Raw genomic sequence first — 72,089 nt, forward strand, 5'->3', positions numbered from 1 at the left:
CTTGGATAGGGGGAAAACTCATCTATGTTTTCATAAACCTCAAACAGAACTTTATAATTTTCTTCAATTATAAATGTATAAGAACAAGCTTACTTTTTTTCCTGAGTGGGGGGGTCTAATTTCTTTATCAAATATACAAAGGATCCAAGATATACAAAAAGGTTAAGAACTGTTGCTTTATCAGAGTCTCTAAGTGCTGCAAGGCTTATTTTTGCATTGTCAATCTTATAAAGAGTGTCTCTCCAAACCAGATAGAGTGTGAATAGATTTATACTTGAAGCCTTTCCAGGTTGGTAAAAAGTAGCTAGAATTTCTGATGTTAGAATAACTTTTGAGAATATAGGAACACTTCAAGCTCATAATGAAGCATTTGAATACAAATTTAGAAGGGAGCTTTCTTTTTTTATTTTTTGTTAATATGAGAAAAATAATTTTTAAGATATAAAATGTATAATTAATGATATATTAAAATATGAACTTGTGATTAAATGAATGAAAAAAATTAAAAACTTACTCTATGTCAAGAAGTTAGAGAAGCAAATCCCAAAGTGGAGATAGTCTCTTCCATCAAGAAGTTTAATTATAATGGGAAAGAAAATATATGTAATTGAGGGGTGTCCAGGGAGGGTCAATATTATGGTTCAGAAAGCCATAGAAATATAGAATGGGCAAATTTATAACAATACAAGCAATTCTCCCATTGATAAATAGTCAGAGGATATGAACAGATAATTTTCATATGAAGAAATTAAAACCATTTCTAGTCATATGAAAAAATATTTTAAATCATTATTGATCAGAGAAATGCAAATTAACTCTGAGGTACCACTACACACTTCTCAGATTGGCTAAGATGACAGGAAAAGATAATAATAAACTGTGGAATGAATGTGGGAAAACTGGAACACTAATACATTGTTGTTACTGTGAACTGACCCAGCCATCCTGGAGAGCAATTTGGAACTATACCCAAAGGGCTATCAAACTCTGCATACCCTTGCACCCAGCAGTTTCTACTGGGCCTGTATTCCAAAGTGATCATAAAAGAGGGAAAGGGACCCACATATGCAAAAATGTTTTTAGCAACTCTTTTTGTAGTGGCAAGGAACTGGAAACTGAGTGGATGCCCATCAATTGGGGAATGGTATATGAATGTTAGGGAATATTATTGTTCTATAAGAAATGATCAGCAGGATGATTTCAGGGAGACCTGGAGAGACTTACATGAATTGATGGTAAGTGAAATGAGTAGAACCAAGAGAACATTGTATGCAGCAATAACACAATTATGTGGTAATCAGTTCTAATGGAATAGAAGAACTGTACATGTTTAACATATATTGAATTCTTTGCTCTCTAGGGAAGGGTTGGAGGAAGGAAAGAGAAAAATTTGGAACACAAGGTTTTGCAGGAGTGAATACTGAAAACTATCTCCATATGTATTTTGGAAATAAAAAAACTATTATTTAAAAAAAATTAAAATATAGAGTGGAAGTATAGATGAATACTACAGAGATGCCTCCTTGCTAATAACAATAGATGTATCAATTTATTTTCCAGAATTGTAAAGAAGATGACATGAGAATGAGTGAATGCAAGAAGTATCTTGGTAGTTGATGAAAAGAAGGGGAGAGAAGTAAAATGAAATAAAAGCATTATAATGCTTTATAAATAAATAAAATAAATAAATAAAAATAAAAAAATAAATAATAAATAAAAAATAATAAATAATAAATAAATAAATAAAATCCATTATAATGCATGGTATAAGGCTCTTTTCATTCAGGATAAAAAAAGCCTCCAAAATAGGAATTTTGAAGTTTAAAGGGTTAAGTACTCTAGGATATGCTTGCTGATTCTACCAAGACAACTATAAAGAAGTGTACACATACTGGGTGAATAGAAATCACTAACTATAACTAACAATAAGCCATATTATTATTTTTATGTTAACAATATCAATGATAACATATATAATGAGTCCTAGAGAACATATGCTTCAAGAACTAGGCTTTCACCTGAGAATCTATATTTATATTATCTATACTTACAATTTTATAGTGCATTAGACTTTGCAAAATATGTTCACATCTCATTGGAATATATTAATTTGACTTGTTTTACAAAGGCCATATCCTTTAGGAACTTAGAATCTAGTTGAAAAAAAATAAAACAAAACCATGAGTATGACAGTTAAGGAATCATTAATTATTAAAGGTTGTAACATCATCTCTAAATCTAAGTTTAAAAAATTAGTGTAGACTATATTAGTTAAAGAAACAACTTGGAACTTAAGTATGATTTTTTTGGGGGCAACTAATATGAGAATTTGTTTTGTTTAAATACTCACGTTACAAGAACTTTTCTTTTTTTTCTTTTTCTTCTCTTTTTTCTCTTTTTCTTTAATTTTCTCCTCTCTTCTCTATTTCAGTTAAAAAAGAATCATTGAGAACTCTTTTATTTTAAATCTAGAGAAGAGAACAGTAGGAAGGACAGGAAGAACTACAGACAAGCACAGCAGCTTTGAACTTAATATATTGATGCTATTAATGGAGATTTCTGGTATTTATAAAATCTTTTGAAGTGCATGAATTGCCTTGAATATTATTTCATTTAAGCCTCATTACTACCCAATGTGGAATAGAAATTGAGATCTTCATTTTTATTTTTTCAACTTTATTTTAATTTCAGTTCCAAATTCTCTTGCTTTCCTCATTCTTCCCCAACAGCAAAAAAGTAAAAGTAAATAAAATTTGCTATAAATATATATAGTTATGCCAAACAAATTCTCATAGGAAACATTAGCCACATACACCATTAAAGAAAGAAAAAATGTTTAAAAGGTGAAAGTAAAAGCTCCTGTGCTTCATTCTTTATTCTCGGTGAATATCTTTTCTACCTAGAGATGGATAATGTAATCTATCAAAAATCATTTGGAAATATAGTTGTTAATTGTGTTGATTGTAGTTCTAAGTCTTATATCTAACACACACATACTATTCAGTATTTATCTTGTCATTGCCTATAATAACTTTTAACAAAATGTGGTCTTGTAACTTATTCATTTTTAATTTTTTTTTTTTTGTTGTTGCTGTTGTTGAGGCAATTGGGGTTAAATGACTTGCCCAAAGTTACACAGCCAGAGAGTGTTAATCATCTGAAGGAAGATTTGAACTCAGATTCTCCTGACTTCAGGGTTGGTGCTTTATCCACTATACAATCTTGTTTCCCTAAGGTAGAGTATTCTTGATGATTAGTGTAGATCCATTGCTCTTTGGAATATAATATTTCAAGTTCTGTTCCTTTCTTGTGTGATCCCAAATGTGGCTTCTTAACGTCTTTTTTTCTGACCACTTGCAATGGTCCTACTTTGGAACTCCAAATTTTATCTATAATATTCCTGTAACTTTTCATTTTGGTGTTTCTTTTGGAAGTGATAGGTAGAATGTTTCAATTTCTACTTGCTCTTGGGCTCCAAGATATAGGAAACCTTTATAATTTCTTGAAAGATGATTTTTAGAATCTGCACTTATTGGTAGTGGCTATGAAGTAATTAAATGATTCTTTCATTATCTCTCCTTAAGTCTTTTCCTAGGATAATTGTAAGATTTTTTTTCTGTAAGATATTTTTCTTCTATTTTTTTCATTTTTTGACTTTGTCTTATTATTTTGTTTTCATTTCTCTTGGAGTTAGTTGCTTCCATTTGATTAGTTCTAATTTAAAGAATTTGTTTTTTACCTCAATAATGTTTTCTTTTTTAAATCATGTAGTTAATTCTCTTTTCAACTTTCTTCCATAAATCTCATTTGGTTTGTTTTCTTACACACACACACACACACACACACACACACACACACACACAAATCCTATTTAATTCTTTAATTATTTTATTGCTTATTTCCCAACTGCATTTTTCTTTGAAACATTTCTTATAGATTCTTTAAAGTCATTCTTTTCTTCTATGTTAAGATCTTGAACTTTCTGGTCACCATAGTAATTACGTATGATCAGGTTCTTTTAAATTTGTTTTTATTTTGTTTTGTTCATTTTCTAGTTTACTTCTTAACTTTGGACTTTATGCTGTGTTTTGTACACTGTGGAGTGGGGTAAATGTCTAATTTAAGCTTCTGAGTGGTTATATCCTTCTATTCTATTTTTTTCACAATTTGGTCCAAAGGCTTGCAAATTATCAAGGTTTCCAAAGTGTTGTAACCCAGGATACTCAGTTCACTGTTTCCTATATAAGCTCTTCAATTTCCAGATCTAAATTGGAAGCTGTTGGCTTACCTATGATTGAGTTTCATTAGATTACTCTTTATTTATAAGACAAATGCATGGGTAATTTTTCAACACTGACAGTTGCAAAACCCTTTGTTTCAATTTTTCTCTTCCTTCCCCCCCACCCCCTCCTCCAGATGGCAGGTTGACCAATACATGTTAAACATGTTAAAACATAAGTTAAATACAATATATGTACATATGTCCATACAGTCACCTTGCTGTACAAAACGAATTGGACTTTGAAATAGTGTACAATTAACCTGTGAAGGAAATTAAAAATGCAAGTGGACAAAAATAGAGGGATTGAAAATTCTATGTAATGGTTCATATTCATCTCCCAGAGTTCTTTCCCTGGGTATAGCTGGTTCAGTTCACTACTGCTCCATTGGAACTGATTTTGTTCATCTTCATTGTTGAAGCAGCACGTCCAGAAATATATACTGATCTTCTGGTCCTGCTCATTTCACTCAGTATCAGTTCATGTAAGTCTCTCCAGGTCTTTCTGAAATCATCCTGCTGGTCATTTCTTATAGAATAATAATATTCCATAATAGTCACATACCACAATTTATTCAGCCATTCTTCAATTGATGGGCATCTACTTAGTTTCCAGTTTCTGACCACTACAAAAAGGGCTGTCAGAAACATTTTTGCATATGTGGGTCCCTTTCCCTTCTTTAAGATTTCTTTGGGATATAAACCCAGTAGTAACACTGCTGGGTCAAAGGGTATTCACAGTTTGATAACTTTTTGAGCATAGTTCCAAATCACTCTCCAGAATGGCTGGATGTATTCACAATTCCACCAAAAATGCATCAGTGTCCCAGTTTTCCCACATCCCCTCCCACATTCCAGATTATCATTCCCTGTCATTCTAGCCAATCTGACAAGTATGTAGTGGTATCTCAGAGTTGTCTTAATTTGCATTTCTCCATTAGATTACTTTTGTACTCATCATATTTAGCATGCTGAAAGCTTTTACAGGTTCAGTCATTAAATTATTTTTGCCTCCTTACTCTGGGACTTTTCCTTGCTTTATTTCTCCACAGGTTTATGTGATAAACTAAAGTTCAGAGTCACAAAATATGTTTCTGGAGCTTGTTTTTTGCTCTGTCCATAGCTAAGGCTCATGCTTACTCATGAAATCTCTGAACTTTTATCTGTGACCTTATCTTATTATCTGGGCAATGGATGGAGAAATGGAGATGGTTCCTTTTCCTCCATATATACCCTGAGATCACTTTTTACTCTGATGCTTCCTTCCTTAGTACTGCATTTCAATCCTCTTTCCATTGCTGAATGGAATGGAATGTTACCTTCCACCACTGAAACATATAGATCCTGGTCACTCTTATCCCTGTTATTTATATAGTTCTCTGTCTCCCTAGGCTATCCTGGATGAGTGGAGGAAAAAAAGAAAGACTTATTCTAACATTTTCTTGCCTTTCTTGAACAAAATTCATTTTGCTGCATTTTCAAGTAGTGAAGGCTGTATTCTGGGCTAGCACCTATCCATGTCTAGATATTCTTTCATAACGAAAAGATGAGTGACTAAATGATTCAGATTGATATGGGATTTCACAGGCAAATGAGAATACATTTTTCAAGACAAGGCAGAACACTCACTCTAAACCATGAATATAGAAGAGATTTTATAGAAAAAACAACTTCAAAATTCTACTGCCCCACAGCAACATTTATTTTTTCTTAATGGGAATTTTCTAATCATTTAACAATGGGGATGAATTGAGCCCTGAATAATTAATTATAATGAAAAATGGGGGTAAATGATGATTTCTAGCCCTTTAATTAGAGACCTAACAGGTGTAGTGCAAATTATTTGCTTCCTATTTAATAAAGCCCTTCTTCCAGCTTAGGCTATGAGCTTTCCCTGGAGTTCACTTGCAAATTCAGCTTTCTGTAGACTACATGAGTTCTATTTAGCTCTCCCCTGGCCTAAATGAATCTCAAGATGTACAAAGTTGATGAAATAATTATTTACAATCTTTCCAAATGCTTCCTTCTATGAAATAAGAGGTGAATAGTATAAGTTAACTTAGGTTCAGAGTAGTCCTTTTAAAGTATGACAGGTAAAATCTTACAGCAGTCTACTATTTATTAAAAGATCTTTTAAATTCTTAAAAATTCTGTTCAAAACTCATCTTTTTGAACAACACAATCATCTGCCATAACTTCAAAGTATTCATGATATGAAATGTTATCCATCTCCAGATTGAGAACTAATTGACTCAGAGTGCATAAAGAAGCATTTCCCTTCTCTTTTACTTTTTTTTAATATGGGGCAACATATTTTGCATTAACTGTGCAGGGATAATTGGACTTTGCAACCTCAGTGGCTGGGTGAGGGAGTCGAAGAAGTGGAAGGAGGATGAGAATGTAGAACTCAAAATAAATATAAATTTTAAAAGTTTCATCTTTAATCAAAAAATTTTAAAACTAAAATTAACATGTAATTTCAGAAGGGAATGGACAAAGGAACTTAATTCAATTCAATATTCCCAAGGCTTTATTCTCTTAACTCTAAAGCTTCCCTTTACCCCAAAATGGGTAATTTAGGTAAATGGATAATTATTTATCTGTGCTTGGCTTCCTTATACCAAATTTTATTAGGCATCTCTTGTATGAAGAAAAATATGCCAGGAATTGCAAGAAAAAATTTTGAGGAAACATAGTTCCTGCCCTCATGAAATGCATGTTTATTTGTTTTCAATTATAGAAGTCTGTATTTTTTTTTTACTGGTATCAATTTATTTCTTCGGGTTACCATTATTCCCTGTAAAAATACAAATACATTTCCAAAATTTAGTCAACAGTCAATGATTAACTTGAATTTAACTTGAATTCCAATTACTATATTTTTCTTTCTTTCTTTTCCTTTTCTTCTTTTTTTTTCTTAAATGGGATCCAGCATAAACAAAACTCAAAAGACAAGAGAAAGATCAATGGTATGAAACATGCACAGGTCAGAGAATTTCCTAGAATTAACTAGTCATAGGGGAAGCAAGAAGAGGAGATCTTTGGGTTTTCAGGAAGCAAATGTATATCCTGTGGATCTCAGGGGCCATCAAAGCCAAGTGGAACAACTATATAGTGAAAGTGATTTTAATTTTATTTTTTAGACTTAAGCAAGCTCCCATGAGATTCATATTCTCTTAGGCTGCAAGAAGTTATTCATGAGCTTGGCCATGAATGAATCTTGATATTTTAATAGATGGCTTGATTATGATTCTGTCACATCAATATCTGGTACTGACGTTAAAGGTTGGTTCTGGCAATTTTTTTTTTTAATACTTGGCAATCTGTTTTAGCTTCCTTTTCTTTCCTTGAAGAAGGGGTTCTTAATCTTTCTGTGAATATATATATATATATATATATATATATATATATATATGATGGGCCACTTTGACAATTATTAAAACCTATGGATTCCTTTTTAATTTTATGTTGTTAAATGCATAGAATAAAATAAATCAGATAATAAAGAAACCAATTATATCGAAAGTTATTATTTTTTATATTCATGGTTCTCATGCCCTGGGGGAGTTTCAAATCTTAATCTAGATTTCTTAGATGAAAAATACCATTTGTTCCAACTCTCTGCATAGAATTTCTTCTATTTGAGAATAGCAAAACAATGATAAACTATTGAATCTCCTCAAATAATTTCACCCTTGTACCAGGAATTCATTCCATTGAGGCACCAAATATTCACTGAATGAATATGCTGCTACAATAGCAAATGGTTTTTGAAATTTCTCAGAACAAAGTCACATATAATTAAACCTCTCCAATGCTTGTATTCTACATAAAAGACCAATTCCAGACTTTCATGGTTTTTCAATTTCTTTTAAATGCTCTTGGTTTGAAAGTCTCTGACCAGTATTCCTTCCCCTCTATTCCCCTCCAGCCTATTTAATACTAGGTCAATATTTCAGCTGCCACAGCTTCTGAACATGGGGAAAGGCAATCATATTTGCATGATAGAACATAGTCCCCTGTCTGGCGAACATGCAGTTTAATGACATTTCAAATTTTAATCAGATAACGCCTTTTTATTTTTCATTTTTCTGAATATAGAAACTAGCCTGAATGCCACTGGACTAGGTTATAGGAGTGACTTTGAAATGTAATTCTCTTCATTTAGTAATGCATATAAAAAAAGGAATGAAACTGTTTGGAGGAATGCTAGGGTTATATTTTACTTACTCATTTATTTATTTATTTACTTTAATTGAACAAGCATACAATGCTAAAGAATCTAAAAAGTCAGGCTTAGGCATTAAAACTGATGAGATGTTTAAAGTAATTCACAGACTCTTTTTTAATACTTTAATTTTGGTCCCAATTTACCAACAGAATAAAATGCTTCCATGGAATCTTATTTTCATAGAACTATTATAAGCTATTTAGGAAAGGTGAAAATGTCTCTCTTATGTAATAGTTCCCTTTGTTATTAATGTAATTGCAACTCTGTTGGGTAAAATTGAATCTCACAGTATCTTTCATTAGGCAAAAACAGTTTTTCCTTCTTCATATTTAGTAGTAACTCATATTGTGAACTTTTTTTTAAATAAATGGTCTTCTTGCCAAAAAAAATCATATCAAACTTTATTGAACTTTTAAAATAAAAACTGTCATTTCATTGCTTTAATAATAACACTAATGTATAATGGCCAATTTAAATTTCTTCTTCTTTGAATCTGAGGGCATGCTAAATGCAATATGGTTCTAATAATAGCATAGGGTGCAACATTAACTAAGAATAAGAACATTGGCTGTTAAAACTAGACTTCAAAATATTTTACAAAGAGAAAAAATTCTTTGCATGTATTTTATATTTGCACATAATTTCACAGAGTCATTTTCAGTTAATAAATATCTTGCATTTGTCTTTGCAAAGTACTTTACAAATAGTATCTCAGTTTATTCTCTATCCCTATTTTACAGAAGAAGAAATTAAGGCAGAGATTAAGAGGTTTTCCCAAGATCAGAGCTCATTTTGTCTGTTTTGAAATCAAGTCTTTCTGACCCCAACTCCAGCACTTTATCCACTTTTACTACGTCTAATTCTAATTCTACAGCTTAACATACTCAGTCTCTTAGCAGAAAAAGAAAAGAAAAGCAGAAAATGAGACTGAACCATAGAACTGACTGAAATCTGAAGCAATATGTAGGTGATCCTTAACTCAGTATCTGACTGATCTTGAACATGGAAAATTCCATCTTACATCTTTGACAGAAGTAGATGCAGAAAATATTCTCCCCTTTAGTTCCAGAGATAAAGAAATATTTCCTGATACACCTGAACTGACTTGAGTGGTATATATATATGAAGTGGAGAAGGGTTAATGTTAAGGGAAGAAGCATGGGAAGAAGGAAAAACACCATAGACCTAGAAGACAAAAAAATTGGAGATATGAATTGGACTAATCCAAACAAGAAAGAAATGGAAGTTCCTTAGATCTAGATATTTTGAGTGTGAATTACTTCTGGATATTTGAATCCTATTGAGGACTCTTTCAGTAAGATTAAGAGATTAATGTAATGGATGGATCCATTAGAAGTAGAGAGAGTAAGAGATCAAGAGTATAAGCCAAAGAACAAATAAGTCATTTATGTTTTTTGGTCAATTCTCTTGATGTCAAAAGCTCTAATGGTAAGCCCAGTGGAATTGTGTTGATTATGATTTTCAGTGACTTCAATAAAGGAAATCATGATGTTCTTGTCACATTTGTAGATGGCACCTCATTCAGGGAAATAGCTAATTCATATACTAATAGTAGTGGACTGTTTAAACTTTTGTTTTCATTCACTCAGTACATTGCAGTGTGCTTGGCATCTAGTGAGTGCTTAATAAATGCTTGCTGGTGAATTGGTAGGTGGAAAAAGACTCCAAAAGAGAAAAAAAAAGGGAGAAGGGAAGGAATGGAATTAATATTTATACAGTGCCTACTATGTATCAGAATTTGTGCTGTTTTATAAATAATATCTCATTTGAACAAAAGATTAAGATAAATATTAATCTTTAAATAGTCTTAACAGAACTGAATGATAGGGAGAAATTATTAAAATTAATTTTAAAAGGTGAATATAATGTCCAATATGTGAATTCAAATGTTGATAAATACAGTATGGAGAGCTGTAACTATAAAAATCAATTAACCAATCAATTTTAAGTGCTCATTATGTTCAAAGAAGCCTAAAAGCCAGGAAGTCTTTAAGTTCAATCCCTAACGCCTATAAGCTCTGGGAGTTTGAACAAGACGCATACTCCTAGAGTACTAGGAAATTCTATGAAAGAGAGGTTACCTAGATGTATTAATATAGGTAGTTTCCTCACCTACATGAAACTACATGAAACTACAAATCCACTTCATATATATATATATATATATATATATATATATTAAGTTCTAGGGATATGAAGACAAATAGTTTTTGACCTCAAAGAATTTACAATCAAACAGAAAAGAAAACACACACACACACACACAAACACACACATACCCAAATATATAAGCATATACTTAATTAATACATAGTTAGTGTGTGTGTGATACATCCTCTTGAGCATAGATTCAATATTCATTCTCCAAGACTTCTTTGCACATTTTGATTTGGTTGATCAGTCCCTTCCATAATAGTCTATTCTCTCTAGGTTTTCAGACTACTCCTCTTTTTTTTAGAATGTATAAAAATTTTATTTTATGGAATAAAACAAATATTTCCATCATACAAATGTTGTGAAGATCACGTATTTTAAATCAGCAGGAGTCAGGAATTCAGGTTAGGGGAAAATCGTCAGTCTTTATTCTCAGTGAAGAAGGATCAGAGGTGGAAGATAATCGGGGATAGCAATGTGTGCAGCTGAGTCAAGAAGCTAGCTAGACCCGCAGCCAGCACCTAGGAGTATGGAACCCAGGCCCAATCTCTCCCAGATTCTCTTCCTGTTCCTCTCTCTGCCTCCACCCACCAAAATCGTCATTTCCTATACAACACATCAGGACTTGCATGGAGAGTGGGCGGGGGCCATTCTTTATCCAATCATGTATATTAATAGAGTATAGCCCAATTACTATTTAGCCTCATGTACTTGGGACCTCAGTGCATCAACTCAAACCTCAGCCCATTACACAATATAAGAAAAAAAGATGATTTCACATGAAACTGCAAATCTATTATGTCTAAACTGCCTTTTCTTTTGAATATAATGCCATATATAATATATATTATATTGCATGTTATATATTATATTATATATTTTAATATATAATATAATAATATATTATATATTATTATATAATACATACATATATATCATTTTACATTTACATTTCCATGTATATATATATACATGGAAATGTAAAATTATTCTTTACATACTTCTACTTATCAATATTTTTCCCTCTTGATAGAGATAGCATCTTCCTTCATAGGTACTTTGTGATTAATTTGGGTATCTGTAATAATAAAAATGACATTTCTTTATATATTTGATATATGAGATAGTTATCTCAGAAACTGTCTATAATCCCCCCCATTTTATGCATTCCTTCTAATATTGGGCTACATTTTTACAAAATCTTTAAAATTTAATGTAATCAAAATTATCCATTTTCTACCTACTTATGCTCTCTATCAATATCCCTCTCTCTCTCTCTCTTGGTTCTTTTCCTATCAATCTTACTTCTCCTTCTCTGTCTTCTTTATTGGATCTTCATCCATATCACAACCACATCATAAGATTCTGTCTTCACCCCTCTTTGCTTCTCCTTCTGGATAAAACTTTGATGATTTCATCAGCTCCTATCAATTTCATTACCAACTTTTTATTGGTGATTTTCAGATCTATCTATCTTTTCACTCTCTGCTGATCTCCTATTTTATATTTCCAATTGCCTTTCAGACATCTTGAAGTGATTATATAGCAGACATTTAAACTCAAATCATGAAAAAAAGGAGAACCATTAACTTTCCGATTAAATTCTCCATACCTTTTCCAACTTTCCTATAGCTGTAGGGGACAATGTTATCCTCCCAGGCCCTCAGGCTGGTAACCTAGATATCCTTAACTTCTCATTCTCTCTAACCCACCTGATGTCTATCTAATCTTTTGCCAAGGTCTGTTAATTTCATCTTTGTAAACTTCTTGAATATTATTCTTTTCTCTCACACTGTCACCATATTGGTATAAGCCCTCATACCTGAACTGTTTCAATAACTTTTAAATGGGTCTTTTTGCCTTAAATCTCTTCCCACTTTACTACATCCTCTTTTCAGCCACCAAATAATTTTTTAAAAAGTGCAAGTCTAACTATATCCCTATCCTCAATATACTTTCAATAAACTCCAGTGGCTTCTCATCACTTCTATGACCAAATACAAAATCCTCTTTTGGCCTTCAAAGCCCTTCATAACCTAGCCCCTTTCTTACTTTTGAGTCTTTATATCAAACTTTCCCTTTATATCATACTCACCATGTACTTTTCAATCTAATGTCTCTGGCATCCTTATTCTGTGAAGAAGACATTCCATCTCTGGGCTTTGAGAATTCTCTTGGCTGTTCCCGATATTTGGAATGTTCTCTTTCCTCTTTTCTATGTTGTGGTTTTCTTTAAATGTCAACTAATATTACAGTTTCTACAGGAAGCCATTCTTAATCATATTTAATATAGGACCTTCCCTCTGCTATTTCCCATTTATCTTAAATATCTCATTTGTATGTGTTTGCTTGTTTTCTCTCTCTTTAGATTATGAGCTCTGTTATTAATTGGACAGAAATTTCTTAGTTTAAAACTGACTTTATTACAAGAGAAATTGTTCTTCCATTTGTCCTTATATCTATCCTAAGGCTTAGAATATAGGTGTGGTATGTCTTCCATAGAGACTATAGTTAAATAGGAAGATAGCAGCTATAGGTGACTTATTGGACAAGAATAAGGGAAATGTATGTGTTCTATATTTCTTTCTCTCATTCCTTTTGTTCTTTGTTTTTCAAGAAAAGAGAATAATTAAGTGATAGCAACTTTAATTCAAAGGGAAGAGAAAGGCTATGATAAAACATTTTCTCTCTCCCTCCCCTTCTTTTAAGCTTTTCTGGGAGTCATACCTTTATCTAATAGAGAATGTGAGCATAGTGTTTTTAAGAGATTAGTGACTTAATATTTGTGCTTAGCATATGGTCTACTTCTATCCTTCACCTGTTGAATTTCTGTCATTTTTTAAGGTTTCATTCAGTAATTTCTTCCACTGATATGAATTAGTGGACTAATTCCTAATCAGACTAGCTGATAAGAACTTACCTCATTTTACTTTGCTTATTTTTCTGCAATGCTGTTAGTATATATTAATTTGTATTAAAATTATCTATATTACCTATTATTTCCCTCTATATACTTCAGGAAAGGAATATAACAATACTTTGTGCTTCTGCCATTGCTTACCACACTATTTTTACAAATAATAGGTATCTAACAAATATTTTCTCATAAGCAACATGATATATTGTATAGAGAATAGTTAGAGTCAGGAAAATTTAGACTTGATTTCCATTTCTGCTACTTAATAGATAGATCTGTGACATAGAGAGTATATCATCTGCTGCTGCTACCTCATAATTAGCTTCCTCTGATGAGAAAATGTCAGAGTATACATGCAGAACTAACAGCCTGAACCTTCCATCTCCTGCTCTACATGGCAGGTTCCCTGATAAAACATTGATAGGGGCTAGACTTTGATCTTCCATCTACCCAAATAATCTAATACTTCCTGCTGCTACTCCATAGCCAGCTTCCTAAGGTGAGAAGACCCCATGCTTTGATTGAGCCTTCAATTGTTCCTACTGTACTTAGTTGTGTCCCCTGAGGAAAAGCTGCTAGATACCAGGCTAAATTTTCTCCATCTACTTCAAAGCAATCACTTCTATCTATACCTACATCAAGCAACTTCCATCTTTGTTTGCCAAACCAACCTCCTAAATGAAATTTAAAGAGCCTCCAGTGAAAATAAAGACAACTTTTCCTTTAACTTCTGGCTCCCTATCTCCTACTGTATTCTTTTGGGACAGAGGAGTGAGTATCGCCCTTGAATGATGAACATTCTCATACCTAATCATTACCTTCACATTCTAATGAATCTTTCCTCAGGTAGATTACTAATAAAATCCTATGTCATTATCTTTAACCAACTTCTCTCTCTCTCTACTCTCCAAATCCAAAGTTTCATTCCTAAGTTCACTCAGCCTTTCCATTGTGCCCTTTGTGATGCCTTTCCCATGCACAACAAACTTCCCTTTATCTTAAACGTTTCCTTCTCTCACTCCTTTCATCTTCTAGTTTTTACTGTCCTGGCTTACCTTTAATAACACAGACTTTCTGGCCATTCTTTTCTTTACTTGATGTATATTTACTCCTCTCCTTGACTCACTGGAATATTTGTTGCTTCCCATGGTCATTTTCAGGTTTTCCCTTTATTTCCATCATTCATAACCTTTCTTCTTTTGAGGTTTATATAATTCATATCTACCACTCAATCAAAATCCTAGTTGTTATGTATAAATATCTTAGCCCTTCCCTTCCTTTTACAATGAGATCAATATCTGGCTCTCACTTTTTTTTTCTTGGAATGATAACATCAGATGATGTATTATAAGAGAGTTAAAATAAGAGTGAGAGAAGAGAAAACAGAAGTACCTATTGTAGATGGTCTTTTTTTTTTCTTTAGAATTTACTTGCAAGCAGCAAAAGAGATATAGGATGAGATTTGCGGGGAACCAAAGGATTAAGTGAAGGCATTTTTTTTTTCCTGAATGGGGAAGATATAAATATTTTTGTAAATAGTAGTAAATAAACTAATAATAGAGAGGAAGATCATTTGAATAAAGTAGCTCTTTCCCAAGTTACTAATAACCTCATAATTGAAAAATACAATGCCCTTTGTCAATCCTTATATCCTTATAATTCTCCATAGCCTTTAATACTGTTCACCATTCTCTCTTTCATACTGTTTTCTCTTTTGGTTTTGGGGAAACCACTCACTCCTGCTTCTTCTGCTACCTATCTGATCATCTCTCCCCCTTCATCTCCTTTGCTGTATCCTCTTATTTACTATATTCTTTAATCCTAAGTGTCCATCAGAATTTTCTTGTGGGCTCTCTTCTCTTCTCCCTTCAAATATGCTACTTTACTAGTCTATCTAATCAATCCCATAAATTTAGTTATCAACTCTATACTGATGATTCTCACATCTCACTATCCCTCCAATCTCCCTGCTGACTTATCATATCTCTATCTATCCTTCAGAAGCTCAAATATGCTGCCCAATAGACATTTTAAAATCAATATGTTTAAAAGGAAAACTTAATATCTTTTCCCTGAAGGCACCCTCCACTGCCTTTTATCTTCCCTATTACTGTAGAGTACATCCTGTTGTTACATTCCATCAATTCCTATAACTTAGAACCTTTCTTGTATTTCTCAATATTTTTCACCCCATATCCAATCTGTTATTACCAGTTTTACAACTCTATTGCAGGTCTTGATCATCTCATATCTGAATTATTGTAATATGCTGCTATTGAGTCTGCCTACTTCATATCTCTTCACTTCAATCCATCCTCCATTTAGCCATAAAAGTGATTTTCCTAAAAGACAAATCCAGTCATGTCCCTCAATAAATTCCAGCAACTTTCTAAGTCCTCCATGATCAAATACAAAATTATTTGTTTGACATTCAAAACCCTTTATTATCTAACCTCCTCCTGTCTTTCCTGCTTCTTGCTATGTATTCTTCATTCCAGTAACACTGCCCCCTCTTTCTTACTATTCCATGGACAAGACAATCCATCTTTAAGCTCTGTGCATTTTATCTGGTGGCCCCCTGCCTAGTATACTTCCTCTTCTGCTCTGACTAATGATTTTTCTGGCTTTCTTCAAGCCCCAGCCAAAATTTCACAATTCGTCAGAAGATTTTCCCATATCTTTTTAATTTCTGCTTCCTTTGTTTGTATTTATTTCCATTATGTATGCCCCATTAGATTATAAGCAGGCAATTATCTTTGCCTCTTTTTGCACCTCAGCACTTTACCCCATGCCTGGTATGTACTAGGTGTTTAATAAATGTTTATTGTTCAATTTAAAGTGAAACAATATTCCTCAAACAAATGCTCAAGAGATGAATCATTAACTTAGAATATGTGAATTTTTATAAAAATATTAACCATATAATATTTGCTTTGTTGTCCCATGCATTTCACTTTACACATTGTATTATAGGAGAATTAACCAAAATACACTCCTCTGGACAGTACACATATTGGAATCTGTGGACAACCATATTTGTATCTTGTGGTGGAAAAATGTTTACATTTCTTAGTTATAAAGAACATATTCTACTTCTGGGTATCTAGGGATTATACCCACTTGTACCACTATTGGGAATATTTAATTCAGTACATAGAATTCAGTACATAAAAAACCCTATGTTCCCTTGAGTGTGGATGCATATGAAATATTTTGGGACGAGAGCTAATACCACAAATTGGAAAATCTTTGTTAAGGATATTTTTTACTTCCTATACAAAATTCTGCCTCCAGCATCATATTTATATTTCAGATCAATAGGCAGGCACCTACCTAGAATGATTTAAAAGGTACTGAAAAGACTGCTATCCAAAAATATTTCCCTACTGATTTATGATTCATGGTTTTGGATTTAATTCAATTAAACAACCATTTATTAAACCCCTTCTCTGGTCAAAGAAATGAGAAGACAAAAGAAATAAGGAAATAGTCAATCTATTGAGAGGCTATAGAATAGATTGTATATGGATAAATAAATACAAAGTTGTTTGATGAATGAAAGAATACTAAAAATTAAGGAAATAAAACAGATTTCAAAGAGCAGAGGTGATGACTGAGATAAACTTTAAGAAGATAAATATTCTTTGATCCTCCTTAAGGACAGATGTAGAATCCCCAAAAGCTATCATAGCACTTGGCTTGAATTAGACACTTAATTAGACACTAATAATAATTAGACAACGTGTCTAAAGAAGACAGTATAAAATAAATGAACAAAATAATTAATTAATTAATGGCAGAGACAAGGAATGAGTAAAGTCCAGACTTGTTGCAACTTTATGCAAAAACATTGAGACTATGCTTGAATCATCGGTGTATTGAATAGCTTCTTGATTGGGCCAATATATGAATGTTATAAAATTGGGATGATAAAGTGGAGTGTTTCAAATTTAGGGGGACCTTTAGTGCTTACTTAAGGAATTTTATTTGATCCTAGAGAAAATAAGAGATCCTTGAAGATTTTTTTTTATTTAGGTAAATAAATATTAATTATGTACTTCTTCAAAGTTTTTGTCTTGATATTCATGGTATATAGTTCTTTATCTTTTTTGTTAATCATTTTTCCAGAGAGCTGATGCATGTAACTGATATTTCTGGCCTATTTTAGATGGCTCAGTCTTGGAGATCTCATGTTAGCATCCTGAATTGGGGTAAGTCCACTATTTGCTCAAGTGACCCCAAACTATGAACTAACTCTAAGCTCCTAACTTCTCTGGGACAATCTGCTCTCATAGTCTGAGCACATGGACTAAAATTGTGGCCTAGTCTGGGAGTAGGCTTCAGCAGGAGCTCTTGAAAATTAGTCCATGAAGTTAGTTTTCATAGTTCTTGCTCTGGAGACTTTTCTGTAGGTCAAATTTGTGATTTTGTGCTACTCACTATGGTTTCTCCTTCAAATTGTAATCCTTTGTAGTTCTTAAATTGCTTTTGAAGTTTTTGGGGGAATGGATATGATCTTTAGTTCTTGCTTCTACTTTAGTGTTCTGGCTCAGTTGCTCACCATGATTACTTTAGATAAATGCACACATTTTTAATGCAAGATAATTATGTTTTCTATAGAATGTAGGTATTTATTTTGTTAAAAAAAATCAAGTTATATATAGTACAGTAAAATCTCAAAACATCAGGCAAAATCAACAGTGCATAATTTAGGGGAGCAATTTTGAAACCTTAGGGTGCACAAAATATGTTGTTTTGGCTTAGGGCCCAAGTACTAATGGGTAGAAAATCAGGATTAAAGACCTGTATCACTTCAGTTCCTGGTACCTGTTATGTAATTTGCCCAGGCATTAGCTACCAGGTAATTCAAGAGAGAGGACAGAGGTACTAGAAACTGTGGACATGTATTGTAATAAGAAACTGGAAAATGTCATTATAATAAGAATAGTCAGGAATTTATGGCAGTGATAGAAGGTAAAGCAAGGAATGTTCAGAATGTAGATACTATTTCAGAGTTTAATGGGCTAGCTCAGTGATGCAGATGAAACAATGAATCAAAATATATTTAATTAGCGAACAAGGAGAATAAATTACATGTGCTGGCCATTTCAAAGAATGAATAGAAGTAAAGAAAGCAAGCTTCTTCATCTACCTCAGCCTCACTTGTAGAATATGTAAAAAAAATGATGATAATATAATTCATTCTATGCAGCTTAGTTACTAGTCAAATAAGTATCTATTTAATTAGAAGCTGGTGAAATGGATATAGTGTTAAAGAGTACTAGATTAGGAGGCATGACATTTGGGTTCAAAGACTACCCTTATATTTATTATCTGTGTGACTATCTGCAAGTCACTTAAACTCTAGAGTCTAAATTTCTTCATCTATAAAATGGAGCATATCTTATACTGCATGTCTTTTATGTTTGGATTAAACTAATCGGGCTCTGAGGCCCTCTACAAATCTCAAATTCAATCATTCTAAAAAAAGAAGAAGCCCTGACCTTAAACTCTGCTTAAACACTAACTGTGTGATTCTAGGTAAATCATTTAATTTTTCTGTTCCTCAGTTTCCTTTTGTGTAAAATGAGTATTATAATATCATCTTCCAAGGTTGTTGTATTAAATGAATATGAAAAGCACTTCAGAAAGCTTAAAGAACTATATAATATAAATTATTATTCTTTTATACAATAATTTATAATGTATAAGTATAGATTTATGAATATTGGTATTTATTAAAACAGTAATTTATTAATAATAATCTTTAGTTATATTAATAATTAAAGACCTTACAATGCTTTAAAAATGAAATTTCTTCAGGTACTACTTCTTGGCAATAATTACTGCCATTTCCAGTAGTACTTGCAGTAAAAGTAGTAATTATAAATAATGTTATTACCATCTTTCACATAACTATCAAAGTGATTTTCCTTAAATATAGGTCTGACCATGTTATTTCTCTAATCAATAAACTCCTGTGTTTCCCTATTATTATAATGTAATACCTTCACAGTATAATACCAATTTACCATGCCAGGCTTGTGTGCATTCCTTTCCTTCTAATATTCTATAATCCAGTCAAATGAACCTTATTATTCTTAACATTTCACACTCCATCCCCTGTCTCCATGCCTTGCTATAGATAGTTCCCAATATACTAGTGACTTTCTTTTTTTCTTGCCTCTATCTCAAAGAACCTCAATTTATTTTCTTCAAGTCTCAGCTCAAATATCCCAGTAATATCCTTCAAAGGAATATCAACTACTTGAAAGTAGTGCCTATTTCATTTTTGTCTTTATATCCCCAATCATCCCATAATCACTGACATACAGTAGGCACTCAATAAATATGTATTAATTCTTGATTGACATTTCCATAAGTAATAATCTCATTATTTCTTGATTCTTAAAGGAACTGACTTTCCAAGATTCAGGAACCAGCATATGAATCTAGTGGCATAAAATAAAATGGGAAATATTGGTATATGTCTATTCTTTAGAAATAATCACAGAAAAAAGAAAAATAAAGATTAAAAAAAATAAAGAAAGGGATTCACCTAAGCTCTCCCAAATTCCCTTCCAAACAACTTTAAAATGAGACTTCAAAATCAATTCTGAAGCATCCATACTCTATTGCCCTATAATGGGGTGAACACAGTTTTCTAGCCCAAGACAACTTCGAAGTTTAGCAGATAAGGTCTTTCTCACTGATTTGAGAATAAAGTTCAGTCCTTTTTAGGATGCTTGTGTTCAAGTTAGCAGTAGGTCTTGGGAGTGACTGTTTCTGTATCTCTCAACCTATAGATTTTAAAATGGCCAGAGGATATTATAGGGGTCCCTTTCCTGGCACTGAATGCAGGACCAGTTGCTGTAGCTACCCATTTTTATTTATCTGACATGATGCCAAAAGGGAGAACAGCTACAGAATGGGTGAAAAGAAATACTGCAGGGACAAATAGGAGTTGTCTCACATCTGTGCTTAAACCACAACCTGTGTAAAAGATGAGAAACAGGGAAATAAGAAAGATTTCTGCATAATCAACTTGATTTCATATTAAGTTTTTGCTTATATGATGAGTTTTTTAAACAAATGTCAGCCAATCAATAAGTATTTAAGTACCTACTTTATTCAAGGCACTTTGCTAGGCATTAAAAATATAAATAAAAATATAGTCTCTGCCTTCAGAAAGCTCATAACTTAAGGAGATAACCTGAAAACAACTATGTTAAAATTATATTCAGGATAAACAAAAAATAATCACATTAATTAAAAATTGTTTCCTATAAGAGATTTGATTTTGGAGAATATTTGAAGTAAGCCAAGCAAGTCAAAAGGCAGAGATAAGAACATCCCACGTATGAGGGATAGCCAATGAACATCCCTGGAGCCCCAGATACAATATCTTCTTCATGAATAAGCAAGGAGATCATTTCACTGGATCAAAGAATATCTGGGGGAGCTGTGAGGTGTAAGAAGACTGGAAAGATAGGAAGGGACTACGTAAGAAAGGGTTTTGAATTCCAAAATATTTTGTATTTGGTTTTGGAGGTAATAAATATCCACAGGTATTTATTGAGAAGGGGTAGTATTTAGATCTCTGCTTTTAAAAAATCACTGACTTGAGATGATCTAATAGCAAGCTATTGTAATAATCTAGACATGAGGAGATAAGGATCAGCAGCAGGCTGGTTTCATAAAAAGTTTCATGAAAGAGAAGAGGGTATATTTGAGAGATGTTTTAAATTTGAAATCAACAGATCTTCACACACAAAAAATGGATATGATAATTGAGAGATACTGAGGAGTTGAAAATCACATGTAATTTGCAAGTCCAAAGCACTTTGAGGATAGTCATGTGCTTTTTATTATGTGGAAAGTTTAGAAGGGCACATGATTTGGGGACAAAGACAATAAGCTCAGTTTTGGACATATTGAGTTTAAGACATATATTGCTTATCAGTTTGAAATTTTTAATGTGTAGTTGAAGTTGCAAGCATGGGAATAAGCATGAAAATTTTAAGGATGAATAAGTAAATTTTAAAATTATCAGCATAGAGTTGATAATTAAATGAGTGCTAATGAAATTACTTAGAGGGTCAAGAGAAGAGTGCCAAGGATAAAAACCTGTGGGGAAACATCAGATAAGAGGGAATGAACTAGATGAAAATCCAGCAAAGGAAACTGAAGAATGTTTAAACAAGAAAGACCAGAAAATGGAAAGAATAGATTTCCCTTAATATAAAAACAATTAATTCCTAAAATATATAATTCTACTTTCTCTAGCTTTTCTTCCCTGTATTGATCTATAATTATTTTCCAAGTTCAATAGTTATAAGCAATAAATAATTTCCTTTTAATTTGGGGTGAAGATGAGGAAATTGAGGAGGAAACTGAAATTCAGATTAAGTGACACCCACAGTTATACACCAAGCAAGTAGCAGTAAGAAATTGAATTTCGGTATTCTGATGAAAAAAAATCAATGTCCTTTTCATTTTACTATCAAAAAATCCTATTTTACCAGTTTCTTTAATTCTAAGTTGTCAATGGTTCTTCTTTGTGTTAGTCTATCTTGAGAACTGTTAAATATGTCTCAGAATTCTGTTTATTCACTTGTCTAGTATTCTTTATTTTTATCAGCAGCTTTTTACAATTGCTTGGAGTCCTCCTCTAAAATTGCCCCCCCCTTTTAAAGATAAGGAGGCAAATTCTTAGATAGATTAAATAATTTTTCCAAGTCATATAGCTATCAAATATTGGCTTTGTGACTCAAATCTTACCCTCAATCTCTCAGCTCAGCTTCTTTTGACTCCTGGACATCTAATCTTTATACTCTGCTGATCCTTTTAATTCTTTTGTGGACGAATAGTATATATTTATATTAAATTACTTTTAAAAATCTTTATATGTTACCATTATTCTTAACACTTGACATTAATTCCCTAAAAATATGATAAATGATTAAGTAGTGACTAAAAACAGAGAAATATTGTTGCTTAGGAAAATAAAAGAGGTATTTACAGAATAAATAAGTACATAGATATTAGCTATTAATGAAGAACTACTCTCTTTTATAAAAATAGATTCACATTTTCTTGGAAGGTAAGAGGAAACCAAAATAAAAAGTTAATGATGAACAGAGAATATGGCTAACTCCACTGTGTGTTTGAGCACTTAAAGGGAATCAATGGCCCAGTATGAGGTGTAGCAATACAAAGTGGACTATATCCCTATTCTTGGAATGATGAAAAAATAACGTAATAATAAAGAAAGAAGTCTTATGCAGTGAAATAAACTACATGAGTCAGTTAAAAAAAAAAACTCTTCTAAATCAAAGGATTCTAAGATTCTGTGGAAAACTATCCATCAAAAACATGGGCTCAGGTGGTTTCTTCACATTTCTTTTCTAGAAAATGAAAGTAATGGAGAAGAATATACAGTAAAATGACAAAGACAGAGGAAGTTCCTAGAGTGGTATTCTGACAAACAACAATTTTGAGGTGAAAAAAAAAAGTAGTTTTAGAAAATATAAAAAGAGCAAATTGTACCTACAATAAAGACCCATCATTCATTATAAGCTTTTAAAATTATCATTAATCAATTTCTGTAAGATACACTGAGAATTTTCTTTTGTTTTCTTATTTTTTATAATAAAATATAATCTTTTAATTTCATTAAATTTTTAGCCATAGGAAAAAAAATCTTTGCACCAGGGACTTTTATAAATATTGTTTATGTAATATACAATGCTATCATATGTCTTTTGCCTCAATTTAAAAATAAATAATTATGAAATAAATATTTATAATAGAAGTATAAGGTACTTTTATATTTGGGGAAAATAATCTTGATTTTTATGAGTTTTCTCTGTGGCTGATTTTTTTATACTATAAAATTATATAGTCAGTGACAGGAGTCATAACATTGATCAAAACATTCTTAGATTAATTTTTTTGTTTGTTTGTTTATATTATTTCATTCAGGTAAGGTCTAGTTGTCAATTTTTTAGTCCTTCTAAAAGGAATAGGGTGGAAAGTTTGATTCTATTATATCATTTCTCTCTACGGAAGAAAGTCATTGGTGAAGCAATAAGGAAGTTCTTTGTGGCTTTCTTGTAGTGAAGGGAAAGGAGCAAATAATATACTATCCTTATACTCCACACATTTTCAGTATAGAGTGGAGGGATAACAGATGAAATGATACTGCATGGGTCAGGTTTTTAAGAATTCCAAAGCTCCTCCTCAAGCCTATATAAAGAAACAAAATCAAAAACAAAAACAAAACAAACTAAACAAAAACAAACAAACAAACAAACAAACAAAAAAAAAAACAGAGGAGGCACTGGAAGTTCAAGATACTTCCTTGGTGAGAAGGTTGCTTAAAAGCCTATTTTTCCTGTATATAATAAATTTAACCTAGTCTGATTACAGAAACTTGCAGAGTAGAGTAGCTATATAATCTATCACTTTAGAAACAGTTTGATCTCTTAAGTATTCTAACTTAACTTTAAATTTTTCCTCAAAAATCCCATTGTGCCTTTCAATTTATTTCAATAAATATTTATGTCTCTATACAACATTCTGGTGATACAAATGTAAAAAAGAAATATATAACACTGACCTTAAAGAGAACACAATCTATTAATCATGTAGAAGAATGACAAACTTGAAATTTTTGTTTCTGAGATAGGCTTGTTTTGGAGAGTGTAAATGTGGGAATAGATTTACCTGAATGTATATTGGGTATAAAAAGTTGTCCAAGAATGTTGAGAAGTTTCTTTATCACAGGGGAGAGGTAGGGATATATATATGGTCACTGAATGGAGGCCTCTAAAATACTAAGTCATTTTAGAACTTAGAATCAAGAAGTCTATCGAATAGGAAATAAAGGGCTAGATGAGGGAGAAAGCATATCCAAGTAGAGACCATTGTTGGATGAGTGGGAAGGGGAATCAATATTCCAAATAAAAATCCCATGTGTGCCACATAAATTGTGCACCTTGGGCAAGATCCTGAAGTCTCAACTCTAATAATATTTCAGCATGTCTATAAATAGACATAAGAGAAAGTAGAAACTAATTAAGTACAGGAGTAATCAAACACACTGGTCTGAGAAATTAAAAAAAAGGAGAGATCTTTTCTGGCTGAGGGTCTCAGAGAAACTATCACTGAAGAGTTGTTATTTGATATGCATCTCAAAGGGGAAGAAATTGGAAATAATGAAAGGAAAATGCACTGAAGGCATTGATGATGGCATATGCAAAGACACAAGTACAAGAAGATGCAGAGACTTGGGAACTGATCACAATCCAGTTGTCTGGATACAGAATGCACAACATAGAATATATTGGAATAAGCCTCAGAAAGTAGATTTGGAACAAATTGTTTAAAGTCTTTAATAGCTAAATGACTTGAACTTTCTTTGGTAAACAGTGAAAAATCACTAAAGTTTTCTCATGAACATGTATTTGTCAAATTTATCTGATGCTGAATGGATGGTATTTATATCCCTGTCTTTCTACTGTTGTATCATAGCTATCCTTCAGTAACTTTCTCAAGAGGAGTTTTCTATTGGTCATCATTTTAAACATTTGAATATTTGAAATGCATTTTCTTAAGGTCTAATTAAGAACAATTTCCTGTAGGAGGCTAAGTCACTTTCACATATACATGTTTGGCAGAAAGGGTGGAAAAGTATTTGAACTATCTCTCAGATGAAAAAAGTTACCCTCCTTGAGGGAAAGAATTTAAAGAGTCTGAATGCAGATTGAAGCATACTTTAAAAAAAAATTTTTTTATTCTTTTCTTTTTGGTATGTCTTTTCTTTTGCAACCTAATATGGAAATATGTTTTTCATGACTGCACATATATGACACATATCATATTGCATGAAACAATTTTTTTTAATTTAAAAATTCTTTTTACATATATAAAATATCAAAGAAGAAGAAAAAAAGAAATACCTATCAGAACCTATCTTTTATTAAACTATATGACTGCTATACCATACCCCAGAGGTGGGGTTTAATAATTATAATTTTCATACACTTTTCCTACAAAGTTGAAAGTTATTTTTAAAAATGATATGAATGAAGGGGTTTACTGTCATTAGAAAGAAATAGGAAGGGTATAGGTGCTTTTTAAAAACAATTAAATGACTTCTTTGAGAAACAGAACATATACCTAAGCATGGTGTTTCATGTCTACAATCTTTGTTACTTGGGAGCCTGAGGCTGCTGGATCACCTGAACTCAGGAATTTCTAAGCTACTTACAGTAGGGCTAAGTCAGTTAGGTATCCAAATTAAATCCAGCACCAATAAGGTGAGGCCCTGAAAGTAGAAAATGAGGATAGGAGGATGTTCTATGTAAATTGGAAAGCCTATCTTGGAAATGGAGCAAATCAAAGCTCCAAAGCCAATGAGCAGAGTGTCCCCTATTGTCACTGTAAACTAGACTGAGCAAAGTAAGACAGTGTCAAAAAAAGAAAAGAAAAAGAATGGAATAAAATATTTGCAACTCTTTTTCAACTTTCTATTCATCTCTCCTATATTTGTTTCTTCACATAGGCAATACAAATTTTGTTTAAAAATGTAGAGCAGGAATGTAAAATGTAAAATTTGACCTTTCTTCAGCAAAGAGAAGGATGGCTGCTTACAACCAAAATGTTAAAATCTTCAAAAGTAAGCTTTTTGAATGTTTTTAGCATGCTGGAAACACATTCAGTTTTATTATTGACAATTCAGTTAATTATTAGAAAAATTTCTGATCAGATACACAAACATCGAGGTTTTATTTTTTAACTTGATAGAGATCTTTTTCAATTTATAGAGGACCTAGAAGAATGAATTATATTTCAGTTCCAATAAAGCAGTAATGAACTGAACCAGCTACACCCAGGGAAAGAACTCTGGGAGATGACTATGAACCACTACATAGAATTCCCAATTCCTCTATTTTTGTTTGCCTGCATTTTTTATTTCCTTCACAGGCTAATTGTGCCTGTGCACAATTATTTCAAAGTGTGACTCTTTTTATACAGCAAATTAACTGTTTGGACATGTATACATATATTGTATTTAACTTATACTGTAACATATTTAACATGTATTGGTCAATCTGCCATCTGGGGGAAGAGGTTAGGGGAAGTAGGGAAAAAGTTGGAACAAAAGGATTTGCAACTGTCAATGCTGAAAAATTACCTATGCATAAATCTTGTAAATAAAAAGCTATAATAAAAAAAAAGAAAAAAAAAGAATGAATTATATTTGCAGTCATTTATTTATAGGCTCAAAATAGAAACAGAAACATGATGTCTCTTAGAAATATTTTGGTTTGGATCACTTGGCCTACCTGTAAATTCTTATTAGTCTTTCTGACTCCCTTCGACCTCTCCCTGCCCCTTTCCCCAATTCAATAAACTCAATTGGCTTTCTGTCATCTATAGGTTCAAATATAAAATCCTTTGGCATTCAAAGACCTCCATAATCTGTTCTTCTGCAACCTTTATAGGATACTTATAATTTATAAACCCCTCCTAAGGAACTGCTCTGCAATTCAGTGACTTGGTTTTCTTACTACTCTTCAACAAAGATACAACATTTCAAGACTAGTGATTTTCACTGACAGTCCCCCAGGAAATGCTCTCCTTTCTTATATCTGCCTTCTGATTACCCTTTTTTCCCTTTAAGTCCTAGGCCAAAATGCCATTTCTTATAGAAACTCTTTCCTAGACTCCCTTAATTTTAGTGCCTTCCCTTTGTAGATTTTCATTTAATCCTGAATATAGCTTGTTTCCATATAGTTGCTTGCAGGAAGTGTCTCACTTTTTAAAAAATCTCCATCACTTAGTGCAATACCTAGAATATAGCAGGCTTTTAATAAATGTTTTATTAACTGATTTGGGTTTTTTTAAAATATTTTCATTTGAGTCTTTAATGAGGTATTACTATAGATTCCAGAAAGATGTAGATATGCACACACTCAACTATTAACCATATAACAAATAAATAGTTTCTGGTTTCTGTGAATCTTTGCAATATACTAAAGAGTTTTTCAATAATGAATTTCTTATTAATGAATATGTTCATTAATAATTTGTAATTTCCTCATTAATTAATTTCTTATTTGTTTCTTCAGTGAAATTGTTTTCTTTCTGCATAATGATCATTGAATACGATAATGGCATAGCTCTTACCATGGTTAAAAGAGATGTTAAGAAACATTCTCTGGTGAGGATTCTGGGAAGATGGCAGAACAGTAAATTTGAAGCTCTTCAGATTTACACCCACAAACGGAACCAATTTGTGCCTCAGGGAGAACACAAGGTGGTGAAAAACCAAGAAGACTTGGGAAAGAACTGGGGTCCTACAGGTACAAGCAGAGAAGATCTGAAGAAAGGCCTGGGCTGGGGATGAACCTGCCCAAAGTGCAAATACCTCTGAGCTAGCTCTGCAAATCTAGTTGGGTGTGGCTGGAGCCTCAGGAAGAACAGAGACTTTCTCCTCCAAAATTTGAGGGAGGGTCTGAGTCCAGGAAGACTGAGGGAACCTTGGGTGAATGGGAACAATAAGCCCACTGTGCTGCTGAGAAGTGGCCCTGGGAAAGAAGGAACCAGTGAGTGCAGAAGCAGTGGGGCTGGAGCACTGTTGGCTGTGGGCACTTAAAGCAGGGTGGAGCTCTTGGTTGGGGGTTCCTGGTCAGAGGGGAGAACTGAAAGGAAGCTTGAGACACCATACTCCCACTCTAGGATTATAGGTTCTTACAATAATACCTCTTATTTAAAAAAAAATGAATGGCAAAGAAGAAAGAATCCCATCATTAAAACATATTATAGATACCAGGAAGACCAGGGCTCATCTTCACAGTGGAACACTTCAGTAAAAAAAAAAAAATGCTTCTATCCCAAAGAGTAATGTGAAATGGCTCCTTCCCAGAGAGAATTTATAGAACTTGAAAATTACTTTAAAAATCAAATGAGAAGTCTGATTCTTTTTGTACAGCAAAATAATGGTTTGGTCATTTAAAAAAAATCAAATGAGAGAAATTGAGGGGGAAAAAGTAAAATAACAGGTCTGGAGAACAGATCAAAAACAGAAAATATAAGAATAATTGGACTGCCAGAAAATTTTGACCAAAAAGTGAACCTTGACAAAATAATGCAAAAAGTGATCCAAGAAAATTGTCCTGGAGTGTTAGAACATGAGAGGAAAGTAGAAATAGAAAAAAATCCACTAATCACCACCTTCAAGACATTCTTTGTAGAAAAAACACAAAAATATTATTTGTTAAAATCCTTAAGTTCCCTAGTGCACTAATGTATTTAAGTACTCATTGGAGTTCACACTTTTGGGAGATTCACAAGTCTGAATTCAGTATGTGATTCACAAGTTCAGTGGAGGAGATTCACAAGTCAGGAACCCACAATCTCACTCTCTTGGAGGAGGAGTCAATCTTTGAGTTCACACCTCTAAAAGAGAAAAGGACAAGCATCAGTCAGGAGTCAGTAGAACTGGAGATTCAGAGAGAGCTGGAGACTGAAGCTGCCAGAGATAAAGGACAAGCAACAAGAGCTCTCAGAACCAAGGAAAGCTTACTGGGCTATTTTGAAAGAGACAATAAAGGATCTGAACTTTTAACAGCTGGCTGCATTTAAGGTGATTATTACTTTGAACTGAAACTAAGGCTGCCTCCAGAAGCCCCCAAGAAATCTGCTCCTAGAGAATGATTATATTTTAGAAAAGAAGAACACTACATTTATTGCCAAATTTAAAAAAACCTCTAAATCAAAGAGAAAATTTTGCAAGTAACAAGAAACAAAATAATTCAAATATGCTAGACCTATGATTAAAATTGTACAGGATTTAGCAGCTGCAACAAAAGACCATAGGTCTTGGAATCATATCTATTTACAATCAAGAAAACCAAATCTGTGACCAAAAATATCATACCCAGTAAAAGTTATCTATAATTTTGAATGAGAAAAAAATGGAAATTCAAGGAACTTACAGATTTTCAGGACTTTCTATCAACCAAACCTGACCTTAACAGAAAATTTAACATATAAGAACCAAAATCAAAGATTAATTTTAAGGAATTCAACTTGTGTAAACTGTTTAAACATGTTATTTTTTTACATGAGAAATGTATAGTATATGTTTAAGATTCATATCAACAATAGGCTAGCTCAAAAGAAAGATTATATAAATGAGGTACAGAGGAAGAAGAGACACAGAGGCATTAGAAAGGGAAAGAGGTCTTGTGGTTCTGAAAACCTACTCACATTGGGAATGGGTTTATTAGCAATGCCAGGGTATAGCCCCCTCCAAATCTATAAAGAAATAAATGGGGAGAGATCAATGAATGAGGAAGCAAAGGGTGAAGGAAGAACACAAGAAAAGGATCTTTGAGTGTGGGGAGGTTAAGTAATTGAATATAAAACAGAACTTAATTAGAGTCAGCAGGAATATGAAAGACATTTGTGTATGTGGAGTATGTGTGTGTGTGAGTGTATATGTATAGTATATGTCTGCATATGAATACATACATATATCTTTCCTTAATTGTAGCTTTTTTGGGAGTAGAGGAGAATGAAAGGGGGGGAAACAAAGTAAATAATGTGGATAATAGAGGACCAAAAAAAATGAAAATTCATGAATATAATTTCTTCTACTATATATATATATATATATATATATATATATATATATATATATATATATACTTTCTTGATCTGGTAATTTGTTGTTATATATTTTGAATACTCCTCAATGTTCTGCTGGGTAAATGACAAAATTTTCTTTTGTCTTACTTTATTTTGTTTTGTATTCCTTTTCTGTTTTTTTCTGTTGTTTCGAATAAAATAAATTTTAGTAAAAGAAGCAAACTCAATGATGATGGCAGCCATCTTTACCAAATGCAAATATATTCTGTTTTTGGCATCTATAGAGAACATTTCCTCCTCTTCTCTCTCTCCTTTTTCCCCTTTTCCCTTTCTCTTTCCCCTCCTCCCCATCCTCTTTCCCCTCCTCACTCTACACCTCCCTTCCCTCCTCTTCTTTCCCCTCCTCACTCTTCTCTTCCTCCTCCTCCCCCTCTTCTCCCCTTCCTCTTTCTCTTCTCCCCTTATCTTCTTCTCTTCCTTCTTCTCCTCTTTCCCCTCCTCCTCCTCCTCCCATCTTCCTCCACTTCCTCCTTCTTCCCTCCTGTTCCTTCTTTTCCTCTTCTTCTTCTTTCCCTTCCTCCTCTTCTTCCTCCTTTTCCTCCTCTTCCTTTGCCTCCTCCTTCTTCTTATTCTTTAACATTCCCATGCTTTGCAGTCTTCTTGGTGAAGAAATTTACTTTAGATGATGACATTGGTCCCTTACTAACTATTTGGAAACAATCTGAACATCCCCATAAATCTGTAGGGTTATCTGCCTACAGCTAGCCCTCACCATGGGGGAAAACTTATATGGAGAATTAAATGAATTTTTTGGTTTCATTCATGAAAATTCTATTGGAAGAGCAAAACATGGAATTCCATTTCTCACATTGCTTCATGGTTTTTGGTCATGGTCATGATAAGCACTCCATAGAAGTAAGGAACAATAGAAAGAGCATTTGGAATCAAAGGAATTATGTCTGAATTCTTTCTCTTAGGCTTACTACTTGTGTGATCTTAGGCAATACCTAATTTCCTTAGAACTTGGTTCACTCATCTGTAAATGATGGGGTTGGATTAGATGACTCTTTCATCTCTCAGTCTGTGATACTACAATAACTCTTTATGATTTGGACTTGCAATACTCAAGAAGTTTATAAAATTCATTATTCTGAGGCAGGTTAGAACAGTGGTTCTCAAACTATTTGGCTGTGAAACCCATTTACAATCTTAAAGAACTTTTGTTTGTGTTATATATTCATCAACATTTGTCATATTAGAAATGAAAGCTGACAAGATTCTAAAATATGTATTAATTCATTTAAAATAACAAACCCCCTATGTGTTAATATAAATAACATTTTAATGAAAAAATAACTATATCAAAACAAAATACTGTGAAAAGAATACCATTAATATATTTTAACAAGTCTCCATAATGTCCTGCTTAAAAAGAAAACAAACAAAAAAAAAACCCAAAAACATAGATTCTTTTTTTTTTAACATTATTTTTTATTTTTTTTATTTAATAGCCTTTTATTTACAGGATATATGCATGGGTAACTTTACAGCATTAACAATTGCCAAACCTCTTGTTCCAATTTTTCACCTCTTACCCCCCCACCCCCTCCCCCAGATGACAGGATGACCAGAAGATGTTAAATACATTAAAATATAAATTAGATACACAATAAGTATACATGACCAAAACGTTATTTTGCTGTACAAAAAGAATCAGACTCTGAACAATTGTACAATTAGCTTGTGAAGGAAATCAAAAATGCATGTGTGCATAAATATAGGGATTGGGAATTCAATGTAATGGTTTTAGTCATCTCCCAGAGTTCTTTTCTGGGCATAGCTGTTCAGTTCATTACTGCTCCATTGGAAATGATTTGGTTGATCTCGTTGCTGAGGATGGCCTGGTCCATCAGAACTGGTCATCATATAGTATTGTTGTTGAAGTATATAATGATCTCCTGGTCCTGCTCATTTCACTCAGCATCAGTTCGTGTAAGTCTCTCCAGGCCTTTCTGAAATCATCCTGTTAGTCATTTCTTACAGAACAGTAATATTCCATAATATTCATATACCACAATTTATTCAGCCATTCTCAACTGATGGACATCCATTCAGTTTCAGTTTTTAGCCACTACAAAAGGGCTGCCACAAACATTCGTGCACATACAGGTCCCTTTCCCTTCTTTATAATCTCTTTGGGATATAATCCCAGTAGTAACACTGCTGGATCAAAGGGTATGCACAGTTTGATAACTTTTTGAGCATAGTTCCAAACTACTCTCAAAATGGTTGGATTCGTTCACAACTCCACCAACAATGCATCAATGTCCAGTTTTCCCGCATCCCCTCCAACAATCATCATTATTTTTCCTGTCATCTTAGCCAATCTGACAGGTGTGTAGTAGGTATCTTAGAGTTGTCTTAATTTGCATTTCTCTGATTATTAATGACTTGGAGCATCTTTTCATATGACTAGAAATAGTTTCAATTTCTTCATCTGAGAATTGTCTGTTCATATCCTTTGACCATTTTTCAATTGGAGAATGGCTTGATTTTTTATAAATTAGAGTTAATTCTCTATATATTTTGGAAATGAGGCCTTTATCAGAACCTTTGGCTATAAAAATATTTTCCCAGTTTATTGCTTCCCTTCTAATCTTGTCTGCATTAGTTTTGTTTGTACAAAAACTTTTCAGTTTGGTATAGTTGAAATTTTCTATTTTGTGATCAGTAATGATCTCTAGTTCTTCTTTGGTCATAAAGACCTTCCCCTTCCACAGGTCTGAGAGGTAAACTATCCTGTGTTCCTCTAATTTATTAATAATTTCATTCTTTATGCCTATGTCATGAACCCATTTTGACCTTATCTTGGTGTACGGTGTGAAGTATGGATCAATGCCTAGTTTCTGCCATATTAGTTTCCAATTTTCCCAGCAATTTTTATCAAACAGTAAGTTCTTATCCCAAAAGCTGGGATCTTTGGGTTTGTCAAAGACTAGGTTGCTATATTTGTTGACTGTTTTATCCCTTGAATCTAATCTATTCCACTGATCAACTAATCTATTCCTTAGCCAATACCAAATAGTTTTGGTAACTGCTGCTCTATAATATAATTTTAGATCTGGTACAGCTAAGCCACCTTCATTTGATTTTTTTTTCATTAATTCCCTTGAAATTCTTGACCTTTTGTTTTCCATATGAATTTTGTTGTTATTTTTTCTAGGTCAGTAAAATAGTTTTTTGGGAGTCTGATTGGTATAGTGCTAAATAAATAGATTAGTTTAGGTAATATTGTCATCTTTATTATATTTGCTCGCCCTATCCAAGAGCATTTAATATTTTTCCAATTGGTTAGATCAGACTTAATTTGCGTGAAAAGTGGTCTGTAATTTTGCTCATAAAGTTTCTGATTTTCCCTTGGCAGATAGATTCCTAAATATTTTATATTATCAGTAGTTACTTTAAATGGAATTTCTCTTTGTAACTCTGACTGTTGGATTTTGTTAGTGATATATAAGAATGTTGATGACTTATGTGGGTTTATTTTATAACCAGCAACTTTGCTAAAGTTGTGGATTATTTCTAATAACTTTTTAGTTATTAGACTCTGGGGTTCTCTAAGTATACCATCATGTCATCGGCAAAGAGTGATAATTTGGTTTCCTCATTGCCTATTCTTATTCCTTTAATCTCTTTCTCAGCTCTTATTGCTAAAGCTAGCAAAAAACATAGATTCTTATAACTGCTTTTTCATTCAATTAGTTCGAATAAACCATTTTGGTTGAAGTATCTTCAAAAACAAATCTGGTCTCATGCAATCATATGATTGCAAAGGAGAAGGGCATTTTATTATACAAACATATAAATTTTTTATTTTTTATTTATTTTTTATTTTTATTTAATAGCCTTTTATTTACAGGTTATACATATGAGTAACTTTATAGCATTAACAATTGCCAAACCTCTTGTTCCAATTTTTCACCTCTTACCCCCACCCCCCCCCCAGATGGCAGGATGACCAGTAGATGTACATAATTTTTTTTTAATTTTACCCGTATCATCTGAAAAGGGTCTCAGACATTTCCAATATGATGTAGATAGAAGTCACTGCTAAAGTCCCACAGATAATACAGTAAGTATGACATTATTATATGTTTTACAAATTAATGGGTATACTCATGTACATTCAAGACGGAAGGAAAATTCTTAAAAAATTATATATATATATATATAGAACTTTAATTGGATTGTGTGTTTGTCTAGGACCTGTGATTTTGTTTATTATCAAAAGATTAGCCAATAAATAATTAATTTATTCTCAGTCAGAAAACTGCATGGAACCTTCTACTAATATATTGAAGGCCTATAATTTGTATTAACAGAAACTGAGCATAGGAATGAAATCAGAGGTTTTTAGAGCGAATTGAAGAAATGTGGTGCTGTATTTGTTTTTGAAAAGAATAAAGCTTGAAAGATTAAGATGTTGAATGATTTATGTTTCAACCTTGTAAAGTTTTTCCAGACATATCTCTGAACTCAATTTAGGGAATGGCCTAGTGTTCTTACATACATTATGGAAAAGATTCTCCAGTTTGGTACAACTTTTCTATTTGCAGAGAAACAGACATTCTTTTGAAGGTAGACAATTGGTCCCATCAACTCTGGCTCCAAATAATGAGAAATTTTAATTGTAATATTCCTATTTTGATTTGCTTGATTTTATTCAGTTTGTAAAACTTGCAACATCTTAATTGAGTTCAATCCCAGGAATGAGATTGTCCATCATACAAAGATACTTAGGAATTGAAATAACAACATGATTAATTGGGGAAAGAAATAATGAGAAAGATCACGGACAGAGGTACAGAAGAGACAGATTTTGAAAAATAGAAAATATGTTTATTGCTTTTACTTGACTCTCTCTCTCTCTCTTTGCCTGTCTCTCTCTTGTCTCTTTCTCTTCTTCATCTGTACTACAAAAATGTGAGATACCTATAATATTAATACCTATTATGAAGGAGAAGAAAATATAAAAGTGGAGAAGGGAAATAGGGCTCCTGTAACTAGATCACTTGCTATGTATCTGAATGGATAAGATGAGATCTTCATTATCTTCCTCAGTAAATATAATGTATAGCACTGAACACAGTTAAAGAGGACTTAACAAAATATATTTTTCTTTCTCTGTTTTATCTTAGAGGTTTCATATTCCCTTCAAATAATGTAATCTCTTTTTCTTATCTTGCTTTTATATCTAAATTTTGTGTGTAGATCTGTCCAGTGTCTATTTCCCTTCTGCATTCTTTTTTTCTCTCTGAGACTGTGCCATGTGAGTTTTTACAAGGATGTGCAAAAAGCAGGTCCTTGTGAAAAGTAATCGAGAGGTTGAAGAAATTCCCCATTTCTTAGAGCCTGATAATTTACATGTTTGTGTTTCAGTTATAATTTCCCCGAAGTCATCAGCCTATCTTTCATGCAGGTCCTTTCTCTGTGCTTTTTTGTGGTATGGAGATGATTGGGGAACCTCAAAGACTATGACAGAGGTTAAATCTAACAGTTCAATTGCCATTTAGCCAAAAGGTTATGAGTTAAGCAAAGGCTAAACTTCTGTCATCTGAGTAGTGGCCTACATAATGTAGGAAAGGATCATAAAAATCACAGATTTAGTAATTTTGAAGAGGCCTAAGAGGTCATTAAGTTCAATCTCCTCATTTTACCGCTGAGGAAAAAGAGACCCAGAGAAGTCTTTCTGACTTCAATTCAGTTCACTAACAGTTATGACTATTATAATTTGGAAGGACTGTGCTCTGCATCAGGCTTTCTGCAGTGATAAAATCAGAGGCACAAAATAGAAAAATAATTGATGTATAATTGAATCCTGCATGCTCAAGCAATGTGTGTTCCCATTTTGAAAAAAAAAAATTGGAGTATGATTTTTTTTTAGTTCAATCTTATTGAAATATGCTATTTCTGCCATTACAAGAAGATACATTAATAAAGTTCTTATCACAATATAAGCATTGCACACGTACCTAAGTTTTGTCTTAATATTACCACTTATTTTTTACCCATAATATATATTTAAAAGTTAATTCCAGTGGGTACATAAAATGTGCTTTAATGACATAATGGGATGACAACAACAACAACAATAATAATAGTTGTGATTATAAATGAGAAGTCTCAAAGTCTTAAGACTTGGAAACATATAGAAAAGGTCATAAATTTATAAAATATACATGTTAATTATTAAGTAACAATAGTTTTACCTGGATAATTAGATGATATTAGTTTTTATATTTTCTATTCTGTGGTAATAACTTCTTTGTCAAATTATGTGTCAAAGTAGTATACCTCACATTACCTTCTTCATTCATTTTTCCATAAATTACTTAATACTGTAAAAGACCTTATTTCTATGATAAGGTTACCTTTCCCACTCAGATCACTATCTTCCATGCCTTGTTAAAAGTCCTCCCTAAGTTTCTGTGAAAAAATTATTAATAATAATAATAGCCAACATTTATATTCTACCTGCTATTGCCAGACACTGTGCTAAAACACTCTTAAAAACCAAAATAAACAAAACAAAACCTCAAAACTTCCTGATGAGTACACCATTCTGGTTGTGAGCCTCTTTGAACTTGCCTGAATTGGTCCTCAGATGGGAGACTTGAAGTCTAGGTCTTTCTAGCTCAATCCTGCCAGACTTTAGGTTTCTCTAATTCTGGTCCTATAGATACCAGAGTTGTCTGTGCATTAAAATGGAGAATTAGAAAAGGACTTTAATGGGTGATTGCTTATTTGGAATCCTTAAATAATAAATAATAATTATAAACACAAGATATATACATATATAATAATGGATGTAGAAATTAAAGTCAACAAATATAAATTAAGTTCGTTTACCATTTCCCACCAGTTAATCTATATAGTTTTGTCTTTGTCATTATCATTCCTCACCCCTCCCTCCATGATCTAGCACAAGCTCATCACCATTAAACTCATCATCATCATTGTAGTGGTTGTCACCATCATCATCATGATGCTTGATACTCACACCTTAGCAATATACTCAGTGACCTGTGCCCCTCTGACTGAAGTGCTGATGTGTGGAGAAAAAATGTTCTCTATGGCAGTCTTAGAATCCCAACTAATTTTTCATTTCCCACTAGCTCCTCTGCTTGATTTTGACTTCACCATCCATACCCCCACTTTGGTTACTTCCTTTGCTTACCCAAATCTACCCTCCTTTTCAACTCCCTTTAGCATAATTTTTTTCTTCCTTAGAATGTAAGCTCTGCAATTGCAAGCACTGTCTTTTTTCTTCTTCTCTGTATTCCAAGGATTTAACACAGTACCTGGCACATAGGAGGCACTTAATGAGTATTTGCAGTATTACTCTATTTCAGGCACTATGTTACTTATTGAGAATACAAAGAAATGTCAATGTGTTTTTTTCCTGTCAAAAGGTTTGAAATCCAATGAGACAACATGAAAATAGTTTTATATAAACAAGAAAAATATTATGTATAAGCCCATATAATAATATATATTAGCCCAAGGCCATTGAGGTAAACCAACAGCAGACTGAACATGAGAATTTATATGCAAATTCCACTGGTGGTAAAGTTCCCAGGTAGCAGTTGACAATAAAGGTTTCTTGCAAGAATGTACCACCTGAACTGGAAGGGTCAAGAAAGCTTCTTGGCTATAGGCTGGGTACTGTGAAATCAGATGCTTTCAGAAGACTACAAAATTTCTCTGATTTATAAACTTCCCTTCCAGCCTTCAGTGTGTGAAATTGCTCAAAATTTAAAAAGAAATCTGTACTTCCAGATTTAGTAATTTGGGGCTTTACAGGTAGCAAGTGAATCCCATCTGGCCTGTTTGAGGATACTGATGTATGTAATATCTATGACAAACACATGTCATAACCATGCCAAAAGATATCCAGCTAACATGCCATATATATGGAAAATATGCTTAAATTCCAGTATGATGGGAACCATCCTTCACTCTCAAAAGAGAAAAAAATCCTCTTCTTCCTCTATTAGAAAGAATTTCTATTCTTCATATATATATATATATATATATATATATATATATTCCTATATTCTTCCTTTATATCCCTATATGTTTCCTATGTATTTTACTATTAGCTGTTTGAAACATTGGGATGTAGAATGTGGTCAGGGAAGACTAGTTCCTCTAGTTTGATGGCCATTGAACCCTTTTCAAGGCTACTTTCTACCTTTGGTTTCCACCTGATCCATCTAATTTTCACCCGTGGCACCTCCTAGTAAACCAGCAAAAAGACTCAACCAAATTGAGGAGAATGGAGCTGTCTCAGATCCATCAGTGCATCTACTCCTATCATGTGAAGACTTTCCCTAGTGAAATGGGCAAATAACAAGATGCCAAGGACATCCAGAGTCACTACCAGTCATCTTAACTCTATCCTGTCCCTTGACAGTGGTCACTTGGGAAGAGAAAATGGGATTGGTGACTTTGTGCATCAATTAAATCCAATTTGCAAATGAATGAAAAGATATTGCCCATGCCATTTTACCATTTCTACATATCTCAGAGTCCTCTGGTGAGAGGCAAGTGATGAAACAGTAGAGGTAGATACATTGGGAGTTGTAGTCACAACTCTGAACATATTGTCCAGGTCATAGGATTATTTTCTCACTGGAAGTGGCATAGGGATTCTGTGACAAAGCAATTGGTGCTGGTTCTATTCTAGCTGAGATTTACAAGGTAGATGATCCATTGGTGATTGAAATTTTCAGGGTTATATGACAAAAGCAAATTATCCCTCAAGAGTTCAAGGATGCCTATGTAGTCCATCTCTATAAAGAGAGAGGGAATAGACATGTACATGTATATATGTGCTTATTTATATATACATACATACACACATATATATATATATATATATATATGTATGTATATTTGCTAATGCTTTTTATTTTTACATTCCTTTGATTTCCTAATATATTTCTTCCCCTTCCTCTTCATCTTTGTAGCAAAGATTTCTTTAAAAATCAATAAAATAAACCAACAGTCACAATGTCTGAGAGCACGCACAAATTTCCATACAAATAGAAAGTTTAAATTTCACAATTAAAATTATATTTGCTTCAAATTTATTGTTCCTTTCAATTACAGTCATAGTCATCATGTATATTGTTTTCTTGATTTTGCATTAATTGATATGTTTCTTCAATTTTCTCTGAATCTTTCATATCCATTGTTTTTAATGGTGAAGTAATATAATACAATTCATGTATGTTAATTTGTTCATCCATTATCAGTTAAGGGGCATACTCACATTGTTTTTTTATATATAAAAAATTGTGTACATAATACAGTTGGGGAAATTCAGAGAAATTATATGACCATTATGGGCAATAAGAATGATTGATATACTTAATATAGACTAAACATGTGAAAAATGGAATAGATTAAAACTCATAAAAGATAATGGAGTGAGGGGAATGACAAGGTAGATGCTTTCAGAAAAACTTGGGAAGACTTATATGAATGATGCAAAGTGAAATGAGCAGACCCCAGAAGAATTTTTTAACAATAATGGTAATATTGTATGATGGTATCAGTGACTTTGATATTCTCAATGTTCCAAGATATTTCCAATGGACTATTGATAAAAAATGATAACTATTTGCAACAAAGAACTGATGTAATCTGAATATAGATTGGAATATATTATTCTTTACTTTCATTATTCTTGGGTTTGTTGGTTGTTTGTTTGATCTGCATTTTCTTTTGAAATATGGGCAACATGGAAATGTTCTGAATGACTGCATATATATATAAAACATTAAATTGCTTGCCATTTTTATAGCATAATACTGTCCCATCACAATCATATTTCACAATTTCTTTAGCCATTACCCAGTTGATGGGCATACCCTCAATATTCAATTATTTGTCACCACAGAAAGAGCAGCTATAATTATTATTTTTATATATAAACCCTTTTTTTTCTCTTTTTCTCTTCAGGTTACAGATTTAGTAATGGTATTCCTATGGCAAAAGTTTTCTGTTTTTTAGGCTATAGTTTCAAATTGATCCGTATTAGTTCACAATTCTATCAAAAATGCATTAGTGTATCTATTTTTCCATTTTTTATCTTTCTTTTCAGTAATATCTGCCAATCTAATAGGCATGAAGTAGTGCTCTTGAGTTGTTTTAATTTGCATTTCTCTAGCCAATAGTAATTTAGTAATTCTTAAATGACTACAAATTCCTATGAAAGCTTATGAAAACTTCTTATGAAATTTTCATGTTCATATCCTGTGAACATTTATCAACGGGGGAGTGACATATTCTTACATATTGTACACAGTTTTCTATATATTTGAGAAACCTTTATCAGAAAAATATTGTTGCTTTTTCTCAATTTCCCATTTCTCTTTTAATAATGGCTACATTGTTTTTGTTTGTGTAAAATCTTCATGTGATCAAAATTATCTATTTTGAATTCTACAATTCTCTATTTTTTATCATAAACTCTTAATTTATCAGAATTGTTATCCAATATTTTGTGTGTTCTGTAAATATTCATCCATTTCAGTTATATTATCAGACTTTCTGGCATACAGTTGGGCAAACTAGCTCCTGATTATTCCTTTCATTTATTTTTCATTGGTGGTAAGTTCACCTTTTTCATTTTTGACACTGGTAATTTGTATTGTTGGGTTTTTTCTTTCCCTTTTCTAATCAAATTAAACTACATTTTATCCATTTTGTTTTTTTTTATAAAAGTTTTTCATAAAACTAACTCTTAATTTTATTAATTAGTTCATTAGAACATTTCTGTGATTTGATGTTTGACCCACTCATTCTTTAGAATTTCTTAATTATACAATAAATATAATAATATTATTATAAGAACACATTATAATATTGTATGTAATATATTAATATTACATATTACATGTCATATATAATAATAAAATATAAATTATATTATTTAATTTCTAATTGGTTTTTAGTTTGTCTTTCCCTGGCCCTTTATTAAATATAATTTTTATTGCATCATGGTCTGAAAAGGAAGCATTTACTATTTCTTCCTTTATGCCTTTGATTGTGAGGTTTTTGTATTCTAATGTATGGTCACTTTTTGTGTAGATGCCATGTACTGCTGAGAAAAAGGTGTATTCATTCCTGTCCATATTCAATCTTCTGCAGAGATCTATCAAATATAAGTTTTTTTAGGATCCTAGGAATCTTCCTAGTTTCTTTTTTATTTATTTTGCATTTAGCTTTGTCTAATTCTGAGAGGGGAACATTGAAGTCCTCCACTAATAAAGTGTTGCTGTCTATATCTCCCTGTATTTGGCTTAATATCCCCTCTAAGAATCTGAATACTCTGCCACTTGATGAATATACATTTAGAAATTCTGCTACTTCATTGTTTATGGTACTCTTTAACATAATTTAGTTTTTTGCCTTATCTCTTTTAATTAGATCTAGTTTTAACTTTTGCTTTATTTGAGATCAAAATTAATACCCCTGCTTTTTTTTTTTTTTTTTTTTTTTTTTTTTTTTGCTTCAGCAGAGGCATAATAATTTCAGCTCACTTTTTACCCTTACTCTGTATGTTATCTCTCTGGTTCAAATATGTTTCTTGTAAACAACATATTGTAGGTTTCTGTTTTTTAATCTACTCTGCTGTTCCCTTTTGTTTTAAGGGACAATTCATCCAATTCACAGAAATACTTAGGATTACCAGTTCTATATTTCCCTCCAACCTATTTTCCCCCTTTATATGTTTTTATTCTCTCTTTCCATCCTGTCCCTCATTACTAGAGTTTTATTTTTAACCCACTTTTTCCTTTACCTGTCTTATCTTCTATCACCTCTTTTCCCTTCTCTTATCCCTTTTCCTAATGTTTCTCCCCTCCCTTTTATCCAGCATCTCCTTTTTCTTTCCCCTTTCTTCTTCTAATTCTATATAGGGTAAGATAAATTTCTATACCTAACTGAATATTTAAATTATTTCCTCTTTGACTCAAAACTGAAGAAATTAAGCTTCAGACAATGCTCATGTCACTCCCTTGTTTCCCTTTATTGTAATAGGTTTTTTTCTGCATCTTAATTTGACCTAATTTGTTCCATTATACTTTCCCTTTTCTACTCTTCTTGCACAGTGCTTTTTACACCCCTTAATGTCTTTCTTTAAAATATCGTCACTCTAGAGTCCATTCACAACTGTTCCCTTTGTCTATGTGAAGTCCCCACTAACTGCCCCAATAACAAAAACAGTTCTCAAAAGTTCAACTATCATTTTTTCCATTTGGGGATGTAAGCAGTTTAACCTTTGAATTATATATTTCCCCATTTTTACCTTTCTATGTTTCTTTTGAGTTCTGTCTCTGAAGATCAAATTTTCTATTAATTTCTGATTTTTTCAATAGAAATGATTGAAATTCTTTGCTGAAGATCCATCACCTTTCCCAAAAGATGATGATGGATTTCCCTGGGTAGTTAATTCTTGGTTTTAACCACAGGCCCTTTGTCTTCTGGGATAGGCCCTTTGATACTTTGTTTTAAATACTGAGAGATACTGGGTAATACTGTTTCTCCTTGGGAGCAGCATTTGTCTGGAAGCTTTGGGTATTTTTTCCTTGAGATTATAGTACTGGAGATTTGCAACAATTTTGGAGGGGGTTTTCCTTATAGGATCTCTTTCTGGCAGCAACTGATGAATCGTTTCAATGACTATTTCCCTCTCTGATTCTAGTATATCTGGGCAGTTTTCCTTGATGATCTCTTAAAGAATGCTTTCCACACTTTTTTTTTTAGTCATGACCTTCAGGTAGACCAATAATTTTAAAACTGTTTTTTCAGAATCTATTTTCCAGGTTGTCTTTATTTCCAATGAGGTATTTTTCAATTTTTTCATTTGTTTTCAGTTTGCTTGACTGATTCTTGATGTCTCATAGTCATAAGTTTCCATTTACCCTGTTCTAGTTTTTAATATGTGATTTGCTTCAGCTAGTTTTGTATATTTTTTTTCTGTTGGATTAATTCTACTTTCCAAGGTGTTTCCTTCAGTGATTTTTTTTTCCCTTTGGCATACTGTGTTTCTTAAGAAATTGATTTCTTCAGGGAATTTTTTTGCATATGATTTTTTACAAGTGCCTTCCTTTTCCAAACTGTTGACTTTCTTCCTTGCATATCTCTCCTTTGTGTTCTCATTTTTCCTTTTAACTCTCTTATTTGTATTTTAAAGTCTTTTATGAGCACTTCCTAGAAGTCTCTTTAGACTTAAGATCAATTCATATCACTCTTTGAGATTTCCTGTGTAAACATTTTGTCTCCATCTGAGTTGTTGTTTTGGTCTTCTTCCTTGTCACCATAGTAACTTCCTATGGTTAAGGTTCGCATCTATTTCTTGCTCATTTTCTTTCCTTTTGTATTTCCTTTTTTATGGTCAAACTTTGCTCCTGGGGTAAAGGGAGTGCTATTTTAAACTTTCTGTGCAGATCTGAGCCTTGACTTTGAGCACAGGGGTCCTTGTGTCTGGTGTTTTGCTCATAGCAGGGAGTAGCTTCACCTACTCCTTCCAGGAAAAGCCTGGTTTCCAAGAATTTGCCTCCTGATAGATAATTAGAGCCTGCCCCTCTGTTAATCAGCGATGTTTAAGAGTCTCTCACTGGCTTTCCCAGACTCTGTGTGAGCTAGGCTGAATACATTTCACCCCAGTCTGACTGACCTTTCTTGAATTCTTCCAGTCTATCATAAGTTGAAGAATGTTTTCATTCCTTCAGACTGTTTTCAGAGTATTGGTTTCATGTAGTTTTCAAGAGAAACTGGGAGAGCTTGAGCAGATTCCTGGCTTCATTCCACCATCTTGGCTCTTGTTCTACAATAATGAATATTCTGTCATAACATAAACTATAGTTAAATTGATGCAAATTGACATATGAACAATGCAACAGAATATTGCACCTAATACCAGAAAAGAGATCCCTGTAAATTCCTCCTGATCCATTATCTGATCTTCCTTACAGTCTATGGATTGAAATCTTTGTGCTCCTGCTCCTGATTCATTCACCCCCAAGGACTATTTGTTTGCTTACATGTTGCCTGTGATGGTACTGGCTAAACTAGAGTGTATTCCATTTCTACCCCACTATGATGAACCTAGAAAACTACTTCATTCTATACTTTTCTGGGTTCTACTGCTTCAAAAGTTTTTGAGGCATTACTTAAAGTTGTTTGGAGGACAATTTGTGAAACCTTAGATGAGTTCCTATCTTTTCTCTGCCATCTAGGCTTTTTCTATATGCTATCATTAACAGAAGAGAGGCAGCATGTTGTAATGGATAGAAAGAGACATCCTTTTAGTCAAAAACACCTGAGTTCAATTCAAGTTTCTAGGTCACACTTAATGTGTGATTCTTAGTAAATCTTTTACTATCCATGCTTTAGGAAATATTCTTAGACTAAGATGCAGAGAAGAAAAAGAGCTGACTTACATTAATAAAGAGATTTCTTTCACCTGGGATTTCCCTGTGTCAAAGAATTGGATCTTTTCACTGATCTTTATCCCTTAATCATTCATTTAAATGATCTTTTGGGAAGGAAATTACCACCTGACCTATAGATCCTTACTAGTACTGCTAATGACAGATGACATCTACTATGTTACATAAAAACTCTGAGAAAGAGAACAACCACTTGTGTAAAGTATGATTTGTCTATTTCACCAACTTAATTCTAGTCTGTGTCACATAGCAAATATTGCTAAATTGGAAGCTTCTTGAGATCTATAACTATGTTTTATACTTCTTTTTCATTCAGACAAGTTCAAATATTGCAGATTCTAAATAAATACTATGTATATTCAGAGCCAGAAGGGACATAGAGTTTCAACTAGCTTAATCCTTTCAATTTACAGATGAAAAAACAGAAGGCCAAGGAAATAAAATAAATTACTCAAAGTCAAATAGGTACTATAAAAGAAAGCCAACTTTTATAACAAAGACCTTTGGTGCCAAAGGAAGCCCTCTTTCCACTATACCAGCTGATGATTTGGAATTTCACTGTTCCATTTCCCTTCTCTTCTTTTTTCTTTGAATTAGTAATGTAAACTTACTAGTCCTTGCCTCTTGCCATTAGACATATGTTTATTTAAAATGATCATTCCCCATCATTCTCCTTTTCTTGGCAAGGAAAGTCGAATTCTACAAACTACATGCAACTTTGAAAACTTTAGTTAGAGGAAGCCAAGCAAGCTGTCAGACATTTCAGTAATTGAATTTCCTTGAGTTCCGCTTGGGTATGTCAGCTCTGACTTTGCTGTCAAAAGAAAAGAAAACATCCAGGGAATTCATCTGAGATAACACTGGAGGTATTTTGATAATACCAAAGCACAAACAGTTAAATGTTCTCTTAGGAGAATTTTTTTGCAATGGGCTCTATTACCCCAATATGTGTGTTGATCCATTTTATCCTAGAGACATTATTATCTGGTGCTGAGTTCTGAGAATTTCCTAATGACCTATCAAGTGACCATGCACAAAAACTTCCTTCCTGTGTTAAGATGCATGCTATCATTGCTTAAAGAGCCCAATATACCCTTTGTCAATTACTTCATAAGTGCAATCCATCTTTTACTATTTCCGCACTTAGATTGCTTGTAAAATGTTTAGTGGTTAATTAGCCTGGAAGGAAGTCCAACTTATGGAAAACCAAGCAAAGGAGGGAGAAAGACATAAAATTAATGGCTTACTTTCTGGTCGTTATTTTATAGTAGAATGTTAATTAGACCCCTTTGGAACTGTACCTTTGACTACCATCAGCCTTCTCTATAATCAACTTCAGAAATATTCCATTCTGGGTTTTCCCCTTTGGCCTATGCTTTTCTCCAAAGGACTTGAATGTATTAAGGAGAGATTGACAGCTCTCCTAACAACTGCAGATTGTCCTATTGCTGAAGGGAAACACAAGCCTGGAAACTTTCTGTACTTGAATCAACCTCAAGTAACACTTAAAGCATAATCATCTACCTAGAACAGAAACTAATAAACTATGTATTAAGGAGGAATAGGTAAGAATTAAGTCTTTGACTAATCATTTATAGAAGGAAATAGTAGGGAGCTAGTAGAATATTATGCTTATGTATATTTCTCCATTCCTGATGAGACAGGGACAGAAAATTTTCCTAATCAAAATAAATTGTTTTATAAGCTTAAAATTTATCTTTGAGCTTGGGCGTCAACAAATTAAAGATTCCTTTATTTTAAAAGTAATTTATATATAAAATCTTGACTTTTAAAAAATTCTTTAATATTTCTGATTTGGCCCAGATAATATGAGGCATTTTTTTTAATTCTGGGAATCACCTTTTTGGTGCTTGTGCCTTATGGGTAAAATGGAATAACAGGGCAAAATCAAAACATTGCTCCCCAAACAACAACAACAACAATAACAACAACAACAGCAGCAGCAGCAGCAGCAGCACAACAAAATACAAATCTTTTACTTCTGTGTTGCAAGTAGACACTTGGAAATTTACCAAAATTGCTCAGGGAGACAACTGGGTCCAAACAAACCTGACAGATACAGTAAAAGAGTCAGTATTTTGCTTCAGGGAGAAAAAAAGTTCAGAAATGATCATGAAAACTTTCCATTGCAGTCATTATGACTTATATAACTGACATATTTTGTAAGCACAAATGAGCAAAATCAGAGGCACAGAGAAATAAAGATATGGGTTGGAATCATCCTCACTACATTGTTTTCTTACCTATCTTGGAAAAAAGTCATAGCACTTAGAGTCTGCAATGTTTAACATGAATACAGCATTTTAGTGGAGATGTTGTAATAAAGGTTGAGAACTTGAGAAAATTATTTAATGATGCCAATTTCACAATAATAGATATGTACTGCTTTAGGAAAAAATATGATTTTGTCAGTACATTTTCTGGCTCAAAATTATATCAGATGATATAGTATTAGCAGAATTACATAATCAAACTAAATTTTCATTTATGACCTGGCAAGCATCTTAATTTTAGCAACTGTGAAATCTCCATAAAAATCAACCCAACTGGTGCCAAGCATACAGCTGGTTTTAATTTAGCTTTTAGGCTTAGTACATCTCTGGAAGTCCTAAGATGACAGATGCATTCATCACATATATGTCATTTCTGATAAGTAACAGACATTTATTTTCTGACTTTCTCTTTACCACTCCTTAAAAAAAATCTCTATGTGTCATGTTAAAGTAGACCAGTTAGCATATAAATGCCATGCATAAGAACCTTAGATTCAGCTAAGATTTAGATGATATTTCCCTATGTGCCACTTACAAGACATTGCCTAGTCAATTGAATTCCAGGGATGAAGGTCAACACCTCTCTAATCAATCTCAGTTGCATTCTAGTCAGATGTTCTAGGGCCAGTCATCAGTTTACTTTGATAGAAATAAAGCAGAATATTTGTTTAAACAGAAAGTCCATTCAATTAGACTGTTACTCTAAGCTCTGGAACTCTGATATAAGTACATAGGATTTTACACAAGCAGAAAACAGACATTTTGTGGATAGAAATTACTTAAATAGAATAGTAAATTTAATTATTCAGGGTTTTATTGATTAAAGAAATACTTCCTTCCTTTTCTTTTTTTCTTTCTTTTCTTTTTCTTTTTCTTTCTTTCTTTCTTTCTTTCTTTCTTTCTTTCTTTCTTTCTTTCTTTCTTTCTTTCTTTTTTTCTTTCTTTCTTTCTTTCTTTGCTATTTCCTCTACTGACAAAATAGTTAGCTCTTCCATACATAAACGATTTCATGGCTTTCAGTGCAACACCTACATTTACCTTTTCTGCCCTCCAATCATCACTTACTAGTCATCACTTTGATGATGAGCCTCTTTGGACTTATAAAGGCATAACTTTAAATGACAGGTATACATTCTCTTCCTTGGCGTGAAGTAGAAAACTATTTGTCATGATTCAGACTGATAGGTAGTTTGTATTGAACTCACTTAGCCACCAAGAATTTAGGGCTAGGAATCAGAATAGAATTTTTAGGAAGGCTTTTCAATGCATTTGCAATTACTAAAAATACTTAACATCAAAATGTAAAAGTAGAATATCTTATTTAATAATAAAAGAATTGCTTTAAAATTTCAAAGAAGCTAGCATTATCATAGAGTATAGTAGGAACAATGAAATACAATGGAGAGAATGTTATCCTTGAAGTCAAGAAGTATAAACTCTAGTTGCAGTTAATCCACCAGTTAATCCAGTTAATCCACTTACACCTCTTAGTCTCTAGCCTTAGAGCAGTCACTAACCCACACAGCCCAATTGGGCTCTCCCTCTCTCACTCAGAGCACTCCCATACCTCCAAGCCAGAAGCCGGTTTAAATCTCTCCCTGCTCTTCAGAGGAAGCTAGTAAACCCCTTGCCTGGGAGGCATACCCTAAAGGCTTTAAAAATGAATAAAAAGATGAAAAGAACGATTGACAGCTTCTATGCAGAAAAAGAGCAGGTCAGCAAACATGAAGAGACTAATAGCAAACAAGCACCAGACAATACCTCAAAGGGGAATGTCACCTGTCTCCTTTTACATGATGCTCTCATAGAAGAGACCATTAAAAGTCTCAAAAGAGAATTAGAAGATAAATGGGGAAAGGACAGAGAAGCTTTACAAGAGAGCAACAACTTCCTGAAATACAAATTGGAAAAGATAAAAAATTCCTAGGAAGTGCAGGGAAACAAAATTTGTGAACTGGAAAAAGTAAAAAAAAATCTCAGGAAAGTAAGATTTGTGAATTGGAAAAAATAAAGATTTCACTAGAAAGTAGGATTTGTGAACTGGAAAAGACAAATAACTCGCAAGAAAGTAGGATCTGTGAATTGGAAAAAGAAAATAATTTACTAAAAAAAAATTAGTGAAATGGAAAAAAATCCATAGAGCAAAACAATTCATTTAAAAAATCAATTGGACATATACATAAAGAAATAAAAAAAAAGCTAATGAAGAAAATAATTCATTAAAAATTAGAACTGAACAAATAGAAACTAATGATTCATTGAGACAGCAAGAATCAATCAAACAAAATTAAAAAAAATGACGAACTGGAAAAAACCATGAATTATCTACTTGCAAAAACGACAGACTTGGAAAATAGATCTAGGAGAGATAATCTGAGGATTATTGGACTTTACCGAAAATTATGATGAAAAAAAGAGCCTAGATACTATTTTACAAGAAATCATCAAAGAGAACTGCCCAGATGTAATAGAATCAGAAGGTAATTGAAAGAATTCATCGAACACCTTCTGAAAGAAACCCCAAAATAAAAACCACAAGGAATATTGTGGCCAAATTTCAGAAATATCAGATTAAGGAAAAAATTTTACAAGCATCCAGAAAAAAACAATTTAAATATCATGGTGACACAATAAGGATCACCCAAGATCTGGCTGCCTCCACATTAAAGGATAAGGATCGAAGGGCCTGGAATCTGATATTCCAAAAGGCAAAAGAACTTGGATTGCAGTCAAGAATAAACTACCCAGCTAAGCTGAGCATTTTCTTCCAGGGAAGAAGATGGACATTTAATGAAACAAATGAATTCCATTTGTTTCTAAGGAAAAAAACCAGAACTAAACAAAAAATTTGATCTCTAACCATAGGACTCAAGAGATGCAGAAAAGGGAAAAATAACTCTTGAGAATTGTATTTCTGTTGTGGATATACAAAAAGACTACATGTATAGTTTAATTTTACTGATATAACATAAAAAAGGGAAGTATATATGGAAAAGGGATGATGGCAGAATAAGGTGGGAAGGGGGGATAAAAAGAGGGAAACCACATCCCACGAAGAGGCAAAGGAAACATCATATCTGAGGGAATTTAGAGAGGGGGAGGAACATTGTGTGAATCTTACTCTCATCAGAGTTGGCTCAAAGAAAAAATAATTGACATATCTGTCTTAGAGAAAATTCTCTCTCCCCTCAATAAAAAGGGGGAGAGGAAAAAGGAAAAGAAAAAGAGTAATAAGGGAAGAAAGGGGAAAAGATTCAAAGGGGGGAAGGAGGGATTCTAAAGAGAGTGAGCGTCGTGATACAAGTGGGGTTCATAAATTTAAAAAGGGGAAAGAGGGTTGGGGGGCAAGAAAAAGTAAAGCATAATCTGGGGATATTAGGATGGCAGGAAATAGAGAATTAGTAATTTTAACCCTAAATAAATAAATAAAGAGGAGGCAGATAGCAGACTGGATCAAAAGTCAGAACCCTACAATATGTTGTTTACAGGAAACACATTTAAAGCAGGGAGATGCATACAGAGTAAAGGTAAAAGGCTGGAGCAAAATCTATTATGCTTCAGGTAAAGTCAAAAAAGCAGGGGTAGCCATACTTATCTCAGATCAAGCAAAAGCAAAATTTGATCTAATTAAAAGAGATAAGGAAGGAAACTACATCTTGCTAAAGGGTAGCATAGACAACGAAGCAATATCAATATTAAACATATATACACCAAGTGATATAGCATCCAACTTCCTAAAGGAGAAGTTAAGAGAGTTGCAAGAAGAATTAGAAAACAAAATTGCAATAGTGGGAGATCTCAACCTTGCACTCTCTGAATTAGACAAATCAAACCACAAAACAAATAAGAAAGAAATAAAAGAGGTAAATAGAATATTAGAAAAAATTAGGTATGTTAGATCTTTGGAGAAAACTGAATGGCGACAGAAAGGAGACTGAAAGGAGACAGAAGGAGACATCTCAATAGATGCAGAAAAAGCATTTGATAAAATCCAACATCCATTCCTATTAAAAACACTTGAGAGTATAGGAATAAATGGACTTTTCCTTAAAATAATCAGCAGCATCTATTTAAAACCATCAGTAAGCATCATATGTAATGGAGACAAACTGCAACCATTCCCAATAAGATCTGGAGTGAAACAAGGTTGCCCACTATCACCGTTACTATTTAATATTGTATTAGAAACGCTAGCTATAGCAATAAGAGCTGAGAAAGAGATTAAAGGAATAAGAATAGGCAATGAGGAAGCCAAATTATCACTCTTTGCCGATGACATGATGGTATACTTAGAGAACCCCAGAGATTCTGCTAAAAAGTTATTAGAAATAATCCACAACTTTAGCAAAGTTGCTGGTTATAAAATAAACCCACATAAGTCATCAGCATTCTTATATATCACTAACAAAATCCAACAGTCAGAGTTACAAAGAGAAATTCCATTTAAAGTAACTACTGATAATATAAAATATTTAGGAATCTATCTGCCAAGGGAAAATCAGAACCTTTATGAGCAAAATTATAGACCACTTTTCACACAAATTAAGTCTGATCTAACCAATTGGAAAAATATTAAATGCTCTTGGATAGGGCGAGCAAATATAATAAAGATGACAATATTACCTAAACTAATCTATTTATTTAGCGCTATACCAATCAGACTCCCAAAAAACTATTTTAATGACCTAGAAAAAATAACAACAAAGTTCATATGGAAAAACAAAAGGTCAAGAATTTCAAGGGAATTAATGAAAAAAAAATCAAATGATGGTGGCTTAGCTGTACCAGATCTAAAATTATATTATAGAGCAGCAGTTACCAAAACTATTTGGTATTGGCTAAGGAATAGATTAGTTGATCAGTGGAATAGATTAGGTTCAAGGGATAAAACAGTCAACAAATATAGCAACCTAGTCTTTGACAAACCCAAAGATCCCAGCTTTTGGGATAAGAACTTACTGTTTGATAAAAATTGCTGGGAAATTTGGAAACTAATATGGCAGAAACTAGGCATTGATCCATACTTAACGCCGTACACCAAGATAAGGTCAAAATGGGTTCATGACCTAGGCATAAAGAATGAAATTATTAATAAATTAGAGGAACATAGGATAGTTTACCTCTCAGACCTGTGGAAGGGGAAGGTCTTTATGACCAAAGAAGAACTAGAGATCATTACTGATCACAAAATAGAAAATTTCGATTATACCAAACTGAAAAGTTTTTGTACAAACAAAACTAATGCAGACAAGATTAGAAGGGAAGCAATAAACTGGGAAAATATTTTTACAGTCAAAGGTTCTGATAAAGGCCTCATTTCCAAAATATATAGAGAATTAACTCTAATTCATAAAAAATCAAGCCATTCTCCAATTGAAAAATGGTCAAAGGATATGAACAGACAATTCTCAGATGAAGAAATTGAAACTATTTCTAGTCATATGAAAAGATGCTCCAAGTCATTATTAATCAGAGAAATGCAAATTAAGACAACTCTAAGATACCACTACACACCTGTCAGATTGGCTAGAATGACAGGGAAAGATAATGCGGAATGTTGGAGGGGATGTGGGAAAACAGGGACACTAATACATTGTTGGTGGAACTATGAATACATCCAACCATTCTGGAGAGCAATTTGCAACTATGCTCAAAAAGTTATCAAACTGTTCATACCCTTTGATCCAGCAGTGTTACTATTGGGCTTATATCCCAAAGAGATCATAAAGAAGGGAAAGGGACCTGTATGTGCACGAATGTTTGTGGCAGCCCTTTTTGTAGTCCTAGAAACTGGAAACTGAGTAGATGCCCATTAGTTGGAGAATGGCTGAATAAATTGTGGTATATGAATATTATGGAATATTATTTTTCTGTTAGAAATGACCAACAGGATGATTTCAGAAAGGCCTGAAGAGACTTACACGAACTCATGCTGAATGAACCAAGCAGGGCCAAGAGATCATTATATACTTCAATAACAATACTAGATGATGACCAGTTCTGATGGCCCTGGCCATCCTCAGCAACGAGATCAACCAAATCATTTCCAATGGAGCAGTAATGAACTGAACCAGCTACGCCCAGAGAAAGAACTCTGGGAGATGACTAAAAACCATTACATTGACTTCCAAATCCGTATATTTTTGTCCACCTGCATTTTTGATTTCCTTCACAAGCTAATTGTACAATATTTCAGAGTCTGATTCTATTTGTACAGCAAAATATCAGTTTGGTCATGTATACTTGTGTATCTAATTTATATTTTAATATATTTAACATCTAGTGGTCATCCTGCCATCTGGGGGAGGGGGTGGGGGGTAAGAGAGGAAAAATTGGAACAAGAGGTTTGGCAATTGTCAATGCTGTAAAATTACCTATACATATAACCTGTAAATAAAAGGCTATTAAATAAATAAATAAATAAATTTCCTTAAGGGTGGGGGGGGGGAAACATGTATAGGACTGCTTGCCATCTGGGGGAGGTGGGGGGAGGCGGGGAGGGAGGTAGGGGAAAAATTGGAAGAGATGTGAGTGCAAGGGATAATGTTGTAAAAAATTACCCTGCATGGGCAATAAAAAGTTATTTAAAAAATAAATAAAAAGAATACTTATTTGGAAAAAAAAAGAATTGATCATCATATAATCTTGTTCTTGCCATGTACAATGATCTCCTGGTTCTGCTCATGTCACTTAGCAGTAGTTCATGTAAGTCTCTCCAGGCCTCTCTGAAATCATCATGCTGATCATTTCTTACAGACCAATAACATTTCATAATATTCATGTACCATAACTTATTCAGTCATTCTCCAACTGATGGGCATCCATTCAGTTTCCATTTTCTGGTCATTACAATGAGGGCCGACACAAACATTTTTGCATGTGTGGGTCCCTTCCCCTCCTTTATGACATCTTTGGGATATAAACCCAGTAGAGACACTGCTGGATCAAAGGGTATACACAATTTGGTATCCCTTTGGTCATAGTTACAAATTGCTCTCCTGAATTCTAACCCCTTGATTTTCAACAGATGAGAAAACTGAAGCCTAGGGAGATTAAAATGCTTGCACAAAGTATACAGATAGCTGTATCCTGGCAAGGTGGCAAAATCATAATTTGAACCCAAGTCCTCTGATTCCTAATGCGGCACATTTTTCCATTCTATATTCTTAATCCTTTCAATTCTGTTACAGAGTATCTCTGCTTTTGTCCTCTCCTGTATATATTGCACTCTCTAATTTTATGTGCAATATAAAATTATAACATGTAAATAAACCTGTAAAATAAGCATACAAATAAATGTAAAATTTATATGCAATATAAATATGTATGTATACATTTAATATTTTATTTCCCTCGGTTGCATTTAAACATTTTTAACATTTGTTTTAAAGACTTTGAATTCCAGAGTCTCTCCAATTAAGAAGGCATATGTGAATCTATGTCCATAGAAGTCATGTTGTGAAAGAAATTATGGATCTCCTCCTCCCCCAAAAAAAATCTCTAGAAATTAAAGTTAAAAAGAGAGACTGCTTCAATCTCTATTCAGATACAATCATTTCTTTCTCTTAGTATGGATAATATTTTTCATCATAAATTCATCAGAGTAGTTTTGGATCATTCTTTGCTGAGAAAAGAAAAGTCATTCACAACTGAACCTTGCTATTAATTTGTACACAGTACATTTCATTTTGCTTGAGTCAGTTGCCTGACTTTCCAGGTTTTTCTGAGAGCATTCTGTTTATCATTTCCCATAGAACAATAATATTCCATCATAATCACATACCACAATTTATTCAGACATTCCCAATTTCTGGGCTTCCTCAATTTGCAATTCTTTGGCCTGAGAAAAGAACAGCTATAACTGTTTTTATGGATCCTTTTTCTTTTTTAAAAATCTATTTTGGGCGTTCATTCCTAGTAGTGGTTTTGTTAGATCAAAGGATATGAATGATTTTATGTTCCTTGGGCACAGTTCTCCAACAGAGAACAGAGGTCTCCAACAGAGAAACTTGCTTCAAAATTCTTTTCCCAGTTACTTTTGCTAACTGCATCTCTCCAGTTCATTCTTTTCTTTCTCTTCTTTCACCCTTTTCCTCCTCAAAAGTGTTTTACTACTTACCACCTCCTCCCCCAATATATTCTCTCTTCTATCACCCTTCCACTTTCTTGTATTCCCTTCCCCTCCTGCTTTTCTGCAGGGTAAAAAAGATTTCTATAATTGTATGTCATTTCTTCTTTGAGCAATTCTGATGAGAGTAAGGGTCACTCCTTCCCTCTCTCTTCCCCCTCTTCCCCTCCACTGCAAAACACTTTTCTTTCTTCTTTTTATGGCAGATAATTTACACCATTCTACGTCTCCCTTTCCATTTCTTCCCACACACTCTTCTTCCTTCCTTCCTTTTATTTTTTAAACATGTTTTCTCTTCAAATTCAACTCATACCTGTGCCCTCTTCCTATATATACTCCACCTAACTATCAAGATAATCAGAAAGTTCCTATGAGTTACAAGTATCATCTTCCCATGTAGGAATGTAAACAGATAAGTCTTATTATGTCTCTTATATTATCCCTTTCCTGATTACCTTCTAATGCTTCTCCTGTATTCTGAATTTTAAAATCATATTTTCTAACCAGTTCTGGTCTTTTCAAAATGAATGCTTGAAAAGATTTTATTTTATTAAATTTCTACCTTTTCCCCTGAAGGATTTTACTCAGTTTTTCTGGATAAGTGATTCTTGGCTGGTAATCCTAGGTCTCTGACTCTCTCAATATCATATTTCAAGCCTTGCAGTCCTTTAATGTAGAAGCTGATAAATCTTGTGTTATTCTGATTGTGGCTCCGCTATACTTCCATTGTTTCTTTCTGGATATTTGCATTATTTTTTCCTTGAATTTGGCTATAATAGTCCTGGGAATTTTCATCTTGGGATCTCTTTCAGGAAGTGATTGATGGATTTTTAAAATTTCTATTTTATCCTCTGATTTTAGAATATCAGGACAGTTTTTCTTGGTAATTTCTTGAAAGGTGATTTTAGGATCTTTTTTTATTATGGTTTTCATGTAGACTAATAATTTTAAAATTATTTTTCCTGAATGTATTTTCCAGTTCAATTGTTTTTCTAATGAGATATTTCATTGTTTTATTTTTTCATTCGTTTGGTTTTGTTAATTGTTTCTTGATTTCTCAAAAAGTTGTTAACTTCTACTTGCCAAATTCTAATTTTCAGGAATTATTTCCCCCAGTTATCTTTTGTACCTCCCTTCCAATTTGGCTAATTTTGCTTTTTGATGCATTCTTCTCTTCATTAGCTTTTTTTTGCATTTTATTTTGCACTACTTTTAATTCTCTTCCCAATTTTCTCTCTATCTCTCTTAATTTTCAAAATACCTTTGCCCAATTCTTATTTTTCTTGGATGTTTTAAATGTAGGAGTTTTGACTTTGCTATTTTATTCAGAATTTGTCTTTTGAACTTCCTTATCACCATAGTAACTTTCTATGGTAAGAATCTTGTTTTTTTTCTGTTAACTCATTTTTGCAGCTTATTACTCAGCTTGTAACTTTTTGTTAAAGTAGAACTTCATTTCCAAGGTGGAGAGTACATTGTTCCAAGCTTCAAGGATTCTGTGAAGTTTTTTTTTGGAGAAGATTCTAGGGACCTGATCCCAAGAGTATTCTTTTTTTGCTATGGAAATCTGAGAAGTGTCCCTACTCCACTTGGCTGCAAATTCTAGTGTGCTAAAGCAACTGAGTCCTTCCTCAGCTCCAATAGAGCTGAGGCCTCTGGAAGTTGAAGCTATTACCACCACCATTCTCATTCCTGGTCTGCTGGTTTCCAACCCCCTCTCACCTTACTAACACACTTTCCTGCTGGTTTTTCATGTTGTCTTTGGATATTCTGAGTGAGACTACTGAAACTTATGCAGGGGTTCTTAGATCCCTTCTGGCTTTCCTAGTGCTGGGATCAGGGCTGGGGGTATGCTGATGAGGACTCTCTGTTAGACTCTCACCCAATGCCATAGATCTTCCCAGCTGGCCTTCTAAGTTGTCATTGGCTGGAAAATGTTCACTTCGTCTTTTTGTGTGTTCTGACATTAAATTTTAGTTAGAGTAATTATTTAAATAAATTTGGAAGGGTTTGGGGAGAGGTCGAGTCTCCATCTTTACTTTGCTATCTCGACTCCACTCCTCATGCATTCTCTGATTTTAGCCCTTATCACTTCTCTTTATTATATTTATATAATTTCCTTAAGCAATACTTTATTTCTCCTTTTATGTACAGCAATTCACAGAATGTCTTGAGTATAGGAAACATTTACCTCTTAAGTGGTTTCTCTGTTTCAATCTATCCCAAACTCTGCTTCCAGATGAATTGTTTCATTGTTCTAATTGTTCTTTTTTGATTCTGTCATTTTAAAGGCTAGAAAACATTCAATTACTTCTTCTTATATAATTCAGTGAAAATGGCATAGGTACTACTTCAGATCTTTCAAAATATATCTTTTTTTTTTTTTACTTTTCTAGCTTCATTTCAAATAATGCTATTTAATTATATATCCCATGTATATCCCATTATTTCCTTCTTCTAATCTTTTTGTTATATTTGTTTTCTTTTTCCATTTTTTTCCCCAGAGACAACTGGGGTTAAGTCTCTTTCCTATTGTCAAACAGCTAGGTAGTGTTAAGTGTCTAAGGTCAGATTTTAACTCAGGTTTTCCTGACTCCAGGGCTGGTGCTCTTGTTTCCTATTTTTCTTATATATTCTTTCTTTCCTCTAGTTTTCTTCTGGTTATTTTTTTCTTAATTCATACACTTTGAATATCTTCCTCATTTATCTTCATATACCTTGTTCATCTTTCAAGTTCCATCTCTAATGATCTTCACTAAAAGTATCTTGATAACTCATTCCTCTTCAGCAGGAACTGTGTTCTAATTTTAATTATATTTATGTTTTGGTTCTAGCACTTTTACCAAATGATAAGCACCATGAGGGCAAGGATCATGTCTTACTTCATTTCTTTTTGTTCCAGTAAATAAAATGTTAGTATCTCAGGTATACAGTATTTAAATATTTGTGGAATCAATAAATTCAAATGAACAGATAGATTTATAAAATATCAGTGGAATAACTTGGTTCTGGAAATATTTATTAATCTATATTCTGTCCCTTACTGAAAGATCTTTTCCCAAAAATTTATGTCTCAGAATGATTAAATACTCTTACTTAGAAAGGATATTAATGAATATTTGGGAAGACAAAGTATATTACACATTAAGGAAATGATTTTATTTTCTTTTACCAGAAAATTACAGCTCCGATAAGTTTGGGGTGGATTTTTTTTTTGGTTTCTTTTTTATTTTTACTTTTATATCACTATAGCTTGACACCCAAAGCTCATAAGTGTAGGCACCCACTCATCAGAAAACAACAGCTGTGCTTTGTGGATTAAAAAGAATAGTCTTTATGTTGCTTTTGCATTCTCTTAGCCCTACGCACACAACTCACATCTACCAAATTCCCAGCATTCATTACTGATCATGGTTAATCAAGGGCATTCAATGTTATATTCTATTCTGATCTGCCTTCCTGACCTGGAATTCATTCAATAAATGTGTATAGCACTATTGCCATATGTTTAATACTCTTGGAACAGTACATAAAGTATTAAACTTGTAGTCAGGAAGAAACAGTTTCAGACATTATCTCTGAAACTTACTATGTTACATTAATAAAGTCATTTATTATCTGTGTGTGTCAGAAAATTCTTAGAACTAAATCACAGAGAAAATTCATCTGCATTTTAGAGGGAATTGCCATATTGGAAACTCCCTATGTTGGCATAATTCAAAAATTGTTTTTATATTCATAAATCAACAGTGAAAAATGGATTTGACTGTTTTGATAAGCATCTGTAATTATAAATTTACAGAGATATTTTATTATGAATATATGACATGTTGACTGATAGTATGAGGGAAGTGATTTCATTCAACTCTGTGAGATACTATGGATATAAGAAGAAATTATATTCATAATTCCATTTTGTTGTTCATTATCAAAATATCTTTTCCTTTAATGGCCTTTCCATGGCTAGATGAAATTTAGAAAGATAATATAACATTATTTATTTCAACTAAGACTAAGGCTGGCCCCCAAGAAAACCTCCACATTAAATATAGATGAATCAATCAATGAACCAACATTGATGTATTTGTTGCTCATGTTAGCTTGTTGCTCAGCTTAGCACTCTTCCAGAATTTAATTTCCAGAAGTTTCTATGCTTTTTTACTCATGTTTTCTGTATGCTAACCAATTTTTTCCATGACCTAGTCTTTCTGGCTTTAAGGAATGAATTCCTCCTTTATACCATAAGGATTTTGCCTAAGAGATCATGATACATTGATTCTGATTTTGTGGCCCTTTATTCTCCTTAGTCTCCTAATTCCTAATTTCTGATCTGAATTCCCATTTTTTTCTTTCTTCTTGACTCTGTTCTGTTGCTTACTTTCTGCCCTCTTGCTTTACCTCACTCATAGTGTTTGTATTCACTCTGTATGAACATTAAATGATTAAGTTCATTTTCCACCAATGACTGGCTGCAATAAAATTTAGAGACACAATGTCTTTGTCAGAATAAAAGACTTATAGCGGTGAATTACTACTCTGGGAGATACTTTTGATGGTACAAAAATCTATTAGTTTGAACAATAATTACATTTTGTTACCCTTGATTCATTTATCAACTATGAAAAAGATGGATTTGACTGTTTTGATAAGCATCTGGAGTTGTAAAGTTATGTAGATAATTTTAATAATTTTGAAAATGTGAGATGTTAACTCTGATCTTTTCAGAAGGGGAAAAATTTTTCATTCAGCATGGTTAATAGGATATTTCATATAGTGAAGGGGTTAATTTCATCCTCAGGGAAATAAACTGCCTTATACTTCAAATGGACCCAAATCTAGGAAAGTCTAGCCTTTACAAAGAGCTAGAATTATCTTATGTAACAATATTCTATATGTATAAATAGTTGGGTAGGGGTACAAAAAAGAAAGAGATGCTTCATGATGACTTTCTATTTTTATTTTAACAATTTATGAAGCATTTACTATGCTCACAATACTGTTAACACTGAGGGGGATAACAGAGACTAAGTGGAAGACAAATCCCCAAAATATAAATAACCTTAACATAAAATGATACATAATATTCATGTGTACTTGGGATATACATTTAGCGACATGAAAAATGGGGAGAGGGGATCAATCTAGAATGTAATAATTCTTACTGACTTAGGTGATCAGGAAAAAGGAATAAAGTAAAACTTCAAAATATAATAATTATTATTGTAATACTTATTTTATCTAATACTTCAAAGTTATCAAATTGGTTTACATGTATTCTTCAATTTTATATTTTTCCCAAGAACTTTGTGAGATAAGATTTTATCAATATCATTTTAATCATTTAAGGTTCCCAAAGTCCCATATCCAGTAAACATATAAGGTGGAATTTGAGCCCAGGTATTCCGCATTCTCGGTATAGTTCTTTTCCACTATGCCATGGTGATTTTTTCTGCACCTGGAAGATGAATTTCAATAATTAAAATAGAGGGGGAAAGCATTTGGGAATAGGGAATAGCATGCGCAAAGGCATTATGCAACCTGAACTAGAAATGGTGACAAGTTTAGGTTTAGCATTGATAGTTGCTTATCTAATAAATAAGATAGTTACTTATTTATCTTAGAATATTGTATTTGCATCATAGAATAAGACTGAATCTGTAAGATCTGAAGTTTGGGATAACTACAAGCTGTCAGATGATCTTGTTAGGGAACCTTGAAGTCAACGATTGCAAATAAACAAACAAAAAAGTCAAAAACATCAATGCAAAACTTAAGAAAATATACTACTAATTTTAGTTTGTTAATGATAGCATTGTTGTTGTTGCTCAGTAGTCCCTGACTACTGGTAACCCTGTGGACCGTAGCTCTCTGTGGTGTTTTCTTGGTAAAAATACTAATGTGTTTTGCCATTTCCTATTCCAATGGATTAAAGCAAATAGAGTTTAAGTGACTTGGCCAGGTTCCACAAATAATTAGTGTCTGAAGATGCTTTTGTAATAGGTCTTGACTCTCCACCCAGCACTGTATCCACTGAGTCACGTGGCTGTCAACATTATCATCAACAAATTTGCTAATAGTTAACGATTAAAACAAAATTAATTGGAAGATATAAAAGGAGCAAGAATTAAGCATTAGCTTATAGCATTTTTTATTTTAATCTTTATTATTCGACATTATAAGTTAACACTTGTCTAAGGTCAACTTTATATAGTATCCTAAGAATTGGCTAAGCATTGTAGCAGTGACTATCTGGTCATCTTGTCCTCATCTACCTTTGATACACTTATTCTTCTCTTGGAATTTTAACCCTGTAGCAAAAATAATGGGTTCCAGAGACCATTTCTTCTCTCTTTGGAGAAGTTGGTAAATTGTTTTAGAAGATTCTCCCATAGGAACTCAATTGTTCTAATTGGTAGGTAAGTGGGAATCCACTTAATGTACTCTCTCCAGTCAAAGACTATGTTGGACATGCCTCTAATCTGTAAATCTGGGCTTATACTTTCAAAAGATAAGTGATTAAAAGCAAATCCAATAGATTTGTGATAGAAAAAACCATCCACATCCAGAGAGTAAATGTGAGAAAAGGCCTTTTTGATCAGATTTTTCTTGTGCAGCATGATGAAATGTGGAAATATGTTTAGAAAAATTGCACATGGTTATCCTATATTGGATTACATGTTTTTAGGGGAAGATGGGAGTATGGGGAAGGGGGAAGAAATACAAGAAAGGGAGGGAGGGATAACAACATGGGACACAAATTTTTATAGAGATGAATATTGAAAACTATTATTACATGTATTATGAAAAATTAAAAACATTTTATTTAAAAAAAATCTTGCCTTCCTTGGGCATCTTTTTTCCCACAGTAATCAAATACATATAAAAATTGCAATGGTCATTCAATAAACTCTCCTGGGCCTGCTCTTCCAATTTCTCATTTCTATCTCCTCATTCTTCCTCATTTCCTCATCCCCATTAACACTGGATTCCCTGAACACTATTTTCTTTGTATTTTATCTGCTTTTAGAATGTAAGTTCCTTTGGAGCAAGGACTTTTTCATTTTGTATTTGTATCACCAACATCTAAAACATATGAATATATTTTTTAAAATTGTTTATAATTTATGTATTTGATATTTTTCCAGTTACATATAAAACAATTTTGTTCTTTTTAAAACTTTTGATTCTCAAATTCTCTTGCTTATTCCCATCCCCAAACCCCATTAAGAAAACACATGTGAAATTATGCAAAACATTGCCATAATAGTCATGTTGTGAAAGAAAACCTATATCTCCCACCTAATTAAAAAATAACTTCAAGAAAAATAAAATTTTAAAAGAGAGTGAAAGTATGATTCAATCTATATTCAAACACAATTTTTCTCTGGGTATGGATAGGATTTTTCATGATAAGACCCTCAGAGTACACATGGATAATTATACTATTGAGAATAGCAAAGTCATTTACAGGCGGTCATCCCAGTACACTGCCATTACTTTGAATACATTTCTTTTCACTTTGCATTTATGTAGGACTTTCTACGTGTTTTTAATAAAGCATCCTGCTCATCACTTCTCATAGAACAATAATCTTCCTTTACAATCACACACCACAATTTATTTTGCCATTCCCCAATTGATGGGCATCCCCTCAATTTCTAATTCTCTGTCCTGACAAAAGAGGTGCTTCAAATATTTTTTTAACATATAGGTCCTTTTTCTTTCCCCTTTTTCCTTTTAAAATCTCTTTTGTAATAAAGTCTAATAATGGTATTGTTTGATCAAAGGTTATGTCTCAGTCCTTCTCTGCCTCTTTGTTTCTGTCTCTCTGTCTCTCTGTCTCTCTCTGTTTCTATCTCTATAAATCTATAGATCTATCTATTTATTTATTTATCTATTCCTTCAAACTGTCATAATAATAAGAAAATTCTAATTTTACAAGTATCATCTTCCCATGTAGGAATGTAAACAGATAAACCTAATTTAGTCCCTTATGATATCACTTTTCTAATTATCTCCTTATGCTTCTCTTCAGTCCTGTATTTGAAAATCAAATTTTCCATTCATCTCTAGAATTATTACAAATATTTGAAAATCCTCAATTTCATTGAATATCCACATTTTCTTCTCAAGTATCATACTCAGTTTGCTGGATAAGTGGTTCTTGGTTGTAATTCTAGCTCCATTGCTCTCCAGAATTTCTTATTCCAAGCTCCCTGTAATTTAATGTAGAAACTGCTCAATCTTATGTTATCCTGATTGTGGCTCCACTGTATTTGAATTGTTTCTTTCTGGATGAGGGAATATTTTCTCCTGGACTTGAGAGTTCGATAATTTGGCTACAATATTCCTGGGAGTTTTCATTTTGGGATCTCTTTTAGGAAGTGACCAGTAGATTCTTCAATTTCTGTTTTACCCTCTAGTTCTAGAATATCAGGACAGTTTTCCTTGTTAATTTCTTGAAATTTGGTGTTCTAGATCTTTTTTTAATAATGACTTTCAGGTAGACCTATAATTTTAAAATTACCCCTCCTGGATCTATTTTCCAAGTTGGCCATTTTTCCAATTAGATATTTCACATTTGTTTCTTACTTTTTTCATTTTCAAAAAATTTGCTTTATTGTATTTTGACTTCTCATAAAATCATTAGCTTTCACTTGCTGAATTCTCATTTTTTAAAAATATGATTTTCCCCAGTTTTTTTTTTTTGTACCTTCCTTCCCCAAATGACTAATTTTGTTAAGGTATTCTTCTCCTCATTAACATTTCATATTTCCTTTTGCACAACTTTCAGTTCATTTCTTACTTTTTCTTCTAGACCTCATAATTTATTTTCAAAATACTTTTTAAGCGCTTCCATGGCCTGAGCCCAATTGTTATGTTTCTTGGAGCCTTTGGTCATATAAGATTTTGTTATCATCTTCTGAGTATGTGGTTGATCTTCTTTGCCACCAAAATAACATTCAATGATTAGAAACTTTTTTGTTGCCTGTTCATTTTCTTAATCTATTACTCAGCTTTTAACTCTTTGCTAAAGTAAGCATCTTTTTTTTCATTATGGAAGGTGCACTGTCCCAAGCTTCAAGAGTTTTATGCAGTTGTTTTCACTGACCGCAAGCCTTCTTTTCTGCCCTGGAACTTTTAGAAGTAGCCTAGTATTCCAATTGCAGTACTATTAGATGCCTGGCCCTGAAAACCACTAGTCATTTTGGCTGTAGAATCAAGACCAGGGACCCAGAGAATTATAATAACTGAGGATACAAAGAGAAAAAATCAAAACACTCTTCAACTTTATTGAGTTAACATTCCATCATGATGGGTTATATTATGTATAGAAATATATGCAATGCAAAATTTTGAGAACAGAGAGAATGCTAGTAAGTTAGAATCAGAGAAAGCTTCATAGAGATGGTAGCCATGGTTTTGGGGACCAAAGGGCTCATGAAAGAGATAAAATTGAATATTTCAAGAATGAGAATTTGCCCATGTGAATTCACAAAGGAAGGAGACTGACTCTTAAGGAAATATTTATGAGACAATGGGAAACTACTGAAGATGTTTTATGTGAGAAGTGTTACAGTTATTATATCTATCATTTAGGAAACTTTTTAGATAGGTGTTTGAAGGAAAGGCAAAAGGTGAAAGTTCTTAATTGGGATGGTGTTTGTATGAGTAGAGCTCTATTTATGGCTTATTGAAACATATTAAGGTATATCAAGGTGAAAATAGGGTGAAGTGGTGAAAGTGATTTTAATCCTATCTTTACATGAATGCCTTATCTGAGAACAGCATCAATATATTTTCTCATTATTGGATCAATCTCTAAAAACCATGTTTTCCTTCATATTTTGACCTGCCTTTTTCTAGATCAGAAATGGTTTCTTTTCATGGTTCATATAGTTTCTAGTATTATTTCACATAATAATAATGGTAGTGATATTTCATTTAAGCTTATTTGGAAAGTTTGTAGTATTTCTTCATTACAAACAATGCTACTTCTTTGTTTTAAATAGATACTTGGAATACTAAGATAAAATTTTTTTATATCTTTAAAAAGACTGAATTAAACATTTTCCTTTTATTTATCTACCAATCTGTTCATTTGGTCATTAATTTTTTTTTATTATTTTACTAATGTTGAATAAGGAAAATGAATGGACTCATACATAAAATTAACTTAATAATAATGCATATTGGTATATTTAGAGAACCCCAGAGATTCTACTAAAAAGTTATTAGAAATAATCCACAACTTTAGCAAAGTTGCTGGTTATAAAATTGTGAAGATCACGTATTTTTAAATCAGCAGAAGTCAGGAATTCAGGTTAAGGGAAAATCATCAGTCTTTATTCTCAGTGAAGAAGGATAGGAGGTGGAAGAGAATCGGCAATAGCAATGTGTGCAGCTGAGTCAAGAAGCTAGCTCGACCAGCAGCCACACAACCAGCAGCTCGGAGTCTCAAACCCAGGCCCAATCTCTCCCAGCTTCTCTTCCTCTCTCTCTCTCTGCCTCCACCCACCAAAATCGTCATTTCCTATACAACACATCAGGACTTGCATGGAGAGTGGGCAGGGACCATTCTTTATCCAATCATGTATATTAATAGAGTATAGCCCAATAATATCTAGCCTCACGTACTTGGGACCTCAGTGCATCAGCTCAAACCTCAGCCCATTACAATAAAATAAACCCACATAAGTCATCAGCATTCTTATATATCACTAACAAAATCCAACAGTCAGAGTTACAAAGAGAAATTCCATTTAAAGTAACTACTGATAATATAAAATATTTAGGAATCTATCTGCCAAGGGAAAATCAGAACCTTTATGAGCAAAATTATAGACCACTTTTCACCTTTTCACACAAATTAAGTCTGATCTAACCAATTGGAAAAATATTAAATGCTCTTGGATAGGGCGAGCAAATATAATAAAGATGACAATATTACCTAAACTAATCTATTTATTTAGCGCTATACCAATCAGACTCCCAAAAAACTATTTTACTGACCTAGAAAAAATAACAACAAAATTCATATGGAAAAACAAAAGGTCAAGAATTTCAAGGGAATTAATGAAAAAAAAAAATCAAATGAAGGTGGCTTAGCTGTACCAGATCTAAAACTATATTATAGAGCAGCAGTTACCAAAACCATTTGGTATTGGCTAAGGAATAGATTAGTTGATCAGTGGAATAGGTTAGGTTCAAGGGATAAAACAGTCAACAAATATAGCAACCTAGTCTTTGAGAAACCCAAAGATCCCAGCTTTTGGGATAAGAACTTACTGTTTGATAAAAATTGCTGGGAAAATTGGAAACTAATATGGCAGAAACTAGGCATTGATCCACACTTAACACCGTACACCAAGATAAGGTCAAAATGGGTTCATGACCTAGGCATAAAGAATAAAATTATTAATAAATGAGAGGAACACAGGACAGTTAACCTCTCAAACCTGTGGAAGGGGAAGGACTTTATGACCAAAGCAGAACTAGAGATCATTACTGATCACAAAATAGAAAATTTCGATTATACCAAACTGAAAAGTTTTTGTACAAATAATAATGCATATTATTTTAGTAATATTGCAAGAATCTATGTGAAAAAATTCATATCATTATTCATTCATAAAATGGGCATGTGGCTTATATTGAATTTACATTCAATTATCATTATCATGTTTAACATATATTGGATTACTTGCCATCTGGGGAAGGGATGGAGAAAGAGAGGGAAAGATTGTAATACAAGGTTTTGCAAGAGTAATTGTTGAAAAATTATCTTTGCATATATCTTGAAAATAAAAAGCATCAATTAAAAATAAAATAAAGTATGTAGAAAAAATAAAATGGGCATGTGGTCTATTTCCATTTTATTCTTTGCTGGTTTGGATATAGGGATAATATTTCTAAAAGATATATAGTAGAGTTTTCACAATTTCTACTAAGAAAAAACTTGTATGAAACACTGAAAAAATTTATTCTTTAATCGTTTGGTAGAATTCACTAATAAATTAGTCAGGGCCAGGTATTATTATTATTAATACTTTAGAGATTTGCTTGTTTAGATTTTATTTGTTGGCACAATGATTCTGTTATCTTATAAATACCAATTGAATGTTTATATTTTGTTGCTTTTCTCAGACTGAAAAGACATATACTGTGTTTTGCTGTTGAAAACCAATGTGTCCTGTTCAATGAGAATTTTTTCCCTGCCCAATTCTGTTTTCAGTTATGTGATTTTGACTTCATTATTTTTCTGTTCTCTTTCATATTGAGTAATAGATTTTCAATGCTGTTAATCTTTGCAAGAAAAAAGTTTTTTTTTTTAATTTGACACATATATTCTGGTTTTCAAAAAAATTGCATGTTTTGTGAGTTAGTTATTTGATTATTTACATATTTAAGATTTGCATATTTAATTTTTTCCTTCCTTTAGTAATATGTTTCAAGAAATGTGTGTTTGTGTGTATACACATAGACACACAGACACACAGAAAACACAGATATATATATATATATATATATATATATAATGCTATATATTAATATAATAAATAGTTATATTGTTTTATATATTAATAATATGTATCTTTTCTCCAAGGAAAGTTTTACAGGGAATTCATGAATTTTTGATATATTGAGCAGCATTTATCTTTGCATTTAGGTTTTCATAAATTGTAGAATTTGAAATTTAACAAATATATTGAATAAACTTTTAAAGTCATATTTCAAATTTACATATTTGTATATTACTATTAATAACAATTTGTCATTATCAAAGATATGAACTTTTTAAACTTGCTTTCATTGTTTTTTGGGGGGGTTATTTTATTTTGCTAAAACTTTGAATTGTTGCCAGTAGATTTTTGGATGATTTTGTAGTATTCTCTAACTATAACATCATATCATCTGCAAAGACTGATAGAGTTATTTGCTCATTGCCTATTCTAATTCCTTTAATTTCTTTTTCTTTTCTTATTGTTAAAGCCAAAATTTCTAATACAATGTTGAATAATAATGGTGATAATGGACATCTTTGTTTCACTCATGATCTTTCTGGAAATGTGTATAGCTTCTTTCTAGTACAAATAATGCTTACTGTAGCTTTTAGATAGATACTGCTTATTATTTTAAGGAATGTTCCCTTTATCCCTATTCTCTCTAGTGTTTTTAATAGGAATGAGTGCTGTATTTTGTCAAAAGCATTTTCTGCATCTATTGAGATTATAATATGATTTCTGTTGGTTTTGATATTGATATGGTTGATGATAGTAATAGTTTTCCTGATATTGAACCAGTCTTGCATTCCTGGTATGAATCCTACTTTGTCATAGTGAATTATCCTTTGATAAGTTGTAATCTTTGTTAATATTTTATTTAAAATTTTTGCATCAATATTCATGAGGGAGATTGGTCTGTAATTTTCTTTCTTTGTTTTGGTCCTTCCTGGTTCAGGAATCAATGCCATATTTGTGTCATAGAAGGAATTTGACAGTACTCCTTCTTTAATCTATTTTTCCAAATAATTTCCAAATCAAATACATAGTATTTGAATTAATTGTTCTTTAAATGTTTGATAGGATTAACTTGTGATTGATTGAGTTCTGGAGATTTTTTTCTTAGGGAGTTCATTGTTGACTTGTTCAATTTCTTTTTCTAAAATGGGACTAGTTAAGTAATTTATTTCTTCTTCGGTTATTCTGAGAAAATCATATTTTTGTAAATATTTATCCATTTTGGTTAGATTGTTAGAGTTGGGCAAAATATCTCCTAACTATTTCTTTAATTTCTTTTTCATTGGTGGTAAGTTCCCTTCTTTCATTTTTGATACTAGTGATTAGGTTTTTTCTTTCATTTTTTTCTGATTAAATTAACCAAAGGATTAACTATTTTGATAGTTTTTTTTTTTCATAAAACCAACTCTTAGTTTTATTTATTGGTTCAATTTGCTTAGTTTCTATTTTATTAATCTCTTCTTTGAGTTTCAAAATTTCTAATTTCTAATTTAATTTAGGGTTTTTAATTTGTTCTTTTTCTAACTTTTTTTTTAGTTGCATGCCTAATTCATTGATCTCCTCTTTCTCTATTTTATTTATGTAGCTATTTAGAGGTATAAAATTTCCCCTAAGAACTGCTTTGGTTGCATCCCATAGGTTTGGTATGGGGTCTCATTATTGTCATTTTCTTGGATCAAATTGTGGATTGTTGCAGTGATTTGTTGTTTTGACCCACTCATTTTTTAAGAATTACATTATTTAATTTACAATTGGTCTTTAGTCTGTCTTTCCCTGGCCCTTTATTGAATACATTTTTCATTGAATTGTGGTCTAAAAAGGATGCATTTACTATTTCTGCCTTTTTGCATTTGATTGTGAGGTTTTTATGCCCTAATAGTCAATTTTTTGTAGGTATCATGTAGTGCTGAGAAAAACGTGTATTTCTTTCTGTCCTTGTTTATTTTTCTCTAGAGGTCTATCATATCGGGTTTTCTAGGATCTTATTATCCTCCCTAGTTTTTTTTTTTTGTTTATGTTGTGGTTAGATTTGTCTGATTCTGTTAGGGGAATGTTGGGGTGCTGCAGAATAGTTTTTTTTTTCCTTATTTCTTCCTGTAACTAGGCTTAAAATCTTCTCTAGGAATTTGCCTACTCTATCACTTGGTACACACACATTTAGTATCATTACTTCTTGATTATTTATGCTATCCTTTATCAGGATGTAATTTCCCTTTTTTCTCTTTTAATAAGATGTATTTTTACTTTTGTTTTATTTGAGATCAGAATTGCTACCCCTGCTTTTTTTTTTTTTTTTTTTTTTTACTTCAGCTGAAGCATAATAAATTCTGTTCCACCCTTTTACCTTTACTCTGTATATTTCTCTGTGTATTTCTTGTAAACAACATATTCCAGGATTCTGTTTTTTAATTCACTCTGCTACTTGCTTTCATTTTATGGGAGAGTTCTGATTACCAACTCTTTATTTCCCTCAATCCTATTTTCTCCCCTGTACATTCTTTTGTTCTCTCTTTCCACCTTCTTAAACTTATGTTTTTTTTAACCACCCCACCCAATCCCAATGAATGGTTTTTGTTGTTGTTGTTTTGTCACAATCATCTTATTTTTCCTATATAAGATATAAATGCTAAGTTATGACATTTGTTCATTATTTAAGTTTTTAAGTGGTTAATTGATTGGTAAGTTTGTTTTTCAAAGACCTTGATCAAGTATTGCTTCTTCAATGAAGATGAAGAATTCTTTAAGAAGAATGATATAAACTTTGTAATCCTATTATAAAACTTCATTTTCTAAGAATGGATATGCTTGGCTTTATAGAATATGTTACTTAGGAGTTCAGGATAAATTCTATTCCATGTTTTGTTCATTTAATCTCTGTATTTAATATTTTTAGATATATTCATACATAATTTTCTGGAACATGGTATTTAAGTTCTGTGTTATGTTAACACTTTTGTTCTTTTTGGAGGGAGGTGGGGAGAAGCAGTGATCAGTATTTCTAAAATTGTCTTAACTTCAAATTCAAATTCTACTGCATTGATTTTCATAGATTGCAAGTATTCCTCATTTGCTTCCTTTTGATTTGTTTCTTATATATATAATATAATTCATAAATGTTTTCATCATATCATAACTTTTATATTAAATCTTTTTTTCTCACTGAATTTTAGTTAAAAGAGACATTATCTATGGAGTTGTAGTCAAGACTTGAGAAAATGATTACAATACAATAAAATACACTTCCAGTTGTTATGCAGTCTGTCATATGAATATGACAGGAGATGAAGAAGATACCAATACATCTCTCAAAGCAGGTTATTGAAGTTTGGGATAAATCTCCTTGTCTGGATTTTTTTTTTTGGTTTGTTTGTCTTCCTTGATATTACACCTCAATTTTTCTCCACAACTTCTACTCACCATTTTTCATTTTGCCCTTGGGGATAAGGAGAATAAATCTATTCTCTATTTCATATGGCAGCCAGCTCTATTCTTTTTCTCAGAATGTCTATTGTTTTGTTAAAAATTCCTTATACAACTCTAACTTGTTGATACTCATGGTAGCCTCTCTGTGTTCTTTTAAAATACAATTTTCCTTAGCTTTTTCATTTGTTTTAGATTCTAAGTCACTCCAAAGGTTATCACTGATATTTAATTCACTCTTATAGTCACGTCTAATCATTTTTTGTATTATTACATTTTCCTTTGGAAATTTTTTTCATGGTGTTAAAATTAAGATAAGAGCGCTTGTTTTTTTTTTTTTTTGTTTTGTTTTGTTTTGTTTTTTTGTCTGCTCATTTATTCAGTATTTCCATAGTCCATGTTTTACTTCCAAGGATTTCTCCCCTTTGTTCTGTTGTTATTTTGTTGTTTATTTCCATTTACTCTGTTCATTTTTTTCTATTTTTGAATTAAGAATAGAAGAGTTGGACTCTATCACTAATCTTTCTAAAAATATTTTCCTTTGTAGTCATCAATGAACCTAAACTTGAAATATTTTATTCTTTAGGATATATTTCATGAATCCAGAGGTTGGTAATGGCCTGTAAGTCTACTCAGAACTTTATTTCATAACCCTTTCACATACCATACTTATCTGTTTTGTACCTTCCCCCTTGCTATACTGAGTGTTCTGTGAAAGCAAAGACCATCATGTTGTATCTAAACAGTATGGCTCCTCTAGCACCTAGCAAAATCCTTTACAGAGTTTAAGTACTTAATAAATATTTATTAAATTAGTCACAGTGCTAGTAATGCCTCTAAGAAGATTATTGTATGTCAAGGAACTTATTTAGGCAGAAAAAAAATTTACCTCAACTGTAAAATCCATGCTTATTCTTTGTGACTACTATTAAATATA

This window comes from Sarcophilus harrisii, chromosome 6, assembly GCF_902635505.1.
Source record: "Sarcophilus harrisii chromosome 6, mSarHar1.11, whole genome shotgun sequence".
NCBI lineage: Eukaryota > Metazoa > Chordata > Mammalia > Dasyuromorphia > Dasyuridae > Sarcophilus > Sarcophilus harrisii.